The following is a 69727-nucleotide window of genomic DNA, read 5'->3' as shown; positions in this document are numbered from 1 at the left end:
AGATCTCGGGGCCCAGGAAGCGTTCGTAGCCCACGTCCACCACGAACTGCTTCTGGTTGATGGCGTTGATGCCCGTGTACTGCTTGATCCACCGCCGGGGGTCCACGTCGTACTTGGCGAACTCCTTGACGATGTCGGGGCAGATGTAACAGTACTTCTCCTGCGTGCGCACACACACAGACGCCGCCGGGCATGAGCGGCCGACCCAGGGCCGCCGCCGACAGAGGCCCGGGACCCCGAGCCTTCAACACCCGCGCCTGGAGACTGCCCAGCCCCCCAACTCCGGCGTGGACACGCCCTCGGGCCGCGATGGTGGGTTGCCGCGATGGTGGGGCTCCTGGCACCCCGTCCCGCACGGCGGCCGGAGTCGGAAACCACAGGCGGGCTCTGTAGGGCGGTCCTGGGCGCTGGACCACGCACTGTCCTGCGTGGCGGGTCTCGGGGAGCAGCCCCACAGGCGGGACCAGGAAGGAGTGCAGCACGGCCACGCCCAGGGCTCCCAGCGCCGTGGCCGCCAGCCGCCAGCCTCCAGCTCCTGTTCCAGAAACAGGCCTCGGGTGCAGGGGGGTGTGGAAGGCAGTTCTGCCGACCCGAGGTTCTGTGTAAGGCGGCCCGACCCCTGGGGCTGCACACGCAGCCGGGGCTCCTCAGTTCCCAGCCACCACGGCGCCCACCGAGCGCTGGGTCCTCGCCCCCTCACCGAATGCACAGGGAGAAGGTGGGAGACCCACACTCGCGGGGAGGGGGGGGGGGCAGCGGCCGACACCCACTCCCTCTCACCCCCGAGGAGGCAGCCGTCTCCCGCCCGTTCTTACCTTGATGGCTTTGGCGGTCTCCAGGGACTGCTCGGGAGGGATCCCCACCTCCCTCTCCCTGAGCAGCTGCTGGATGAAGTAGGTGATGTCCCTGCCGGCCACGGGGATGTGTTTGATGCAGCTCCCGATGACGTAGCCTTCTGCCTGGGGGCAGAGGGCGCCGTGCGAGCCGCCCGCCGTGCCCAGCCCCGGCCGCTCCGCGGCGCTGACACGCACTTACTGGTGCCCCGCGGCACCTCGGCCGCACACGCACTCTGGAGTGACAGGGTCCCCGCCCCGCCCCCAACGGGACCTGACCCCTCCGCGGGCCACGGCAGCGGCGCCTCCATCAGGAAGGTGCCGAGAAAAACCACCACAAGGGCCGGCTCCTCCCCCGAGAGTGAGGCTGGTGCCGGAGGCGGGAACCCATCCCTTCTCATTCCTCAGCCACGGAAAGGGTTTTGTCTACAAACCGCTGGCCCACTATGAACCTACTTGTACTTAAAAATCGGCCATTTGGTTAGGTCTGCAACCCTTCGATTCCCGCGACCTGGATGCAAGCTCCAGCCGCACCCGTGTCGTCAGCCAAGTGGCCAGGACGAGTCCGTGACACACATCACTCGGCCCAGTGCCCGTGCCCACGACACAGAGCGAGCGACAGCCCGGCGGGGGGTGGCCGTGCGGAGCAACGGGCCACAGCAGGGCCAGCGCCCATCAGGAGCGAGTCCGGCCAGCTCGCTGACCACCGCGCTGGGACCAGCGCTGGTCACACGTCGGGCCCTCTCCCTGGGCACCTCCCTGAACCGGGAGGCTGGCCTGCCAGCGGCAGGATCGGGGTGCAGCCCAGCACCCACGGGAGGGCAGGGCCAAGGGCCCACATGCCCCAGCTCGGCCCGAGGCCCCTCGCCAACCTCCCCGAGGGCACCACTGGCCGGGGAGCTGCAGGCCTGGGCACACGTCCAGCTCGCTCCCCCGGGCACCGGCGGCCGGAGGGGACACTCCCACCAGCGTCAGCAGACAGGGGAGTCACGCCCCCCGGTTCCACGGAAGGGCCCCGGCCTCGGTGGCCCGTGCCCAGGTGCGGCAGGCAGCATGCCCAAGAGACAGCCCCCGGCCCTGCCGCCAGCCCCGGGCTGTGGTTCTCTGGGTGAGCCAGTGGGCCACCTTATTTTCTCCTTCGAGTTTCTCTGTTTTATCCACATTTTGGGCAACAAATGTACTTTTTTTTTCCGGAAAAAAACGAACTACAACTTTCCCTGCGGGCCTGTCACACAGGGAACACCTGTGTTCTGTGCTTCTCCCCAGTCGGGGGCACGTGAGGGGGCAGCGGGGTCCACGGTGCAGGGGCAGGGGGGCACTGCTCTGGGCTGAGAGGAGCGCCTCAGGGAGAGGCGGGGCCGGCACCTCCAGTGGGTGTCACCAGCCCAGTGCGGTGGCACCAACCCCTCAGTGACACGTGGCAGGAGCGAGGGTCTGGGACGGGCCTGAAGGAGCCCCAAGCACAGGGGACGCCGCGAGGGCATCTGGAGTCCCGCCGGCCCCTCCCGACCCCCGGGAAGTGCAGCCCAGGGCGGTCTGCCGTCTGCTGGAAGACCCGACTCTTCCCGCTGACCTCCCCCTCCGGGAGCTCTGGCCTTTAAGGAGGTGACGCATCGGCAGTGCACTGTTCCTCCGAGTCCTGACAAGGGATGGTGACGGTTTCTCCAACGAAAGCACACGGACCGTTCAGGGAAGAGCGCCTGCCGGCCTGCCTCGGTAGGCGGCGTTCTCCACGCCCCGCCCCCGCAGGGGCAGCGCACTGACCCTGAGTGGGGTGGGTGGCCCCCACCCTCCACCCCATCCCCCTCCCCATCCCCTGCCTTCCAACTGTATCGATTTATTTTCACAAAACCAACATTCAACAATCCACTTCAATAGCTTATTGGGCAAAGAAAAAGAAAAAGAAAGCCCCAGTTAGGGGTCGCTTCTCTGATATTCTGGAAAGTAAACCTGCAGTGCAACCACGCGGAGCACCTGCGAGCCTGGGCGCACGCTCCACCTTCCTCGGCCCCCAAACCAGTTCCCAGACGGCGGCAGCCGCTTCTCTGGAGCGGGAGGTGGCGAGGCCACCGCGTCTCATCCCAGAGGAGAGGTGCCCCTGCCAGTGCTCACACACGCACCGACCAATGGGATTCCCCGGGGGGCAGGCCCATCCCCAGGGGCAGGACCACAAGCAGGAGAGCCCTCCCTCCCGGCGGCTGCGACCTTGGGACAAGGCAGAGCTGGAGACCCCAAGTGCCAGCGACGGCCCCACAGCAGGACCGCGCCTGCGGATTCAGAAGGGCCACGCCACGCAGGTGCAGGCATCCTCATCCTCCTCGTGACGCACCTGGTTCAAAAGCTCCCATGTCCTCCCTGCTGAGTGCAGCTGCGCCTTTTCAGGTGGCAGCTCAATCACAGGAGAGGTTTTCGCCTTGAACGCGCTCCCTTACCTCCCCCCAGGGGAGGAGTCCGGCGGAGAGGGAGCCACTTACCACTGGGATGGCGTGGGTGACGCCGTCCCCGCTGTCGATGATGATCCCGGTGAGCGTGCGCTCGCCCACCTGCCGCGACGTCCAGGAGGCCGCCAGGGCCAGCACCGCCTGCTCCGGTCCAGAGAGGGGCCGTCAGCACGCGGCCTGTTCCCGGGGCGTCTGCTCCCGGGCTCAGGCAGGGAGGCCCGTCTTGCCAAACACGTCTGAACGATTCTTTCCCTCCTCCCAAAATTCAAACCCCAAACTGGACCAGGAGCATGCACATTCTGCACCCTTAAACCGGAGGGCTCATTTTTAGTGAACTCAATCAACTTTTCACAAAGAACAGCCAGGGAGACAGGGTTTTGGTATGGAGCCGGGAGAGGGCACATCTAACCCCCGGCCCCCGGGGGGGCCCACGGGCAGGCTGCAGGGAGGACACACGTGGGGTCTGTGAGAGCCAGTTCCTGGCCTCACCCCGGAAAGTCCACGCTGGTGGGGCTCGGACACCAGTTCTCAACCAGGGCCACAGTGCCCCCCAGGGGACACCGGGAAACACCCGGTGCCATGTTCTGTCACACTCCAGGGAGGGGCGGCTGGTGGCACCGCCTCCCCTTGTGAGACAAGGCCCGAGTCGCTGCTCACCCCCTGCCACACCCAGGAGGCCCCGCCTCCGAGACTGGCCGGCCCACAGCGCTGCGGTCAGAGAACCTCAGTCTGAGGTGACAGGGAGGGGTGTGTGAGTGTGCATGTGTGTGCGCGTGTGACTTTACATGAAAGTGCACATGGGTGCATGTGTGTGCATGCATGTGTGAGACAGACTTGTGAGTGTGTGAACGTGTGTGTGTGTGTTGCACGAGTGGAAGAGGGAGGAACTCACAGCAGCGCTGTGCACCACAGCACCCCCGGACTCAGCGCTGGGCCCGCTGCCGGCCAGCGACGACCCAGTGGGAATGAGAAAAGCCCCCGGGCTTTTACCTGCACCGCGATGTAGAGTCCCGGCACGTTGAAAGATTCGAACATAATCTCTGCGAGATACTCTCGGTTTTCTGGAGTATTCAGCGGAGGCTCCGTCTGTAAGAAAGCAGTCGCTGTGTTTAGAGGTCACCCGGACCTCCTGTGGTCACGTCCGAGCCACAGCGCCGACCCAGAAGCAGGTTAACGAGGGCGCCGTGCAGGGCGCAGGCCGCAGCGGCTCATCCCAGAAACCCGGCCGTGCGGGCCGGCGGACGGCGGGGTGAGGGCCTCTCCGGGCGCCGCTGCCCCCGGGGGCCGCCCCACACCAAGGATGGGTTTCGGGAGAGAAGACTCTGGCTTCGGCAGCTAAGGGCCTGAGCACCCTGGGACAGGACAGACCGGCAGCACGTTGCCAAGGGCCACGGAAACTCCACCGAGACAAGGGAGGGCACCGGGAGACCCCCGGTGGCTTCGGACCGCAGAAGCACGAGAGCGCTCCCCAGAGAGCAGAGGCAGAGGCGGCCCCCGCCCGGAGCGAGAGGGGCAGCGTGGGCAGACCAGCCGCAGCGCGCAGGAGCGAGGCCGGACGGACGGACGGATGGTCGCCTCCGCCGTGGGCTGCGGGGCAGCAGAGTCCCCGGCGGAAGCAGCTGCCCCCAGACTGTGCCCGCCCCGCCCCCGCCAAGGCCACACACACACAGGCAGTCCCGGAAGGACGCCCCTCACTCAAAGATGAGGCGAGAACACACAGAAAGTAGCCAAAGGCCACAGAGAAAGCTAAAGAAAAGGAGAGGGAGGGAGGAAAGTCGCAGGAAAACAAATGGCAGATGGAAGACCCACGCCCAGAAAAGTGTAAAGATACAGCGGATAAAAGTCACAGCCCAAGACGCTTCAGAGACTTCGACCGTCTATGTTAAAACCAGAGCCATCACCAAACGGGAGGAAGCGCGGGGTCAAGGGAGATAAAAAGAACAACTGACCCTGCTCTCTGTCACGCAGCGGCGCGCTGTGAGCTTCCCGTGTCAGTGAGTGTGGACACGCGCCACGCACTTAAAGCCGCAAAAGAGAAGAGAAAGAGCGAGTAAGAACGCCGAGGGCCTTTGGGGGGGGAAAGCCCGCATCGCCCTTTGCTGGGGACTGAACCACACCCCCGAACTCCTGTCGGACCCCAAGCCCGAGCGCGGCTGTGTCTGGAGACAACCACCAGGACCGATGCCTTTATTAGGAAGAGACGCCAGGGCTCTCGTCCTCCCGCGAGCGGAGGAAAGGCCACGCGAGGACGTGAGCCAGGAAGACGGGCCTCCCCAGACACCAGCCCTCACCGCCCCCACGCGGAGAACCTCAGGCCTGGAGCGCAGCAAGGAGACACGCGTCTGCTGCCGGGGCGCCCCCGCTGGCGGCACTCTGCCACTGCAGCGCGAGCCGACTGAGACGCCCTTACAGCAAGGGGGAAAGGTGCGGCCAGACTCACCGGCAGCGCACCTGCGCACCTCCGTTTACACCGGCACGCAGGGCGGACTTACAGCCTTCACAGCTGGGAGGCGGGGCCGCACTCCCCGTCTGACCGCGCCGTCCACCCGGCACCGTGCAAAACCGAGCGTCTTTCAGCACGGGGAACCGAGCCCCGCACGACTTCACCGTTGGAAGGTAAATGCCAGTCAAACAAGAAGGCGGAAGGAACAGCCGAAGACGCGCATTGAGCTGCAGATGCGGGACGAAAGGTTCTTCCTTCCTGGGGATCACGGTTACGGAACGGCATGTAAAGGTCCGATTAAAACTGCGGAGGAGTTACCAAGTGAGAGAGGGAGGCAGAGAGGGGAGGACGTAAAGACACCGAGACCCTCTCTCGGGGGCATCAAAAGATGCTGCTTCAAACTGTAAGCGTCAGAGGCATTCATGCACAGAAAGGCAGGTGTCAGAGCAAGTTCAGTGACCAAGTCCACCACGAGCGGGAGGCAGAGGCCGGGAAGACGGGGGATGAACATGTGGGCGTGGGCCGGCCTGGCCACGCGCCACGGCAGGGAGGAATCGCCCCAAACACACACAGGGGACAGTATCCCACGCACTAAGCAAATGCAGGGAGAAACCGTTAGAGAGAACACACACCCAGCACAAAGCAGGGAGAAAACCGAGCCCGGGTGTAAAGAAGTGCCGCGTAAATGAAAACGCACGGAAGACAGGGAGCCTCTCGGATTAAGGCGGCTGACCTCGGACCGACCAGACCCGGCGGTCCCCGCGGCCCGCCGGACCCGCAGGGCTGAGTTCTGGAATCAAGCAGCCGGGCCAAGCCCGGCCCTCGGTCTCCCTCAGTGTGGGAGGTGACCCCCGCACCCCTACAGTCGCCGTGAGCACCTGCCTCGCAGAGCCGGGGAGACAGAAGGAGTCCAAGTGCTTCTAGCTGCACCAGGCGCAAGCAGGGAGCTCAGGGGAAGGGTTTGTTAGTACGAAAAGCATCAGCAAATCCAAGGGAGGAACTCACCGATGACACCCACAGGCGAGAGACCCACCTAAGACCCTAAGACCAGGCGCCCCAGGGAGGCTACATCGGCGTTCGGGGAAGGGCGACAGCACCGGGTCAGGAGTGACCTGAGAGCCCATCATCGAGGAACTGGTTAAATTACGCCACTCCCATAAAGTATAACATTTGGTGTTGCTTAAAAAGGGTGAGCTCCAGCCCTGGCGGGGTGGCTCAGTGGACTGAGCGCCAGACTAGGAAGCAAAGGTTCGCTGGTTCAACTCCATCAGGACAAGGTCCCCAGGAGGGGGCGTGAGGCAACCACTCACTGATCTTTCTCTTCCTCTTTCTCCCTCCCTTCCCCTCTCTAAAAATAAAAATAAAATAAAATAAAATAAAAAGGGTGAGCTCCATATATGCTAATATGAAAAAGTCTCTATGATAGACTGTTAAATAAGAGAAAGGTGTCTCCATACTGCAAACATTCTTAAATATTTTGTACTGACAATTTTTAATAATAAAACCTTTCCTTTAAGTACAAGGTGTGGGGGAGAGGTGTGGGGGTTTTTCAGGAAGGAAGAGCTCCAGGCACCTGTTACACGGCCATGCAGTTAAATACAGTTAGCGTCACTGAGCCTGAAAGTGTCTAGAAGGCAAATCTCATACCATGCTTCTATCATGATTTCTAATCATTTAAAATAAAAAGCCAAGGTGTTCGACAGCGCATATACTTTGCCACCGTTTGTGCAAAGCAAAACCACATCCGTAACCCACGTGCCGCACACAGTTCGCTCCGCAGAGACAAGGCCCGGACTGGCGCAGCGCTGGGACCGGGGCGGGCGGGAAGGAAGCACCGTGCCCCGGGGACCTGGCCCCACCTCTGGACCCCGTGCTGTGCGGGTGTCGCCGTGTCCAACAAGCAGACCTGCCTGCCCACCAGCACAACAGTCAGTATGTCCCCTGGACGGGCGAGAGAAAGCAGTCTTAGAGCATGGGGTGGGGGAGCTGACGAAGCCACACACAAAAGCAGGTATAAATAAGGGACCTCAAAGTCACCCGACAACACACGGCTCACTTTAACGTGCCTCCTCGGGGGTTCAGATTAACACCTGCAATGCACCTGCAGTACCCAGCACCCAGTTCTCACTGGCGCTGTCTGACATTATCATTTCAGATTTCTCTCATCTCAAGCACGGAAGTTAACAGCTGTGGATTCTACCAGTACGGGTCCCGGTTTGTCTCCTGAGGTCCCTCCCCTGAATCTGACAAACAGGACCAACAAGCACCCACGCAGGGGTGCCGTGGGATGGGACGAGTGAGTGGACACACGTAAACCCCGGGGGGGGGGGGGCAGGCACACAGCAAACGCACAGTGACTGTCGGCTGCAATCATCTGCAACGGATCGCACACGGGAAGAAACCACCTAGGTTACAGCAACGGGAAGAGCGGTAAGGCGACGGTATGGACAAGACGTGAACAGGCAATTCGCAGAGGGAAGTTCAACTGACGAGCAGCTGAACCAACCCTGAAGGTCAGAGTCATGAAAGTGCAAATGAAACATGGACCAGCGCCGCCCAGAGCACAGATGCGGCGGGCCTCCGGCGGGGCCCGGACCCGTTCACGCTGCCGGCTGCCTCGCCAGACACCGGCGGTCCCTGTTACACAGACGTAGAAAAAATACAATTAAAAGAGAAAAAAAAAAAAGAATAAAGCGAGGATCAGAAAAAATCTGTGGTACAGTATTTTCTTATCTTTGACGAACTCGACTATTTTTGAACGTTCACAGCGGGTCTTCATTTTCGGCCAATGGACGTGAGCTTTCCCACACTCACCCCAGACGCCCCCCACCCCTTCCCGGCTCCTGCTCTGGCCTCACTGGCCCACACATGCCGGCTCGATCCGAGCAGAGCCCGGGGGGGCCTCTCCCGTGGGCTGCGTCCTGGCGGTGCGCGTGGGCTCCACGGGCCTAGGACTCGAGGCCCCTAGGAGAGGAGGGGCACGGCACGCCGGCTTCAGCATGGTCAGCTCCCGGCACGGTGAGCCGAGCAGAGGGCAGGGCCAGCTGGGCACGGTGCCGGCTCGTGACCCTCCGCACCAGGCGGGCAGTTCTGGGACGGGCTGGGCAAGGGAAGTGCCCAGCGTCCCAGCGTTCACAACACGGTGGGCAGCCGTGATGTGTTCCGGCCACAAAGACTGGGCCGCTCGGGCACACCGGCAGCGTCCTGGCCCCGATCACTGTGGGTAAACCACTGGGGGGGCGGCAGGGGACATGGCGCCCTGCAGACACCGCGCACGTCTGCCGACTCCCGGCTGTGACGACACACCGGGAGGGAAGACCAGAGCCCCGCTGGGGCCCGCTGTAACGGACACGTGGCAGACAGATCCCACTGTCACACAGCCTGGTGGGCGGCACACATCAAGCCAGAGGACCCCGAGGAGCACCCCACACCGAACGTCGGGCAGAGCCACACAACGGCCCCCCAGGCCCGCTCCCAGCGCCCCACACGGAAAAGCCCAAAGCCGCAGCGGGGCGGTCTCAGCCGGCAGCCGGCGTCGCCTGCAGTTGCTCCCCATACAGCGTGCATCTCACACACAGTGTGACCACGAGGGAATTCCTCTCATTTGGCTGCAGGGCTGTGTTCTGTTGGAACAGGTCTGAGTGGCGTGATCCGGGCCCTGACCCTGCCTGACCTCACGTTACAGTGAAATTTAGGCCCCGAGCCTCGGCGTCCTCTGCCCCAAGAAGCAGAAACGCCGCCATCCGGCCCCTCCCCCCCATCGAAGTGCCGGCTGTCTCCCACCCCACTGCCCCCCTCCACCTCCCCAGCTGATGAAGCCTGTCGAGGCACCTATGTCCCTGCCAGGTGATGGGCAGGGCTCCCCCAGCCCAGGGAGAGGACCTGGGCGCCTCTGACCCCGTCAGGGTGATTCCCCGCCCCTGCTGGTGACCAGGTGAGGCACGGGTGGGTGACGGCCCACCTGCTGGGAAGGTCCCTGGGAGTCCCACAAGGGCACCTGGCTCTGAAAGCTTGTGCACCACGAGGTGGCACAGAGACACAGGCCAGAGGGGGACCAACCCAGGGGGCCGAGCCAGCACGGGGGGCGGCCCTCGCCTCTGTCACTAAGACCACCCGCGAGGGGGCTACCCGGCTCCGGGCTCCTGGCTTAGGGAGACAATGAGCCCTTTTCGATTCTCCCAGATCCACAGTTTCCTTGTGGAACCTTCTGTTACTTGTCCAAAAAAGCACCCAGACACATTCACACACATCGTTTGAGCTGCGAGGGAGACCCCGCACAGACGAGTGTCTGGGGTTACAGCCCCCCGCACCCCGGAGCCCGGGGAGACAGCCCCGCCCGCCGCCCCACCCACCGCGGCGGCTCACCATCAGGAAGCAGTGGTCCTCGGGCTCGGCTCGCAGGTACTTAAAAATCACCTGCTCCATGAACCGCTCCATTAGGTCCCAGTCCTCCACCATCCCGTGTCGTATGGGCCACTGGGTGAGAGAAAGCAGGCGCGTCAGGCTTCGGCTCCTGCCAGCGGGCGCGGCCCGAGACGGTTCAGGGCGCGGGAGACCGAGCCGTGACGGGGTCCCGGCCTCCCCGCGTGAGGCGAGCGGCATTCTCGAGCAGAACCGAGGGGCCCTTGAACAGAGAACGTTTACACTCCAACACCGTGGTCCCCGGCCTCGGGGCTGTGGAACGGGGCAGGTCGGACACTGGCCCACGAGGGAAGCCCGGGCATGGAAGACCGGCCCCTGGAGCCGGAAAGGCGGGGCCGCTGCCCTCACGCTGCCCACAGTGCACGTCCTGACGGTGGTGACACAGGTGCCACGGGCAGCCGCTCCACCACGCCATCGGCCGGGAGTTTCTTCTCCTTTTTAGAACAAACGTCTCCGAGAACGATCTTAGTGCTCCCCTCCCGTGCACCAATGTGCATCAATCTGAAGCGCTCTGCACCTCAAGGGTCAGTCAGTCACCCTGTGCCTTGTCCTGGCGGCAGGGCCTGCCTGCCCTGGGGCCCCAGCGCCCCGCAGCCCAGGCTGCGCCCTGGGGGCTCAAGAACCCACTCGACTCCCCAGTCAAAACAGCAACAACGAAACCTCCCTTCAAACGTGTGGATAAAAGCACCTGCAGCACACAGCACGATTTCTAAATAACCTACATTCCACATGGCTCGCTCAGCCGAGCCCTGCCTGGCTCCTCGCCAGAGCGGCACGGCTGGGGCTCACCTTGGTGGCGTAGGTGGGCTTGTCTATCGCCTCGTCCCCGATGAAGAAGTCCAGATCGTCCACACCCCTCAGCACCTTCCTCTGCGCCTGGTCCACCACCTTCGCCGACTCTCTGATGGCAATGCCTTAGAAAAAAAAAAGCAAAGAGTTCCATCACGATCCACATTTATTTCAATGAGTAGGAAAGGATGACATCGTCCCGATGTGCGTGCAAGTGGATTTTCAACGCTGGGGGTTTACAGGGGCCGAGGGGTCACAGGAAGGACACGGGTGCGTAGGACCCAGAGACCAGGTATCGCGCTCCGGCATTGTTTGCTGCGGGCGCGGGCGCCTGGCTGCTCTGCTCTCAGTGCTCGCGGACGCTGCTTCACCAAACTCCTCAGTTTCTCCCGGAAAAAAAAAGTTCCTCACGGGAGTGCAGTGTTCCTGAAGCATCGACCGACAGGTCCCAAATTTTAAAGTACGATGCAGAAGGAGACAAACTGAAGGTACAACACAGAAGAGGAGGAACAACGGAAAAACAGGGCCTCTGTGCTCTCACGTCCTTTTCACAAAACCCTGCACCAGACACGTGTAAAGGACACCGGGGTTTGCTACAAAAGGAAAAGAACTGACTTCCCATTAAACGAGAAGACGAGAAGGTTGCTGGCTAGTACCTAACACAAAAAGGGGGGCTGCCCACCCCCCTTCCTCCACCTGTCGGAAAAGGGGACACAAAGCCGGACGGGACTCGGGCGGGGCTGACGCGGCAGGCCTGGTGGGCACGGGCGGGACTGAGCCTGGCCGAGGCCCCGCCGGAAGCGGTGCACCGCTGCCCGGGGCCACAGGCAGGGAAGGGAAGGTGGGCCCACCTCACGGAGGCGACCTGCAGAAAGAAACACAACCCACCCCGGAGGGCTGAAGGCTCCACACGGGATCGTCAGGGGCACGGGGCGGGTGCGTGACAGGGCCAGGGCCTGGGCAGGGCGGCCAGCCTAGACCCCGGGGATCCTCACCCGGCAGCCCACACTCGTGACCAATCCCATGCTCTGCACGAGGTCAGACTCGATGATGCACGCGTCTGGGGTTAAACTGCCAAGTCGGGATAAAAGGCTGTGCAGAGACACAGGCAGGGTGATTCTGCAGCTCATGAGGGCACTCAGGAAGGACCACTGCCTTAAAGGGAAAGGCTGCACCTAGTGAGGATGAAACCACCACGCTCAAAAACTTAAGTGACGAAAAGTACATCTGATCCCCCCTGAAAAGGCAGATCGAAGTCCCGTGGCCCCAGCCACAGCAGACCTGTGGGCCTTAGAACTAGCCACAGGGGGAAATGGGGACAACTGTAACCGAACAACAATTAAAATAATTTTTTAAAGAAAATAATAACAAATATAAAATACACTTCTTTTAACTATGATACAGGAAGCAAGTGAACCCCCGAAAAACAGTAAGAATAAAGGTACGCAGACCTTGTAGTCAAATCTTTCGTTTACCCTCATGAAAAGCTGGATGTGGTCCAGACAGCCTTGGGGAAGTGCGGGAGAATCGCGTCTGAGAGGGCAGCGCGCGCGGGAGCCATGGAGAGGGCTCTCCGTGGAGGAGAGGCCCTTGCCGCCCCGGCGGCGGTCTTCAGCACACCGCGGCAGGCCGGCGAGAAGACGCGGAACATACGAGATGGAAGGACAGCAAACACAACCACCGTGGAGCCGACACGGACCGTCCCCGGGCGCACGCACGCGGCCTCCCCGTGCGGTGAGCGGCAGGATCGTGAACCCGAGTGAGGCCGCTCTGCGCGCAGTAACCCGGGGGCCGCTCAGCTGCAGGCGGCGGGGAAGGCCCGGGGCACCGCGCACGCGCCGCTGCGCCGGACCCGGCGGAAACTCGCGGCTGTGCGCACGTGCTGTCCGTGCAGCGCGTGGCCCAGGACGGGCCCGTGGGACCCCGATGCCACAGCTGCCACCTCAGGGGGAACCACTCTGGCAGTTTCTTAAAACCCTAAACACACACCTGTCACAGGAGCGCGCGACGGCACTCCGCAGCGTCTACCCAGAAACCGAAAACGCACGCCCGCACAAAAGCCCGTGCACAGGAGTTCCCAGGGACTGCGTGACTGCGTTCGTGGGGGCTGAGAGTCGGAAACGACCACGGAGTCCTCCGCCGATGGCCGTCCAGACACACTGCGGCACGTCCGCAGACTGGGGTACGGCTCGGGGACAGGGGGGAACACCGGGCAGGGCCAGGCGCTGGGGCGGACCCACGGGCGTGGTGCCCAGTGAAGGGCCCGCGGGAAAGGCCGCCCACTGGGTGAAGGAGCGGCTCCCACACCGTCACAGCAACAAGCTTGCGGAGACGGACAACCGGACGAACGGCGGCCAGCGGTGGGGAGCGGTGGGACGGGCGGGGTGTCGCTGCGCAGGCGCACACGGAGCCCACCTGGGGGGAGCGGCACCCCTGCACCTCCCGGTCCCCTAGTTCTGATGTCACTGCACTAAATGAACGGCTGTGTGAGACCGGACAGCCTCCTGGGAGTCTACAGTCATTCCCAAGTACAACACTGCGAAGGCAAAGAAAATACAGTGTGCAAATGACTTAAACAAATCCAAAATAAAACGCCTCAGCTAGCTGTAACCCTGCATGGGCACTGACTGGCGGTCGGGGCAGGGAACGGCGTGAGGTGAGCAGACTGCTCTCACGGAGTCCGGCGCGTACCTCCCCGTGAGCCCCGCCCACCTGTGCACGTCCCACACCGGTGGGGAGGGCCTGCGGCCACCTGTCCCTGGCCCCTGAACAGCGTCCACCTTCTACACCGTAACTCACTGCGCCAGAGCTGCGCTCAGGAGGCGGAGTTTCATGTCACTCGTGACCGACGCGCCCTCCTCTTTGGAGAACTGTCCCCAAACACTAGCGCAGAACCCAGAACCGAGACGGTTTCAGAGGAGAGTCCCGCCCGCCCGGCACCCGGCGCCCCGGAGCACGGCGTGGGGGGAGCTGCCTGCGGGAGGACCGCCTCTCAGCTCACCGCTCTCCCCCGACTGAAGCGTGAGCAGCAGCACGACGCTCCTGGACCCGGGACCACAGCACCAGGCCTCTCGTGTGAAAACAAATGAAGTCTTTCATGAGAGCGAGTCGTACACTCCATGGACACTCAGTCCACGAAGCTGCTACTTAATGAAGCTGCGCTGACGTACACATCACCGATCAACCTCCCAGAGACACGTGCGCTTCGACACAACGCAGACACTTGTGGCAGAACGCAAGGCCCCCGCCGGCCACCCTGGCTGACGGGCCAACGCCCGTGACCAAGGGCTGCCAGGAAGTGTGTGTGTGTGGGCTGGGGGGACAGGGGGTCCCAGCTGCAACAGTCACAATATTCAGGAACTAGGCATCGACATAAATAACCCGCCCCAGGAACCGGAGCAACCTTATCCAGGAAGATGGCAGGTAAATTAACAAGCCTCGGAAACACAACCGGGGCGCCTCCCCCACCTGCCCCCCCCCACCCCCCAGGGCGAGGGCTACTCACATGAAGGGATGATGAACTGGGGCTCGGTGTTGCCCGCGTAGCCCAGCTTGGTGTACCTGGAAGCACAAAGCCACGGACAGGTGTTCAGGCAGTGACACTCCCCCGCAGCCCGCTCGCACCTTCCGGCACACGCCCTCTGCGCCCGAACACATCCAGCCGCGGAAGGCTCCCTGGAAATTTTTTTTTTTGTTTTTAAAGCAGTAGTGACAGCTGGGACCCAAACGCTGATTCCGGGTAGGCAAGCAGTTCCAAACACGGGGGCACAGCGCTTGCTTCCACTGGAAACGTTCTGGCGCACACACACACACACACACACGGGCCCGTAGGTTACCCCTGTGGACCCCCAGGAGCTTTGGAAGCGCTTTCACGCTCTCTTTGGACCTTCCCCAAAACCCGGGGGCAAAGTGAACGGCGTCACCGCTCTGCAAATGAGGACAGCAAGGGGCCGAGACAGGAAGCCGGCCGCTGCCCAGGGCCGGACGGCCAGTGAGCAGAGACGGGGCCCAGGTTTCGGGGTGCAGCCTCCACCCGCAGGGCTGCTCTCAAAGTCTGCAAACCTGTGGACTGGGGCGGGGGGCAGGGGGGTAGAAAGCGTTACATCATTTTGTTCAAATGCCATGGCTCCTGGCAGCCACGGCTCCCGCCCCCACCCCACCCCACCCCACCCACCGGGCGAGTAGCTGACAGAAGCACCTCTTTCCGCCCCATTTCCGAACGAGCCCATTTTCTGTCAAGATGCAACGTGTGACAGATGCCAAAAGCCTTAGCTAAAATGAATGCCAGAATGCTACTATCTGTTCGGAAAGCATTTGCTAATCTCCTACATTAAAAACAAAAAAGCGGGGGTGGGGAAGCACCACCCAGAACCATCCGCTGGAAACTCGAGTCAGGTTCTGCTGCCGTGTTGAACAGTGGTGGCTGGACAGCGGGCCCTGGCTGGACACTGAGCCCCAGCTGGACAGCAACCCCCAGCTGGACAGCGTCCCCCACTGGACACTGAGCTCCAACAGCAACGATGTTGGAGGTGACGCTTGCCAGCAGTGCTAAAAATGACTTTATTGATTCATTCCAGTTTACAAATGTCTTTCAAGATCTTCATGCTAATTTTTTGCTGTGGTAACACATTCCAAATTCTAATAAATTAATTTTAATGATTTTTAAATGTATTCTACCCTGTGCTAATTTTACTATTTTTAACACAGAGTGAGTGAACAGCGTCTGAGGAGAAAAACAGAAAAGCAAGTCAGCCCCACGTAAACCCCATCCCTCTGCCAGGCTCCCAGGGCTGGAGGCCTCGGTGCCCCGGAGCTCGGGCCGGGCCCAGCCCTGCAGCCCACGTGCGGGCCCTCCCCAGTCCCACAGACGCCCTGCCACACGTGCACCCACCAGCCTCCCGCCCCAGGGCTCCCCAGACCCACGGGGTGGGTCCAAACCCAGCCCAGAGCCAGGGAGCTTTCCAGAAGAGTCAACATTTACTGGACTTAAGAAAGTCCGACCACCCCCGATTCAGCCGTCTTCCTGGGGCCGACACACGCAGACACACCGAGTCTCTGACCCGAGGCGGACGAAGCGGCGGGGTCTAACGTGGGTCGTCCCTCGTCAGTCCACGGCTTGGACAGGCCACACCGCCCACCCCAAAAACTGCCTCGCCCCTCGGGTTTAATGGACCCGCATTCCCACGCAGTCAGGCTCTGACGTCCTTGACGACCAAAGCGGGGTGCCCTGTCCTGACCGTGCCCCGCCCGGGCAGCGCCTGGCCCGCGGCAGACACTCGGGCAGTACCTGCTGAGCGAGCTCTCGCCAGGCAGGACAAGCGGCTGTCCCCCACCAGACTGGGGGGGGAAAGGGCCGGGGTTCGGAAGGGGAAACCATTTTGGGGGGTCCGGCAGAGACCACAGACGCCGTCCAACACAAGCTCTCGCCCAGGGGAGAGCACTCGCTGTGCAATGCGGTTATTTAAAAAACAAAAACTGAAATATAGTAAAATGGTAACATTTATTAGTGGTGTGGCTGAGACGCCTCCTGCAACCCTGTGTCTAGAGCGGGAGGTGACCAGCTTGAGCTCAACCAACTGACGCTTGAAAGGGGAGCGGTGCCCCCTGAGAACTGTGTCCTCCAAGCCGTGCTTCTGCCGGGAGCCCCTTTCGAACAAGACCCGTGTGATGCCCAGTCTCAAACCCCAACGCCACCCAGACAGCACTCCTCCTAAGATTCTCAGTGTAAACAAAAAAGTGTGACTACGCTGCCTGAGAATATGGGTCTAATAAAGCTAAAATCGCTCCCAAGCCCTAAGGACGTATTTCTGGACCGTACACACTCCCCACCGTGCACGCTGTCACGGAACACGGACCCGCTTCTGTGAATGCTCCTCGGGACGCCGAACAGAGGGGGGCGGCCTGTGTCACAGGACAGAGTCGGATGGGCGCGTCCACATGTATTATTTTATCTGGGTCTGATATCCTTTTTTGGGCCACCTGCTCTGTACATTTTACATTATTTAACACACAGGGTCCGGCAGAAGTAACACCTGCCTGAGTGTGGTTAGCAGGGGAATAAGACGGGTTTAATCATGCAGTTTTAATGTGAGCATTTCACCCAAAGTGTCGGGGCGGGGGGGGGCTGCAGTGCGATCGTGTCATGTTGCAGAATTGCATGCTTATGGGGTTTTTTTTTTAAGATTTTATTTATTTATTTTTAGAGAGGGAAGGGAGGGAGAAAGAGAGAGAGAGAGAAACATCAATGTGCGGTTGCTGGGAGCCGTGGCCTGCAACCCAGGCATGTGCCCTGACTGGGAATCAAACCTGCAACACATTTGGTTCGCAGCCTGCGCTCAATCCACTGAGCTATGCCAGCCAAGGCCCCTGGTTTTGTAATAACGGGTTTTGTCATAAGAAGGGGTGTTCTGTGTGCCGGCGCCTGTGCTCGGCCATTTCTCCCACAGGCGGCGTTTCCTGCTCTGCGCCCGTGAACACAAGCTCAGGGGGCGCGTGGGGCCTCTCTCTGGAGGTGGAGCCCCAGCGAGTGAGTTCCGACTCCCGGCGAGAAGTGGTCCACTAAACGCCTAACTTCACTCTGTCCCAAAGACCCACTAACGCCAAAGCAAAATGACTTTTTTAAGACATACGGAGGGAAAAAGAGGAAGCAGTAGTACAGCCCCGGACCTGGGGAGCAGAGGTCAGTGCCGACTGGCTTTGGAGACACAAGGAGCCCCAGAGAAGCACGGCGGAGAGCCGGCCCCCCACGCCCAGGTTCTGAAAGGCTCTGGAGGCGGTCGCCGCACCGGACCTCGGGAACTGGGGCTTGAGGACCCGAAACCCAGGGCCTGGAGACTTCCACCCCGTCCCACACCGCTGGGCCACTGCTCCCCGGCCCCAGCACCCTCTGAAACCTGAAGCCCCGGATGCACCGGGAGAGGCCCCAGCAAACCACCTGCCTCTCTCGCCCCTGGTGAAGCTCAGACTTAGCGAAGCAAACCCACGCACGCCGAGGCCCCTGCAGCTGTTGAGGTTCCACTGTTCACCGTGAGCGGGCAGCCAGGAACCACCAGCATCTGAGAGGGACCTTCGCTACGAAACAGAGACAACAACTGGGAGGACACCGAAACCACAGGGGGAGCCCCAGTAACACCAAAACTAAATAAACAAATAAACACGCCCACCATCGCCGATTTCCTGAGAAGACATTATATCCAAGAGACAAGAACAAGGTGCTACTTTTGTATTTATTGTTAAGTATATTTTCTTGATCGTGTTATTGCAGTTGTCCCGATTTTTTTCCTCCTTGCCCCCCCACCCAGTATCCCCTTTCCTCCAGCAATCCCCCCTCAGTTCACGTCCCTGGGTCATGAATGTAAGTTCTTTGGCTTCTCCAGTTCCCATTCTATTCTTAACAACCGCTGTCTACTTTGTGCCTGCCAATCATGCTTTTTAATCCCTGTACCTCCTCCCCCACCCTCCCCCTGCCCGCTGACAACCCTCCCGACGCTCCCCGTATCTGCGATGCTGCTCCTGTTCTGGTTGTGTGCGTATTTCATTTTGTTTTGCCTCAGAGTCAGTCGATAGCTGTGAATTTGTTGTCTTTTTAATGTTCAGTTTTGATCTTCTTTTCCTTAGATAAGTCCCTTTACCATTCCGTATGATGAGGGCTTGGTGCTGACGAACTCCTTTAGCTGCACCCTGTCTGGGGGCACTTTATCTGCCCTTCCGTTCTGAATGACAGCTTTGCTGGACAGAGTCATCTAAGTTATAGACAGGGCGCTATTTTTTAAAAGAATATGTAGAAAACACAAAGAGCTCATGGAAATTAGAGCAAACATGAAAAAAGAGATGCTAAATCTCTTTTAGAATATCTTTATTTCTGGAATATCCTAGAAATAAAGAAAAAAGGCAGGATAATGAAAAACAAAGAGAAAAGATGAGAAACAGCCCCAAAATTCAACAGGAACAACAGGAGTTGCAGAAGGAATGGACATGTGCACACAGTTCCATTGATGCAAAGATCTAAATAAAATATTGATCAGAATCCACCTACACATCAAAAAACAGGGCCTCACACCCTGGCCGGGTGGCTCATCAGTTGGAGCACCATCCCACACGCCAAGGCTGTGGGCGCACGTATGGATGAGCGGAGGAAAAAACAACAGGCCGATGTCTGTCTGTTTCTCTCTCTCTAAAATCAATAAATAAAAAAGTTAAACACACACACACATACACACATCTGGGCACGGGGGAAAACTTCCTTAACTACGACTCAAAATCCAGAAACAGTAGGAAAGAAAGAAATAGATCTGATCACCAAGAAAACAGCCAAGGAACTGTCCAGGTAAGCGGGACTGAAAGGACAAATGACAACCAGCAGCACGTGCGGTGCCAGAGGGCAGGGGGACAGACCGCACGAGGCCTACACGGGCCGTGCACGGGGCCAGGCCGCCTGTAACACCATCGCATAAAGCTGACTGCTCCGGTTCTGATGGTTAGTCTGTGCTAACACAAGCTCCTCGTCCTCAGACGGTACATGCTGAATTCGGCACAGTTCAGAAAAACGATACTATGGATGGACACACAGAGAACGACAGAGCAAATGTTAACAGCTGGTGAAGCTGGATGAAGAACATGTAGTGTTTTTGGTGCACTTCTTGCAGCTTTTCAGAAGATGAAAAGGTTTTCAAAACAGGTTTAAAAAATACAGAATCCTCCTTTGAAAAAAGTGTGGCTGTGAGAAGTGAGACCAGTGTCTGTGGATGTTCTCTGAAAACTACAAACCCCAGCAATTCCTTTAAACAAACGGAGCTCTGTCTTTGGATCGGGCGGACCCCACGGCCCGTAGCATCCTGGCCCCCGGCATCCTGGCCCCCCGCAGAGCTGCTCGGACTGCCAGTCTCGGGGTTACCAGAGGTGCTAGGCCACCAGGATGAATGTATCTGCTGTGAAAACTACTACCTAGTACACTGTTTACTAAATCGTTGGTGTCCATCGTGTCTAGTTAAACATGAATTTTCCTTTTTTAAAATCTTTATTGTTGACACTGTTCCAGGTGTCCCCCATTTCCCCTACCCTTGCCCCCCTCCTACAACCCCCTCTTCCCCACCCCACCCCCTTCACACTGCTGCCTGTGCCCACGGGCTAGGCATACACGCGTGGAGGGACCTGGAGAACATTACGTGAAGGGAAATAAGGCAGCCAGAGAAAGGCAAACACCACGTTTTTTCACGCAAGTGTGGAATCTACACGTGGGAAATAAACCGATGGACAAGATGAAACCAGAGGCAAGGAGCCACGGAGCTCACGGACAGAGCTCAGAGGGCCGGGGCGCAGGGAGGGGCTGGAAGACCAGCCAACGTGCAGTTTCCTTTTAAAATGTGGCACTAGAGCAAGCTCTCTCACCTGAGAACCAGGTGTTCCTCTTGCTTCCTGGTGACAGGAATCACACAGCAAAGGTGACTCTCACATTTGTCAGACGGGCAGACTGAGGCCAAATGTGAGGCCGGATGACCACAGCCCCAGCCTGCACCCCCAGGTGACCCCCTGGCCCATGCTTCCCCTCGGTCCCGGTTACTTCTACTCTGCCTTCACCCCTTTTTGAGGTAAAAGTCCATCCAAAAACCCACGTAAACTCTCTGGGAAATATAAGAACTACTACCACACCTTAAGTAAACGTGGGCTCTTCTGGGCAGCTCCTGCTGGCCATCCACTGGACCCTGGGCATCTGTGACAGACCACGGTCCTTCCCATCACAGAACGTGCCCACGTGACATCTCCTGCCACTGTTTCTGAGTCTCGACGCCAAAGCCTATGGCAGCCTGAAGACGGCGTGACTTGGAGCCACCAAACGATGACATCCTGTAGTTCTACCTCCAGAAGAGCCCAGTTCCATTGACCACTGACCGAAGAAGGTCCAAACCTCTGAGGTCATTTTAGATATTTATAGCAGGGATGACGAGTAGAGTCCCCGGCTTCGGAATATTAAAAGTGACGACCCCTGTGGGCATTATTGTATTGTTGCTACCAAGTAATGCTTTTGGATTTCAACAGTCTGACAAGGCCGAAAATACAAAAGCAAAAATTGCACATGCAACTGTGGGGGGAAAAAAATACTCTCCCCAGATTTGGTGGGTGAGGGGTGCACACTCTCGAGTGGGAGGAGCCCGCATGTGGAGCATGTGGAGCAGGGAAGTGTTAATAGCAATCCTGACTTCGGCTTGGTTTGGGCAGCAAAATGACCTCCAAAATCGAGAGTCATCATACTTCTGGCACAAAGTGTGTTTCAAAAAGAAGAATTGCTCTAAGCAAAAAGGCAGGCGTTCTTCTCCAGCAGCCTGTAACCACGAACGGTGGCTTCAGCAGCAAAAGGGAAACAAGCTCAGGAGGAGATGAACGGCAGCAAATTAAAGAAGACACCCCCACAAGGTTGTCAAGGAAACCAAACCAAGTGCGTTTATGCACAAAAAGAATCAAGGCTACTGTGAACATGCATGGACTATTTCATGACAAAAAAAACAAAAGGATTAAAATCCTGCCTGGAAAAATCTTTTGAGAGGCTACATTTCCTTCCAGGTTGTTTCATTACGTACCTCATCTATAAAGCAAGCAGGCAACCTTGAATTTCTGCACTACCAGCTGGCCGGATTCAGTAACACCTTCCAAAAAGCAGCTAAGCTTGGGCCAAGAGAGTACAGGAAATTTCCGAAGGCCTCCTTTGCCTTTCTTGAGAACACCAAAAGAAGCAATCACACCCAAAAAGTAAAGGAGGGAGGGAAAAAATCCTATACCACGAACAGGCTTTCCCAAATTTAGCCTGCCTGTTTTTCAAAATGGAGCCTTTTTTTTTTTTTTTTTTAAGAGAAAGGGCAAGTGTACGCAAACTACAGCCCGGGCTCAGCCCCAGCGAGCCCCCGACGCTGGCAGACAGCAGAGCGCGCTGCAAAGCAAGGTGTCAGTTGGTAGACGGCTGTAACAGCCTCCGCGAGGTAAGCGGCTACGAGTCACCAGCCAGGAGCAACGGCATGCACCCGGGGACCAGGAGAGGGCCAGTGTTAAGGCCGTTAGGAGGGGAGGACAGCGTTGGGCGGGATGGAGACAGGGAACGCCGGAGGGTCTGCATGCATCTGCCCGAAGCTGGCATTCCGGGGAGGCTGGCAGGTTAGAGGACGCCGCCGGGGAGGAGACGGGGCGGCGAGGCGAGCTGGACCGGCTTCTGCCCCGACTCCCTCCGGGTCAAGGTGAGCGGCCTTGGGGGAGCGGGGCAGGTCGCCTCCACCTGCACGGGGGGTCGCCAGGACCCCGGCGCAGGCGAAGGGGGGCGGGCCGCGGGGCAGGTGTTCGGCGCCGCGGCTCTTACCCGGTGCCGCAGTCCACCACGCAGGGAGGCAGGGAGCCCGCCATCCTCCGCACGCGCGCCGCTCGGCCCACGCGGGCGGCCCCGGAGGCCCCGCCGCCGTCCGCTCGCCGCGCTCGCCCCGCGCCGCCGGCTCCCGGGAGCCTCCGCAGCGCGGCCCCCTGAGCCCGGATGCTCGGCGGCCGCCCACGTGACGCAGCTCCTGCCGGCCAATCAGAGCGTGGGCACGCCCCCACCGCCCGCCATCTTCAGTGCTGGCGGCAAGGCTTCGGTACCCACACCGCCCGCCTTCCGGCTCTAGAGATTGGGGGCTATTTTTAACTGACTTACAGTGAACGTGACCCGGTTTCCGTGGCCTGGCTGCTTCTCATCCTTTAAGTCTCGGCTCCAATGTCACCTTCTCAATGAAATTGTCTCCTCCCCACACCTTACTGTCTATCGCAGCAATCTATTGCTTTCATTCATGGCACTTGAAGCAAATTTTTAAATGTAATTATATGTATCCTGTCGTTCCTCCCCCTGCCCAGCCCCCGCTCCACTCCATTAGGGCTGGTGCTTGTTTCACCGATGGTGATCCATATTGCAAGCGCGTGCAGAGTATTTGTTGCATCCATGGGAAGCACCCAGATCTCTGGTGAATGAATGAATAGCCTTTGCCATTAAGAATATGTATGTGGCCCTGGCTGGCGTGGCTCAGTGGATTGAGTGCGGGTTGCGAGCCAGGCATCGCAGGTTCGATTCCCAGTCAGGGCGCATGCCTGGGTTGCAGGCCATGGCCCCCAGCAACCGCACATTGATGTTTCTCTCTCTCCCTTCCCTCTCTAAAAATAAATAAATAAAATCTTTAAAAAAAAAAAAAGAATATGTATGTGTATACATATATATGAGAGTATATGTTGTTAGTCTTACGTTACTTAGCAGAACACTGCATAATTTATTTCCTACAGGAAAAATATGCAAAAAAAAAAAGTGTGGGCAGCATTAAGGAATGAGTGATCTTAGATTGAGTTAACACCACACCCACATCATTACAGGAAAAGGTTTTCAAGTATCAAAGATGGAATCGTCCAAAAGTTCTCACCGAAACCGGGGATCGCAGCAGCCAAGCACCTACCACATTGTAAAGGTACTATCAATGCAGCCCAACACAAAATTGTAAATTTACTTAAAACATTATGAGATTTTCTTTGCGATTACATGTCACAATGTATTGAATGTGTGGCCCAAGACAAGTCTTCTCCTTCCAGTGTGGCCCAGAGACGCCAAAAGGTTGGACACTCCTGGGAGGATGACCCCTTGGGCTGGAGAGGGGGACTCGTGTCCTCTGAAACAGACAGCTACCAGTACTTGACTGAAACTGGGCTTGATCAGCAAGAAGGAAATGACAAGAAATAGTTTCCCGCCCTGGCTGGTGTGGCTCAGTGGATTGAGCGCAGGCTGCAAACCAAAGAGTCGCTGATTCAATTCCCAGTCGGGGCACAGGCCTGGGTTTTGGGCCACATCCCCAGTGGGGGCCACGTGAGAGGCAACCACACACTGATGTTTCTCTTCCTCTCTTTCTCCCTCCCTCCCCCTCTCTCTAAAAATAAATAAATAAAATCTTTAAAAAAAGAGTTTCTGCCTCACTCATTGTTTTCCTAATTCATCCATTTTTGCTCACTCATTCTACGCCCTTTCATGCCTCTGTTTGAAATCATCATTTAAACGAATCATCCTGTTGACCCAGCTGGAGCTTCAACAGCTCTGTGATGCCTTTCTGTCAACTTCACAAAAGACTCTCCCTGTCCTCTGTGCTCCCAGAGGGCCACCTGTGTCCCTCCACCTGTGCACATATGTGGTGGCACGGTCATGGTCACCCCTCCATAACCCAGGGCCCTGGGGGCGCCCTGTGTCCTCGGGTCATTGGAAACTGCCTGGTGTCTTGTAAGGACTCAAGAAATGCTCACTCAGTCGGGGATAGTCATCAGCAGGCTTGCAACCTCTCAGTTACACATAATATTCGCTTTTGTTAGCTTTTTATTATCGTGAGCAAATAAAAGTGAGTATTATGTATCGTTTCTGGTTTTACTTGATTTTTTTTCTGTGCAGGGTGGGGCAAAAGTAGGTTTACAGTTGTTTCTGGGGAAAATGATACAATAATTATAATAATGCGAGAACAAATGGTTCCACGGGCTCACAACTGTAGACCTACTTCTGCCGCACCCTGTACATCAGGGCCTGCGCTCCCTGTTACTCGTCTCAGACCTGAAACTCCTGCAGACCGGAGGCTGATGGCACCACTTTCCACAGCGTCTAGAGCAGAACCCCGGTGGGGAGGTAAAGCTCATCCTGCGAGAAGCACTTCACCTGCAGTCCGTTAGGGCTACTGCTAAGGAGGCTTGCTCCTGCCAATAGACTCGGCAACATTCTCTCTACTGGCAATGGGAGGAAACTTTTCGCTGGCTTTCTCTAGCAAAGAGGCATCCTTATATGTGCTTCTGCCCAACAAGGGCCCCCTCCTCTACCCCCGCCCCACCCCCATCCACCCCCAATAGGCAGAGACATGGAGACCGGAAGGCGTCCTGGGTAGCCGTCGGCATCTCCTCGGTGGTGGACCACGAGACTCCTCCCTGACTGTAATCCTGAGTGCCGCACACCCAGCGCCAGCCTCGGACGAACTTTCCGTAAACCCCTGTGCATGCATTTTTATGCCTGTGGAGCCCCCTTTAAAAAACAACCAGGGCTCGGAGGCTGGCCAGTGGGACTTCGTCAGTGGGCCCTGGGACAATGTGATCTTAATTTCCTGCATTTAGCCGGTCGCGCTGGGCCAAGGAGGAGAAAGAACACAAACACTGAAGGCCGTCTTCCAAGACGGCCCACCCGGCGGCTCTGGGAACCTTCCATGGCCGCGCTGCGGGCAGGAGCCGCCTGGGTGTTCCCCGTTGCCATGAGGACGCAAATGGAGGACGGAGCACCCAGAAATCGGGGCCCCGCTCCTTTGAAGCCGCTGGCAGTCTCCTGCAAGAGGAAGGGCCCGTCGCTGCGCGGCGCGGGCCTCCGGAGGTCCTGGCAGTCGTGGAGGGAAACGGTCCAGGCGGGAGCTGATTGGCCAGAGGGTGGCGGCGGGAGCTGATTGGCCAGAGGGTGGCGGCGGGGCCAGAGACGGTACCGCCCCTGAAAGCGTAATATTTCTAAGGACTGAGCGTGTTCTCTCCAGCGCTGCTGTGTTGTTCTCCTTCCCCTCCGTGCACGAGGACTGGTCCTGGGCTCCCCCTGCCCACCTCCTCCCCTCCGGTACCACTCAGCTGCTGCGTCCTGTTGGTTCGGCCCCACCGAACGCTCGCTTCCCGTGCCTCTCCCGCCCTGCTTCGAGGGACGAGTGCCCCATCACTCGTCCTCAGCTGCTCAATAGCTTCCCTGTAGCCACGCGGTCTCCACGCTTCAGCCCGTCCAAGACGTCTCTCCGGCGAGCAATACTGCTCTGGGGCGTCCTGCCAAAATGCAGGACGTCGGTACATCTTGTCAGCTCCTGTCCCCCAAACCGTCGGCGGCTCACTATTACTATGGAATGTGATCCAAACCCTCTACAATACCAAGGTTCTCTATGATCCACTCCCACATTACCTTTTTTTAAAATATTTTTTATTTTTTAAAGATTTTATTTATTTATTTTTAGAGAGGGAAGGGAGGGAGAAAGAGAGAGAGGAACATCAATGTGTGGTTGCTGGGGGCCTTGGCCTGCAAGCCAGGCATGTGCCCTGACTGGGAATCGAACCTGCGATGCTTTGGTTCACAGCCCACACTCAATCCACTGAGCCACACCAGCCAGGGCTATTTTGTTTATTTTAGGGAGAGAGGAAGGGAAGGAGAAAGAGAAGCAGAGAAACATCAATGTGCGGTTGCCTCTTGCAAGCCCCCTACTGGGGACCTGGCCCACAACCCAGGCACGTGCCCTGACTGGGGATCCAACCAGCAACCCTTTGGCTCCCAGTCCAGTGCTCAGTCCACTGAGCCACACCAGCCACGGCCCCGAGTTACCTTTCAAATCTATCTCACGCTATGCACCTTGACATGCTTGCATACAGAGGCCCCACGCCCAACCCCCTGTGTCGTCAGGTTCTTCCCGCAGGCCCTCAGCCTGGAACACGCTTCTTCGCCGGCCCCACCCTCTTCCTCCCGCAAGCCTCCTTTCAAAGTTCTCTCATCCTTCCGATTTCAGTTCAGACCCACTTTATTTATTTACTTATTTATTTTCAACGGAACAGGGTGAGGACTCCTTTACGCCCCCACGCAGAGCCACTCACTGACTCTCTGTCCAGGAGTCCGAATCCAGAGGCGGAACCTGGGCACACACACCGTGATCCGGTCCTCTGTCCCGCCGGACAGAGGTGCGGGTCCCTGTGGAGCTATTCCCCACCCAGTTACCTTGGAGAAGTGAGTTACAGTCATAGCTTAGCTGGCAAAGCATTTCAGTCTGTCATCGCATGCAATCTTCATGACGACCCCGTAGGCAGATGTTATAAATGCCTCTCTTTATCCAGAAACCTGAGGCTCAGGCCCGGGCTGGGTGGTTCAGTTGGTCAGAGCACCATCCCAATACGCCACGTTTGTGGGTTTGATCCCTAGTCGGGGCACATACAGGAATCAACAAGTGAAGGTGTGAATAAGTGGAACAACAAATCAATGTCTCTCTCTCTCCTTTCTCTTTACAAATCAATAAATAGAATTTAAAAAGGAAAGAAAACTGGGGCTTCTACTTTTAAAATTAGGATACATTAAGAATTTAGTTTTAGTGTCATAGGTTCGATTCCCAGCCAGGGTACATGCCTGGGCTGCAGGCCATAACCCCCAGCAACCGCACATTGATGTTTCTCTCTCTCTCTCTTTCTCCCTCCCTTCCCTCTCTAAAAATAAATAAATAAAAATCTTAAAAAAAAAAAAAAGAATTTAGTTTTGTTCTGGGCACCTCTGGCAGGACCTACGGAGAACACAGGAAATGCTAACATGTTGCAAACGCAGCATCTGCTGAGGGTCACCTGAAGGTGCGTCGGAGCCGAAGGGGTCCCCGCAATCCGTCGTCCTTCAGACTCACCCGACCCTCCAACAGTTTCAGATACACTTGGAAACTGCAAGCCCTTGCCCCTGAGTAGTTTCCGTTTCCAGTAACCAGTGCCCACGAATTCCCATTAGGCAGTCACTGTGTGTTCTGGAGACTGAATAGGAGCCAGTAAAAATCTCATTCTTGTGCCAATGGGCACGAAACTGCTGAGCCGTCGAGTTGGGCTCGCGGCAACCCGGACAGAGCACCATTCTTGCCGCTGTGAGATTCACAAGCAGCAACAGGGTTTGGAGGAGCCAGCTTCCCCGGGGGAGGGGGGGAGTCTGGGGGGTGCCTCTCCCTTCCTTAGAGATGTTCATTCTACAACATTATTCAGAATTGCATGGCAGGAAGTCTTATGCAATTAGAATAGAGTGGATGAATCCAGACCCTGCCATTTCAAACAGTCTGCCCAGATAATGACCTGGTCTTTTTGGATGTGAGAAGGTGGGCCGGGAAACCCAAGTAGGTCAGAGTGAGCAGTGGGGGGGAGGGGCAAGGAGGGAGTAGGGAGTGGAGCCAGGCCTGCTCCGGATGAAACTCTGGTTGCAACAATGTGCATCTGAACACTGGCCCCAGAGTCACGTTTCCAGGTCTTATCCCACCATTGCCTGCGCTGCTTGCTCATCTAAGCATCATATTATAAATGCCTCTCTTTATCAAGAAACCTGAGGCTCAGGTTTCTGGTACCTCATCTAGGTACCAGGTGACCCTGAGCAGGAGCGGTCTGCAGAAAAACCGGGAGTCGCTCTGTCCCTGATCATCATAAGCAAATAGCTGTCCGTGAACGTAAAAAGTTGTCCTGCCTCCTCCTCAATCCAGGTACTTTTAACTGTGTTGGTTTTACCGATAAATACATGTATCAAATTCGTCTTACCTGTTGACTAGAGTATGGAATGAGCCCAAATTTTTCTGCCTTTCGGCACTGTGTCCAAACCCCACCTCAGAAACGTGAAAGTGTTCGTGAGCGGGTCATTGAGTATCTCTGGGCCTGGGTTTCCTTCCGTGGGAGGAAGGGGTTTCCCAGGCTACAAGGTGAGTGGAGGGACATGCCAGACCCTGTGGCGTAGAAGGCGCTCGGTGTCACTGTCACCCTGATTCTCAGCAGCTGCTGATCACACCCTCTGAACCTTAGATCCGCGTGGACGCAGCCACACGGCTCCACCCTGGCTACTGGGATTCTAACCAAGGGAGTTAGGAAAGGGTTGAAACAAACCTGTTGAAGCAGGGTACTCAGAAGCCGGGAATTTCCCTGTGCAGGTGGCACAGGCACACTGAGACGGACGGCCGAACCAACCGGCCGAGCCATCTGCAGGCGGAGACAGAAGGCCACCTCCCTGGAGATAACGTCTGGCCCCAGCGGTGCGTCAGCTCCGGGCCCAGAAAAACAGCAAAGCCAGGCGGGCGACACCAGAGCCAATGGCAGTGACCGAAGACCCCATGCCGGGCACTGACCGGTCAGTGGGCACCACGACCCTGAAAGAATGATGGCCATTCTGCTGAACCCCCCCTGAGACCTGCCCTAAGGTCCCTCCTGAGAGAGAGAGAGAGAGAAACTGAAAGGACCCCGGGCACGCGCTCCCTCTGGGAAGCTGCCCCAGCCATTTCCTCCCCCCTCCCCTCCCCCCACAAGCCTGCGTCTCCTAAACTCTAAGGGACCCACGAGACTTGCCACCAGCGGGGCAGGGGAGCAGCTGGTCCTGGGCTGTCCCCTGCACCTGTCCCCAGCGCCCCCTTTCCTCTGACGTCCCCGTGGGCTAAGGCAGCCCCACGGGGGGACAGGCTCTCCTGTCGCTGCTTCCGTGCTGGGCCCGTCCCGGTCTCACTGCCCGGCTGTAGCAAACCTGCTCTCACAGCCGCTGGGCTCTTGCCGTGACATCTCTCCTGCACGAAGGCAGGAGCCTGCACCCTGCCGGCCAGCCCTGGGCAGCCCCGCTCTGGGCCCAGCCTCTGTCCGGGTATCACTGTTCTCACTGGTGCTTAAGAGCTGAGACGGGTTTCCGTGAGTGGAGGTGAACTACGGGTAATCATTTGTGCCCTCTCGCCAGCTTTCCGTTATGACCAAGGACACTTCATTGTCACGTCTGCATTTGCGGTTCAGAGCTCAAGAGTCCATCCTGGTACACAGCACGGACTGCCACACCAACCTGCCCGGGTATGGGTCTGAGCTCCGAGTTTAAGCCTTCGTTCTTAAGAACCCTTCAGGGGCTGGTGGCCGGCCAGGTGAACGGGGCCTCAGGAGGAACACCTGCGAGGGTGTGGGGAGAAGGAAGGAGGTTCAAGTGAGCAAGAGAACACGGTTAATTCTGGTCAGGAGGACGGGCACAGGCTCCACCCACAGAGGGAGAAACGTTCTTAAAAGAAATAACACAGAGCGGGAAAAGAAGAGGCTTATCTGGGTGGGGGGGGGGCCAGGGGTCCAAGGTGACGCATCAGTGAAGTTAGAAGGGTTTGAAGTCCAGCTGGAAAACCCTTCCGTGCTGTCCTATGACATTTGTATTTTTTTAAATGTATGTTTTATGTATTTTTTAAAAGATTTTATTTATTTATTTTTAGAGAGGGAAGAGAGGGCGAGAGAGAGAGAGAGAGAGAGAGAGAGAAACATCAATGTGCTGTTGCTGGGGGTCATGGCCTGCAACCCAGGCATGTGCCCTGACTGGGAATCGAACCTGTGATACTTTGGTTTGCAGCCCAAGCTCAATCCACTGAGCTACACCAGCCAGGGGACATTTGTATTTTATCTAACCAATAAATATCCGAATACTTTTCAGGAGGGGTGTGTGTGTGTGAAGCAGGTAAGACGGTAAGACTAGACACAAGGAAAGTCACTGGGGGACCCCTGAGGCAGCTCACACGGAGGGTCACGATGACAACAGCAGCAGAAGAGGCAGGGCAGACCCTGGCCGGGCGGCTCAGGTGGCAGAGCATTGTCCCCACACGTCAAGGTTGCAGGTTTGATCGCTGGACGGGGCACATACAAGGAACAACCAATGAATGCTTCAGTAAGTGGAACAATAATCGATGTCTCTCTCTCTCTCTCTCTCTCTCTCTCTCTCTCTCTCTGGGTCCCCCTCCCCTGCCCCGGCCTCTCCCTAAAATCAGTTTTTACAAAGTGCCCCTCTACCGGGAGTATTGCCCACACACGGCAACCTTGCAGCTAGCTCACTTTCCAACATCGCCTCGGAGTGGGGAGGAACAGGCATGTGACCACTCGGCGCACACACACACACACACACACACACACGTTCTCAGAAACACTCAAAAGCCGCACGATGACCGAGGTGAATTTTCAGCGACTGTCACTGTCTTTTCCCCAGCTCTCCTGCAAGTGAAAGGAAGTCCTAATGATGCTCAACTCTCGCCCCGCTGGCTCTCGGGAGGGCAAGAAATGAGAAGCCCGGATCAGCCCAAAATCAGGACGCGTAACTACCGAGGGACAAGTTCTGGTGCCGTGACACCCAGAACAAAGACGTGGACCCAGAGGCGGTTAATCTCTTTTGATAATCTACTGCTGACTGCGTGACTCAAAATATGAAATTTCAGTGCCCCATGAAAATAAAAATATCACCTGTCTTTCATTCCCCTGTTTCTAGCCATCAAAGCGCTCACCTCGCTGGAGAGGAAAATTAGGAAGGACTGACAGCCTTGTTCCCGGAACCAAGTCTGATGGCTGATTGATGGCCGGTTGATGGCTGGTTGACGGGGCGCTGTCAGCCACCAGGGCCCGCCAGCGCCTCACACGCGTAAATGGCAAATGAGGGGATTTGAGTAGTTAATAGGAATACTTACGAGAATGTGAGTAAAAGTCAACTGAAATGGCACAATATTTCCTTAACCACAAGGAGCACCATCAATGTATAACAGCTTTTTTGAGAGAAAAAAAACACTGCTTTAAGTGAAGGGTTTAGAAAAAAACGTCACGAGTGGAGAAACACCACCTCGTCATTGAAGAGACACTGAGGTGCAGGTGACACAGAGCGCCGGCGGTCCTCGCAGCGCCTCCTGCTCGAGGGTGACCAACGTGAAGAGACAGCGCACCGTCTTCCGGACGTGCTGCGGCTGGGCTGCACCCCTGGGTGGCTCTGGAAGGACGTGCCTCGCACCTTTGGAGCCTAGCTCCCAGTTTTGGGTAAATTTTTAAAGAGCCTCCCCTTTCTGAACACACGTAGCATCTAAAGATTATTTCTGATGACAAGCAAAGGCCGGTCTGATGGTTACAGAGTTGCAACAAGGGTGTTATCTTAATTTGTCAAGTGCAACTCTCGAAATATCTTTGGACTGAAAGTAATTATTCTGCTGCTTAATTGGACTTAAAAATGACTTGGAGGACTTTCCCTCTTTGCTACATTAGCCTCACTCCCTAAGCTCTTTCCTATCCCCATTAAGGAGTTCAGTACATACTTGCTTCTGCATGTCCCAAGGGCACCTCAAGTTCAAGTGCATAAAGACATAAATTACTATCTTTGCCAACAAACTACATCTTCTCTCTGCGGGAAGTCTCATTCCTAGCATTGTCATGCATGCAAGCTACTAAAGTATAATTTTGAAAGTGATGAAATCACGATTCTTGTGTAAATACAAGATGAACACTTGTCCAGTATTTTATTCAGCGTAATAATGTGGGAAACAATGAGATGTTAAGACTGGTTTGAAGGCCAAAAAGATGAGCTGGGTACTTAGTAGCAAGTTGATGAAGAACTATTAGGATAAGATTGGTGGTTTGCTTTAAAAACTGGCTAATAAGGCCCTGGCTGGCATAGCTCAGTGGATTGAGCACAGGCTGTGAACCAAAGTGTCGCAGGTTCGATTCCCAGTCAGGGCACATGCCTGGGTTGCAGGCCATGACCCCCAGCAACCGCACATTGATGTTTCTCTCTCTCTCTTTCTCCCTCCTGTCCCTCTCTAAAAATAAATAAATAAAATCTTTAAAAAACTGGCTAATATCCTAGAGGACAATAGGGCATGACCTTGGGGCTATCCCCTCCTGGCCCCCACACCCCCGCCCCCGAAGAGCAATTACCTGCATCTCTACCAGACAAACACCTACAGGTTAGCGTGCAAGTTCTCTAAGCCGGGAACTTCAGTCCTTGGAAAGCAGAGAGTTGAGCTGAGTGTATCACCTCGATAATCCTCGGGTGGGAGCTTGCCCTTGTACTAAGTCATTGAAGAACTAGCTGCGCGCCAACCTTTGTACCTTGTTTCAAGTTTGGGATAATTTCCGTCAACCTCGCCTCGCCTCCCCAGCCACCACGTGCAACTCCTGCTGGGTGTCCCTCCCTGGCAGTCCTTCTGTCCCTCCCTCTGCCCACGGTGCTGCGCCCTTACTGCACACCCCCACTCCCTCAACTCGGCTCTCGTAATCTTCCTAAATAACCTCCCCAGTTCCTTGTGGTTTCCGGGGAAGCTCCAATCTGATCGTGTACATCACATGCTCGTCACTTCGGGGGCTCCCAGTTACCCATGTGACGACTGAATGCTAAGCTCTCCCTGACCCGCCAGCCTCTCGGGCCTCAGCTCTTCACAAGCCGAGAGCCCCCTCCCCATCCTCACCACTTTATTTCCCATCCCTGCTCACCCATCTTAGACTCCTCTCCCTGCCCACATCACCCCTGCCTGTGGCCCACCCCACAGTCCCCCCCTAATCCAAAACACACCCACGGATCTGCCTACTGATTTCAAAGCTCAGCTGACGGTCCTGGACAAGTAGCTCGGAGGGTTGGAGCGTCGTCCCAATACACCAAGGTTGAGGGTTTGATCCCCAGTTGGGGCACGTACGAGAGTCAACCAATGAATGCATGAATAAGTGGAACAACAAATTGATGTTTCTCTCTCTTTCTCTCTCTCTCTCTAATCAACTTCATTTAAAAAGCCCTGGCTGCAAATCCTGGCTGATGAGGCTCGGTGGGTTGAGTGCCAGCCTGTGAACTGAAAGGTCACCAGTTCGATGACCAGTCAGGGCACGGGCCTGGGTTGAGGGCCAGATCCCCAGCTGGGGGCGTGTGAGAGGCAACTGATCCATGTGTCTCTCGCACACTGATGTTTCTCTCCCTCTCTCCCTTCCTTCCCCTCTCTCTAAAAGTCAAAAACTGAGATCCGTCATAGAACAAAACTTTTTAAAAACTCAGCTCACGGATCATGTCCCACCTCTCACCCCTGCCCCAGGTGGGTAGAATGGGCCACACTCCCCTTTGTGCCCCTCCCTGCATCTGTGTGCATGTATTGCACCCGCTGCACCCCATTTTGCCCTTGTCTGTTAAGCTTTCTGTCTCAGTTTGGGGTCCCCAGATGCATGCCCACAAACAAGGCCCCGGAGGCCGGCAGTCTAGTTCGGAAGCGCGGGAAACACCCGGAGGGGGTGCAAAGCAGAACAGCAGAGGGAAAGCTGTCACTAGCAGGTGCCCCTCCGGGCCGGCCACCTCTAGGTGCAGTCGGGCTTCCTCTCCTCTCGTGGGGAAGTTCAAGTTGTTGCGCTGGAGGGCCAGGAGAGCTGGGGTGTGACAGCACTAATCTCACCCACCTGTGTAAAAGAAGGACGTGTGTCTATCATTTTACCTTTTATCCAACCTCCGAGGTTTCCCGCTTTGCTTTCTCCTGCCTCCCCCCCCCGCCCCCCGCCCCCGAATCTGTCACCAGGGGACTTCATGGAACCCATCAGGGCTCCTCCTCTGATTCTAATGGATGAAAGAAGGTGCTAAACCGCCCCTCTCTGGGGCATTTCTCAGTCCATTGAGATACGGCTTCAGTTCGGCTCAAATAAACTCACCGGAAATTCCCTACAGCTGCGAACGCTTCTCACGTGGACAGGTCAGAGGGCTGTCCCTCCACCTGGCACCTTCTTGGGTTTTGGCAAAGGGATCTGAGTCAGCCTGGAGAGGCAGGCCCCCGGTGGCCAGAGATGGGACGATTTGAGTTTCAATAAAATAAGAATTACAAAGAGTTAAAACCCACCAAGCATGCTCAAATGCATGAGTTAATAATAATATTTAAACAACACATTAATTACCTTCTGAAGATGACAGGAAACCGTTATTTAAAAATTTTGTAAATAAAAGGAAATAATCAGGCACTTACCCGACTTTCCTCTGTGAGATTTACAGAATCATCACGTAATAGTTGGTGCGGGAGGAGCTGTTCTCATCAAATTATTTCAGCTTACGGATTAAAATGATATAATTAGAATATCACCACTTTGTAACCGCTAATGAGTTCATGAATCCAGGCGTCCCGTATCCATGGCTGTTTCAGGGGAAAAAAGGGTGCAAACCAGATATGACGGACGTCCGGATGCATGAACGCACGTCACCTCCGGCCTGGCCGAAGTGGGGGTCCCTCCGCAGTCAGATCAGGCGTCCGGGTCCAGTGGGACTGATTACAGTGCAGCCTGTGTCTCCCCGCTGGTGCAAGGGCTCCGCCCCCAAGTGCACACCCCAGATGGGTGATGCACACGCCCTCCCGAAGACACCCACGCAAGGGCCTGTGGCGGCTTCGTTACAGTAACCGTGACTTCTCTGTTCCCTGTGCCCCCGAAAGGGTGACCGCAGGGTCGAATGAGACAACAAATGTGGAAGTGCTTCGAGGAAGAGGAGGAGGGCGACAGGTGTCAGGTGGCGTCAGGAATAATAACTCAGGAGCTGAAGCACTGACGAATATTCTCCAGTGTCAACTGGTTCTCGAACCCAGATTTTCTGAGTTCTCTTAAGTTTTACTAGAAGGTGACGACAAAAAGCTGAACGTGAGCCCTGGCTGGTGTGGCTCAGTGGATTGAGTGCCAGTTTGTAGACCAAAGGGTCGCCAGTTCAATTCCCAGTCGGGGCACATGCCTGGGTTGCAGGCCAAGTCCCCAGTAGGGGGCGCACGAGAGGCAACCACACATTGTTGTTTCCCTGTCTTTCTCACTCCTTTCCCCTCTGTCTAAAAACAATAATAAAAAATAATAATAAAGTATTTGAATGAATAAATAAATAAATAAAAGCTGAACATGAAGAGGGGCTCATTCTCAACACGTTGTCTGCGTGCGAGATGCTGAAAACCGAAGAAGACGAGACATGGAGGAGGCGGTGTGCTGCAGGCTACCACTCACTGTGCAGCATTCCCAAGGGAAAAGGAAAGGCTTTTGTGACTCCGAGGGCGGGCGCTTTGGGGAAGGTGCGAACGAACACGAGGGGAGTCCCTGAGCAGGACCGGATGATGAGATCAGCCGGGTCCTGCGAGGGGGTGCAACCAGCATGAGGTCATTTTAAGCTCATCAAACAGGTGGCTGGAGAAAGGTGCCACTCAGTATTTACTACCTCAGCGAGCGACAAAGGGCCGGATTGAGTGCACGAAAACCCAGGGCTTAATGAATCCGGCTAACTGGGAGGGCGCTCGTAATTGTGTTGTTAACGCGGCCGGCCGGGCGGGAGTCCGCCCTCCGCTCCCGTGGGCCCCACGGCAGCTTTTCCAGAGGTGATGCCACGGTCATTGAAAAGGCTTTCTGCTTCCCACGATCGAGCTTTTCTTGTTGCCGTCGCCGAAGGGTGTTTTCTGGGTTCCTGGGAGTTTGTTCTGGGTCACTGGGAGGGTTCATTATCGGGCTGCAAGAATGTGGGTGATGCCTGTCAACCCGTCTTCCAGCGGCAGAGGGCTAATCAGCCCCTTGGTGTGACCACGTATAGGAGAACTAAAGCTGATGTTATTATTGAATGGCTCCTGGAGACCAGTCTCGTTTTCCTCCCGCCCCGGCCCCTCGGACAAGCACGCAAATCGCTGCAATTCAAGGGAGGCGCCATAAGAGAAGCAGAGAGGGCTATGGGGGCAGGGAGGACCGAAAGATGGATGCTTTTCCTCTGTGACCCGTGGGCTCGGGGGCTGCCCTTCAGGGAGGTGGCTCTACAGCCGTTGGTAAGGTGGACCCATAGAGACAGGAAGGAGAAGGCTAGAAGTAGTGAGAATCTGAGTCAATGAAATAAATAACTAGTGTTAGGGCTGGAAGATTAGGGATGAACTAAAGAGATTTTTAATTAAAAGAAAATTACTGACTTTGGAGAGAGAGGTCAGGGGACGGGGAGAGAGAGAGAGATCAATTTGTTTTTCCGCTCGCTTATGCTCTCATTGGTTGATCCTTGCAAGTGCCCGGACTGGGGATCAAACCCGCAACCTGGGTGAACTGGGACGACCCTCTAACCCACTGAGCTACCCGGCCAGGCTGCAAAAGGTTTTTAGAGGTCCGGCATCCCCCAAATAAGCCTCTCTGGGATTTTGACTATTTGAGCCTGGCTAATGTGAAGAATCTGCAGGCCTGAGGGGAAGCTAGAAGTCACCCTTTATGAGAGTCATTTACATTTGTGAGGGAAGCCTCCCCTGGGAGGGTGTGCCCCTCACTGGACAAAGGGGTCTTAAATCTCCATGACAGTCCTCCCCTCCCTGTCACCTCTCCTGATGCTCCACACCCAGCGTTGACTTTGATCCCCAGCCCAAGGCAGAACTTAAGGTGGTGGCGGCCACCATTTTGGTGAATTACCCAGTGTTCCTGGTTCTCCCCGCCCCCCACCCCATTTAGGAGGTGTGCATGTTATTAAAGTTTGAGCTGGTTTTCTCCTGCTAATCTGCGTTGTGTTCACTTAATTGTCAGCCCAGCCCAAAGGACTTCAAGGGTGCAGGATAAGTTTTCCTCCCCGACAATGTGTGGCACATCCAGTGTGGGACTCCACAGGTCTGCAGGGAGGAAGAAGAGCAGGTGGCAGACAGGTAGCCAGCTAGGTAGCTAGGCAGCGTGGATGGTAGGTGAGGAGACTGCAGAGAAGAGCAGAAACCTGCCAGGTGCAGGAAGGGTAAGGAGATAGGAGGGGCACAAACAAATCTGTGGTCAGATGTCTCAGGATAATTCCCCAAGCGAAACAGCTGGCAGCTCCTGGTGCCTTTGTCCTTGACACCTGGGGTCACCAACAGGGGTCCCTGTCTGTTTAAGGAGACCCCCAGGAGAACAAGCATAAACACGGTAGCTGCACAGGATCCAGTGAGAGGTGCCAAAACGAACCACGAGGCTGCCCGGGCCTCACGGTGCGGGTTGTGGGATGACCACGGCTGGTGCTGTTCAGAGAGACACATTCAGCCCTAGTCTCAGATGCTGGGGTTGGGAGGGCCAGCTGGGGCCACACTACCGGGGCCACACTACCTCGGCCACAACCGTCCTTTTCTGAGCAAGCTGCCGGGCACAGGATGGCACCAAGAACGTGGAGTGCACACAGAAAAGGGCCAGCAATGTCATTTCCAGGTCCCAGAGCAAAATGAAAATGTGGGGCCCACCCGTTCAAAGGGGATGAAGAATTTCAAGATCCTGTCAGTGGTGCTGGACCACCTATGAGGCCATCGGCACTGGGGGCACTGTTTGGGCAGGTCCCGCCCCCGTGAAGCTGGCTACCAGACCCCAGGGTCGCCCACGGCTCGGCGGTGGTCCCCACGCACGGGGGAGAACAAGCAGCCGGGACCTGTAAGCTATGGGGCACGGGTCACTAGCTCCAGCGGCCTCCTAGGGCGAAAAAGGAACCCCGAGAGAAAGAAAGTCTCTGTTCTCCCATTTAGAACCCTTTCGATGCAGAGGGGTGGCTTACAGCCAGATGTGGCCCCCAAAAGTGTTTTTGGGTCCTGTGACATTTAGAAATTGGGGAACGCGGTGCCCGGGTAAGGGGCGTGGCTTTGCCACAGCTGCTGTGCTCTCCACCGGCCTGCGGGACCCAAGAAGGCGGGAGTTTTCATAGACTCCGAGTCATGGTTTTGCAAAGCTCACGCTTCCTTGTTTGGGACTGTTTTGTGATTAAGCTTTTACATCCCGGAACACGTGTGCTGGCCGGTAAACGCACACTCACGCCTGCTCCGGAACCCCTCTGCAACCCACTCAGCTTCAAGTCCGTGCGCCTGAGGCAGTGCCTGCGTTAGACACAAGGGGGCAGTGTTGTCTGATTGTAAGGCTGCACTGCAAGGAACCTTTTTTTTTTTTTCCTGCCTCAGCTCGGCTTGTTAAAGGACTTGGAACCCCTAATGTAAAGAGGCGAAGAAACACTCTTAATTGTATACTTCACAGCAATTTAAATATATCAGCTTTATGAGGGTTACTGCAAAAGAAAAATGCAAAGGCAGCTTTGATTGCACGTGCCATTATTAACTGCACTTCATTATCCATTCCACCTAAAACCACAGGGTCAATTCTGGTTTCCAGGCGGCCTGGAGGAAATTCCAAGAAGCGAGGAGCATTAGGATTCTTTTTTTTTTTTTTTTTCCGGGTAAACTTGCAGGGCAGTGGGCCCAAGGCTTTGACCAGAGGGAGGTTTCTACTGGATTCATAGGCCCGGGGCTTAAGAGTTTTCCTTTGTTGGCAAAACAAAGCAGCAGTGACGCAGAAGAACCCAGGAACTCATAGTCGGACCTTCAAGGCCATTAAGGGGCGGGGCCCAAACCCACCTCCCACTTCTGGAAAAAGCCGGCCCTAGGAACAGCTGTACTTTGCTTTCTACCTTGTCACAGCGTATCAAAGGGCAAAATTCGTGCACACAAGTAACTATACGGACGGTGTATTCCAGGAAACAACGTGGATGAGGCAGTCCGTGCCCCAGGGTCTTTCCAGGTGAGGGAGGGAGCCATCCCCACAGACGGTACAAACCTGGCCCCACGGAGGATGGTACCCGAGACAGGCCCTCCCTCAGAGGACAGGGACAGAAGTAGAAAGAGCACAGCTCAGTCGAGGCGGGGGGCGGGGGGGGGAATCTCTGAGACGCGTCTAGGAAGATGAATTGGAGCCGAGAGTGGCAGGACTGGTGGGCGGGGTGCAGAAATGTGGGGTTTCAGGTGGGCAAACCAAGAACTAGTCAGATTTTTGCCCAAAATTTTGAGAGGAAAATAAGGATGCGCATTGTACGTGGGTAGTACTAATTCTGTATCGATATGTTTTCATTTTTTATGTATGTGTATGTATTAAAAGTGTAACTCTAGAAAGCAATGGTGATATCCGTATGCAAAACACTACCCTGGAATATGATCACCGGTTTTGTTTCTAAGTAGAAATAAATAAATAAATAATCAAATTAAAAATGAAAGGTTTTTTTTTTCCTGAAAGTTTGGGCCAAAAATGTGGGCGCACAGGACACACAGGGGTGTATCAGACATGGGAAAATATGGCATCTGAGGGCTGACTGGCAGGAAGGCCTGGAGAACAGAAGGAAGGAAATACAAGGAAGCGCTTTAAAGAAATAACACCCCCCCCCAAGTTCAGCTGCGTGGGGGAGACTTTGCAGGCGGGTCCCAAGGCCCCCGCTTGGGGCCGTGAGACCTTGGGCAGGCTCAGCGGCCCCTCTGAGCCCGCCGCTCACCTGTGACGCAGGGTTAACCAGAGCATGCCCATCAGGGTTGATGGGTGGGTTGACCAGATCTCCGTGTAAGGCACTCGTGAAGGAAATGGCCACTAAAGACCACTTATTGATGATGATGATGATGATGATGACAATGATGATGATGGCCTCTGAGGAACCCGCTGCTCAGACAGACCGACACCTAATAAGAGGCAGATCCAGGGCACACACCAGAGTCTTCTGGCTCAGATTCGGTGGTTTTCGTTTTTGCATGTACATTTTAAAAATCTGGAGAAGTCTTCCCATCCTAAAATATCTCCTGCAAGCTTGTGTTTTGATCTTTGTCGGAGTGCAAATTCCTTCATAAATTTAGATCCTGTAGTAGTTTCATTTTCATAACTCTGAGGAAGGAAGCCTAATTAATCATATTGTTAACTGATTTCCAGTTAATAGAGATTTTACACAGCTGGGTATTTTAACTGCCTTTCACTTTAATCCACTGATTTTTCATTTCAATAAGTAAATTTGATTGCATCTGTAAACATGTTACACAATTAAAATGTACTGAAACATTTTTTCCACGTTAGGAGACACTGTCTACAATTTTTAATTTTTATTTTTAAAATTCCTTTTATTTTATTTCATTGATTTCAGAGGGAGAGGAAGGGGAAGGAGAGGAAGGAACATCAGTTTGTAGTTCCACCTATTTATCTGCGCCTTCATCGGTTGACGCCTCTGTGTGCCCTGACCGGATCAAACCGGCAAGCCTATCAGGATGACGCTCCAACCCACTGAGCTACCCAGCCAGGGCCTCCTCTACAACTTTTTTAAACAGTTATGTTGATTTTTAAAATTTAGATTTCTAACTGCAAAAAAAAAAAAATCACCTGAGTACCTGATTTTCTAATTTATTCAACTGAAATTCAGATAACTGAGCTATCTAGTCTCCAGAAGCTAGCACCCTATAATGCAACGCTGTGACAGCATAATAAATGCCTTATCATGGCACAATAAATGCCTTATCACGGCACAATAAATGCCTTATCACGGCATAATACGGCTCTAATAGCAAGAGCCACCAAGCACACCTTTCACCAAAGCCATTAACTTGTTTCATTTAACTCAGAGCAAGCTTATTATTTTGAAAGGTTTGTTTGTTTGTTGGGCAAGAAATGGGTATAATTATTTTAATTCCACAATGCCACAGGAGGAATACAGGAGCTCAAAACGTTTAGCTGCCAGAATGAACCGTGTGGTGAAGGAGGGGGTGACGGGGAAGGCAGAGGCCGGAAGACAGGTTAGAGACCGCCGCTGTGAAGTTCTCGCAGAACCATCACCGCATGGAAGAGTCCGACCCATTCCGTGACCATTCCAGAAGCTCAGAGGAGGACTGACCTACTGGAAATCCACAAAAATGCCAGTCCAGTGTTAGGTACTATGGTCTGTGACATGGAGTGCTGGAAAATGGAATTTAACATAGAATTCTGTGGTCATTTGCACTGTGTTTTTAAAAAGCTCCGTCTGGCGCCGGGTGGAGGAAGACTGCTACATACGTGTGGATGCGTGTACAGGAGCCTCTTGAAACCACCGCAGAAGCTGGACCACGGCTGCCAGGAGAGGGCGGGGACGGGATGGGGAATCACCCTGCTCAGTAGATGCTCTTGTTCTGCCTGTCTTTAATAAACTATAAAATGAAAGGAACGCCCAGCAATCTTTCTGACATTGATGGTGCTTAAGTAGAATATCTTGTCGGCCAGTTGAAAAGAATGCTTTAATATAAAATTTATTTATTTACTTATTTATTTAAGATTTTATGTATTTATTTTTAGAAACATCAGTGAATGACTGTCTCTCACATACCCCACTAGGGACCCGGCCCCCAACCCAGACACGGGCCCCAACTTGGAATCGAACGGGTGACCCCTGGTTCGCAGGCCAGCACTCAACCCACTGAGCCACACCAGCCAGGGCGCTTTAATATAAAATTTTTAAAAATAAATTAAGCTTAAAAGGAGTTCCTGCTTTGGGGAAGGACCTGACCATGACATTATCACTAAGCACCCTCTCCCAGCCCTTTTATAACTTATTTACTTTACATCCTCACCCAAGGACACGCTCGGAGAGGGAGAGAAAACTCGATGGGTTGCCTCCTGTACACGCCCCAACCAGGATGGAAACCACAACCCAGACATGTGCCCTGACCAGGAATCGAACCCACAGCCTTTCGATCTAGGAGCCACAGTCCAACTGAGCCACACCAACCAACCAAGCCACATCAGCCAGGGCTAAGCTCTCTTTTCACTTAGAGATTCTATGAATCCGAACCGTCAGGGGAAGGCAGGTGAGACAGGAGAGCCAGGGGGCGTGGCGGGAGGGGGAGCAGGTCTTCGTGCACCCGATGTCCCCCCAGGGGGTATGGGAGAGAAGGGGCCTCGGCCTCTCAGGCGCAGGAGGCCGAGCCAGCCGTGGCCATCAGAGGCGGAGAGCGACCTGCAGCGCTGCCTTGGGATCTTCCCCTTAGGCTTTTCTGCGTGTCAGCTTCACTCCTGCTACGTTCAGAGCAGCGCCGGGGCGGACGCCCTCCACACCGTCATCCCTGGGCCGGGGTGGCCGGCACCCTGGGGAGATGCCGCCTGGGCTTTGTTTCTGGAGGCCGTGGTTGCCCCCGTCAGGAGAGGTATGACCTTCCACTTCCCTTTCGGTCCGTAGACGCCAGTGGGACACTGTTTCCCAGCATGCCTCGGGGGAGGCCCCATTCAGAACCAGGCTTGGTCTGGACAAGAGGGAAAGTCAAGCAGAATGTCCCGGTTACATTGTCCCCCTGGGTCCTCCCAGGGACCGCTGCCCTGTCCGAGTCAGCCGCCCTGGCCCTGGACGCCGTGGCTGGCTGACTGTCACTGCCACCTCGCTTCCTTGGCTTGTGCCCACTTGGCCTTGACTCTGGCCCAGGCCGTGACTCACGTATTCAGCGCTGATCCCTGACTCGGTGACCATCTTTTTCACGAATGGGGTCACCTGCCTTGCTTGCACCTTCCACCTGGTGCTGCCTATGTCCCCGGCAGACGTGCGGTTATGTTCAAGCCCAGGTCACCGAGGAAGGAAAAACCAAAATTCTGTCCTGCTTGATGAACTACCTGAGTACCTGATGCTTGGCATAAAGAAACATTTGCTTCAGAAAACAAATTACAAATGCCTTTTAAAAAGGACAATATCCACTCAACCTCATTTGAGAATTTTTTTTCTTTTAACCTCCATTGTTCAGGTTAATGCAGTTTGTGAATTAACCAGATCTTTTCCTTTCTCATTTTCACCATCTGCTTTGCTTCTCAGTTATTTAGAAAGGGCTTTAATAGCCTTTTCACCAGTGAGCAAAGAAGCAAAAAACCTGACATTTAAAAATAAAATGTTTCTTGTCTTTTTTTGTGTGTGTTAGCTTATCTGGTCAAGGTACAATTTTAATCAGGACTGAAGGGGGTAGGCTCTAAAAACGGCGGACTAGAGGATGGGGAAGGGCTCTCACGGAGAACACTCAGAGAAGCCGCACAACAGACGGGACTGGTCTGTGTGAAGGCTTGCGGCGGGGGGGTGCCCACACAGCACAGAATCCATTGAACCCGAGGAGGCGCATCCAGCGTTGGGTCTCCTGTCCTCCCGTGGTGTCTGCCAGCCACTGGAAAAGCACCTGAAGGACGGAGAAGCTGAGCAGGTACTGAGACGACCTTGTGAGGGGGAACCCACAACGAAGGGGAGCTCTGGGGGGAAAAAACCCACACACTCTGGGACCGAAGTTCAAGGGCTCCACCCTGGGGGTAAGAATGAGCCGAAGCACAGCTTCCGGTCACCTCAAGGCCTGTGTTAGAGTCACCTTACCTGGAATTGCCAGGGTCCCTGAGCACCTGCCAAAAGCAACTGGAAATAAGTCTTCTCTAGCAAAATACAGCATGAATATATTCAAATGACTTCTGCAGTAACTAACAGACAATGTCTTGCACACAATAAAGAATAAGCTTATGAGAGGCCAAGTCAGCTGAAACCCAGGGAAACAAGACAATAGAAACAGACCCATAAGGGATCAAAATAATGGGTTAAAAATATATATATTATTTTCTAATTCTGGTTTCACAAAACTTTTTTTTTTAAGATTTTATTTATTTTATTTTTAGAGAGGGGGGAAGGGAAGAGAGAAACATCACTGTGTGGTTGCCTCTCACACGCCCCCTACTGGGGACCTGGCTGACCCAGGCATGTGCCCTGACTGGGAATCAAACCAGCGACCCTTTGGTTCACAAGCTGGTGCTCAATCCACTGAGCTACACCAGTCAGGGCAAAATAACAAGAGTTCTTACTCAAAAGTGTAAAAATAACTGTGCTGAATGTTTCTAGAGATCAAAGACTCTAGAACTCAGCAAAGAATTGGAAACTATAACAAAAGTAACTTCAAATAATAGGATTAAAAATAACCAAAATTAAGAGTACACTATGAGTTTACTCTCATATTAGACTTCTGGAGAATTAATAAATCACAAGATAGGCTAGAAAAAAATATCTAGCATGAAGCAGAGAGACAAAAGGATGGACACCATGGAGGAGAAACGAACAGGTGTAGGGGGACTAACTTTTATCTAAGTGAAACTCTAAAGGAGAGGGAACAGAGAATGGAGATGAAGCAGTATTTGGAGAGATAATGGTTGAGAACTTTCCAAAGCTGATGAAAGACATCAACTGCAGACACAAGCAGATTTATGAGCACCACGCAAGAAAACTACAAAGAAAAATCCTTAGATATATATCACAGTAGAACTTATAAAAACCAAAGACAAAGAGAAAAATACTAAGTTCAGCCAGAGGAGAAAGACTTTCCAAACAGCAACTGTCAGATGAACAGCGGAGTTCTCAATGGAAACAGAGGAATCCAGAAATATCTTGAAATGGTCAGAACAGTGAGCTAGAAACTACATGATAAAGTACCTTTACTAATTCGCTCCACCAGGTACTGTGCACCCACTGTGTGCCAGGCACCCTGTTAGGACAAAGGGCAAAGGGCAAGGAGAAGCCACCTGTACTTGACTCAAGCAGCTCCATAATGGTACTCCACTTTTTACCCAACAGCCTTACTACTCCGGAGTTACATACTCTTACCCAGTGGTCTCCTTAGGGTGCTCCTTGAAGGAGATGGGAGCAGGGGGCACACACCAGAATGCGAAGGCGTCTGTAGTTTCAAGTCCCCCAAATGATATGATCCTCTCTCCTCACCCTGCTGCAGGGCTGAAGAATTACCGGTTTATTGAGAAAATGCACACATTTGTACTATAATGTAGGAAAGCCATAAGCAATTAATTCAATCCTTCATCTAATATTGCATTGTGATTATTAATAAATAAATCCTGGTCCCTAACCACAAAATCCTTATGGCCACTAGGAGAGACAGCCTGAGAATAGTATTCAGCCTTTAGGAAAAGGGAATTTTGAATACTGCCCAAGTTTACTTATGTGAAGCATCTAAGTCAAGCTTTACAGCCAGGTAGCTTGCTTGGTTAGAGCACCGTCCTGATGCACTGGGCTTGTGGGTTCCACCCATGGTCAGAGTGCCTGTGGGAATCAGCCAGTGAGTGCATGGATGGGTGGAGCAACAATTCAATGTTTCTCTCTCACCCCGCGTCTCTAAAATCAATCAAAATAAAATTCAGCCTGGTTGGTGTAGCTCAGTGGATTTAGCGTGGGCTGTAAACCAAAGGGTCACGGGTTTGATTCCCAGTCTAGGACACATGCTTGGGTTGTGGGCCAGGTCCCCAGTGGGGTCCACATGAGGCAACCACACATTGATGTTTCTTTCCTTTTCTCCCTCTCTTCACCTAAAACCTTTTTTAAAAAATTTTAAGGTACCTAAAATAGTCAAACTCATAAAATGGAAAAGTAGAATGGTAGTGGACAGAGGCTGTGGGGTCAGAGAAATGGGCAGTTTTTAATCAACAGGCATAATGTGTCCATCACGCAGGATGAGCCGACTCCAGAGCTCTGTTCGACATTGTCCCTGCAGTTGTTCACGCTGTCTTGCACTTCATAAAACACCCAGCAAGCGGTTTAACCGGCAGTGGCACTGACAACACCCTCTTGCTGCGTTTCTTGACTCTCAATTCTAATCCATGCCGCCTCTCTTCCCAATGCCAACCGACAGCTTTTCGGTGTACACTTTGGGTGGGTGCCTAAGGACATTTGGCAACAGCTTAGTGCTGAGCATAAGCTATTCGGCTATTCCCAGAATTCTGTGCTCTTCAATTATTTATCCCTCACAAATGCTAAGATCAAAAGTGAGGGTATTTCAGATTGACAAGGTTTGTGGAGATAAGCAGGAATGAACTTCCTAATTTTGTGCATTATTTAAACAAGGCAAAGAACAATCCTTTGCCCCTAGTAGTTAAAAATAAATTTATAAGCTATGATGAACTTACAATGTATATGAAATATTTTGTTCTTTTAACATGAGAGTTATTGAGATTTCTAAAACAAAACTAGTGTGGCCCAGGGGACTGAGCGCCGGACTGCAAACCCAAGGGCCGCCGTTTCCACCCCCAGTCAGGGCAGATGCACAGGCTGCGGCCGGGTCCCCAGCTGGCATGTGAGAGGCAACCACATGCTGGTGTTTCTTTCCTTCTTTAAAAATAAAAAAATAAAATCTTATTAAAAAGTAAAACAAAGCTAGTAAAGATACTGTGGTATCTGCCACACTTTACCCCCCATTTTAGTTTCAATATAAAAGGTGATAAAGCACACTAACTTACCATTTTAAACAGCCCATTTTTATCCATGAACCTCTCATCTTTGCACACACATATTTTTTAATAAGCTTTATTTTTTAAAATAATTTTACATTACAGAAAAATTGGTAAGATTCCCATGTATCTGGAACCAGCTTCACCAAGTAGGAACATCTTACATTGGTATGGTGTACTTGCTACATTTAATAAACCAGTATTAATACGTTAACTAAAATCTATATTAAAATTTCAATTGCAATTACATAAACATTCAAAACGAAACTACTCATCTGGCAAGAAACCTACGAATACACGTGGAACGCTGTCTCCGCACAACTGTGAGACGGGGTAAGAAACGTGACCGGAAGGGGATAAACAAGCGGAACCAGCTCTGCAGGGCGGAGAGCTGGCCGCACGCGGGCGGTGCCGGTGGGTGACCGACCCTGGGGCACACAGACAAAGGAAGGGGCTGGAGTGAGAGTGGCTGCAGGGGAGGGGACTGTCATACTCGCGTAGCTGGTAAGTCCCACAGGAAAAGGGCATGAAACGCAGGTTCTGCATCATCAACGTCTCCGCGAACACGTCAGTCCGCCCACCACCTTCTTCTCACGCTGGGTCACCTTAACTGCACAGAGGCTCTTCCGGCCCGGCCGCCCGGGCTCACTTCACCCACTGTTTGGCCGCCAGCCTCTTGTCTCTCTCTTCGGCGATGGTGAGGCGGATGCCCTTCCCGCGGGGCAGGGAGATCCACGGCTTGTTGCCCTTGCCGATGACGAAGATGTTGGAGAGCCGGGTGGCGAAGCTGTTGCCGTTGGCGTCCTTCACGTGGACCACGTCGAAAGAACCGGGGTGCTTCTCTCTGTTGGTGATCACGCCGATCCTCCCCAGGTTGGCGCCGCCGGTCACCATGCACAGGTTACCAGTGTCAAACTTGATGAAATCAGTGATTTTGCCCGTCTCCAAATTAATCTGAATGGTGTCGTTGACCTTGATGAGGGGGTCAGGGTAGCGGATGGTGCGAGCGTCGTGGGTCACCAGGTGGGGGATTCCTTTCGTGCCCACGAAGATCTTCCTCACCTTGCACAGCTTGTACTTGGCCTCCTCCGGCGTGATACGGTGAACGGCGAAGCGGCCCTTGGTGTCGTAGACCAGGCGGAAATTCTCCCCCGTCTTGTCGATGCTGATGACATCCATGAAGCCCGCGGGGTAGGTGATGTCGGTCCGGACCTTGCCGTCGATCTTGATGAGCCGCTGCATGCAGATCTTCTTCACCTCGTCCCCCGTGAGCGCGTACTTCAGTCTGTTCCGCAGGAAGATGATGAGAGGGAGGCACTCCCTCAGCTTGTGCGGGCCGGTGGACGGCCGGGGCGCAAACACGCCTGTCAGTTTGTCCAGCATCCAGTGCTTTGGGGCTGCCACGCGCTTCAGGTGCTTCTTGGGACCACGAGCCATGGCTGCGCTGGGCGCGGAAAGAGGACCCTCTTCTTGCTTAAAGGGGAAAAAAAATCACAAACAGGTCAGATATATGGTGATGGAAGGGGGCCTGACTCTGGGGGATGAGCGCACAGTAGAATGCAGAGATGATGCATCACAAAACTGTACACCTAAAATACGTGCTATTACCCACGTTACCTCGCCCTCAGGTAGCCCTGGGTTCTCATCAGCTGCAGGACCCTACGGTCGCTGAACCTCTCTGGGCCTCAGGCCCCCACCTGTGAGATGGGGTGGGGCGGGGGGAGTGTCAACAGCCTGCAGGGAAGGGCTGGAAGTCACGCCGCACACGGAACGAGCAGCACAGTGTCCGGAACGGAGCTACCATCTACTCCAGGGGCCTCACTTCAGAGGGGAAGCGATGGAGGCTGCCGTCGCATGGAAGTCAGAGACAGAGCCAGCACAGAGGCAGAGCAGAGCAGACAATGGTCTTTAAATCTCCGTGTTTAAAACCCATGTCAGTGGATTTAAGGGCATAAGCCTAGGGGTGGAACTGGAGGTGTGACTTGAGGACAAATTCCTAGTCAAACAGTTAAATGTCTAGTTCTGTTAGAGACTGCCGCGTTCCCCTCCAGAGTGACGGAACGTGCCTGCATTTCCACCAGCAACTCACGCCAGTGCTGCGCGCATTCTCCAAGACCAGTGCTGTCTCCGGAGCGCTGACAGCGGTGACTGCAAGGCCCTGTGGTGCAAGACGGCCCACCCATACGGGTGCTTGCCTAACGGACTAGACCAGTTCCACCCGCAGGTGGGGACCAAAGAACTCATCTAGCACAGAGCAACTATTCAACTGTAAAGCCTTCTTTCTAAAATACTGATTTCTTTGTGAGGAAAGACTTACTCTGTACAGAAGTGTGTATACAGGGTGACCCAGAAATGTGGCTCTGTACCGAAGTGTCCTCACTGGGGAGGCCTAACGAGGTAGAGGTTGACCCCGCAGCATCCACCCCACTTCCCCTGACTACTCTCCTTCTGTTGTGGTCCTTTACTGCTATCTGCCCCTTTCCACAGAGCCTATAACCCCTGAAAGAACACACCTCTACCCCGGGGCCTAAGGGCTGGGCATGTGGCTCAGGCCTCGGCTAACCGACCCAGTCTCATTGCCTGATTGTTCCAAGTTTCAGATAAGGACACACAGATAGAGCGTAAGAAGCTGACCAGAGAAAAAAGGAATTAGGTACTACGTACCTGAGCCTCTCAACTAACCTAGCCCTGAAGTCTGTCTTACTTCTGGACGTGCAGCTGTGTGATCCAGTAAGCTCCATTTATTATTTACATCAGTAAAAGCTGTGTTCTGTGACTTGTAGCCAAAAATATTCTAATCGACACAATGAGAAACATTAGTATTACCTGCAAGACACATTTCGTAAGCCCATACAATTCCCTAGGCTTTTTAAAGAATAAATGGGTGAAAACTTTTTCATTCCAGAAAACTGCTCTGATATTAATGGTCAATGCGACCAGTTTAAATTCTTACCATTTAGAATGGGCATTATTATTACCAGGTCTAAACTTCTAGTTCCTCACATCATAGAAGTTAGACCCAAGCCTTTATTAAGAGAGCCTAACTAGGGGGGAAATGCAGACAACTGTAATTCAACAACAATGAAATAATTTTTAAAAAGCAAGCAAGCAAGCAAGCTTAACTAGGCATAAAAAGTTTTCAGTTCAGAATGAAAAGCACATTCACCTATTTTGGCTGCACCCGGGCACCATCCCGAATCACGGTCTTCCTGCCTGTCTCAATTACAGTCCCGTTCGTGCTTCTCTGAGCGTCTGCCCCGTTCACTCAGAAGTTTAATCTACCCTGGTACAGACTGTCGTGGGCGGGTTACCAAGAACTGCAGGGGGTCCGTGAGCTGGCACGCTGGCCTTGCTCAGGGCAACAGCAGCACCCAGAACACCAGCCTCTCCTTGCAGTGGTTACAGGTGCCACTTGAACCTGGAGTGGGCTGCATTACCAAAGGGGAGACTTCAGTTAGGGAACCCACATCTTTTTTAATAGGCAGGAGGCATGATTTTGCTTTGTTCACTAAACAACTCCGACACCTTGTAGAATTAAGGAGAAAAGAGAGAGAGAGACTTAGGACAGGAAATCCGAGACCCCAGTTCAAAGAGGACTTGAGCTCAAGCCATCACTACCAACACCATGGGAGCTGGACTGACATTCGTGGACTTGGTCGGCCGAGCAAGCACCGTACTCTGGCACACTTTCCATGTTTTTCTTTGCAGACTCAGAATTCTGCTTGTGTGTGGGAGGAGGTAGGAGAAGGCAGAGTGCTGGCGGTGGGGGTGTGCCAGCTGGCTCCCCTCGCTTCCCATCACAGTCCTCTGCCCTGCACGTGGTGACCCTAACCCTCCCCTGCTGTTCCTCTCACCCTCTTTCCGAGTGCCTTTCCCTCCACCACACGCAGTACTCTCCTCGAAAGGGGTTGCAATAAACATGCTTCTCCATCTCCCATTCTTGTATCTTAATACATGGAGAAATTCCACCCCCTTTATGGTTAGTCCTCCTGGGCAATGACAAGACAGGCTCATCTCTTAATGGGGCCCTGATCACTGCCATCATGGGGAACAGCAGACAGATATTAAGTATTTACTGTCTCTCCAGCAATATGCTAAGTGCTGCCCTAAGAAACACAGGCAGGAAGGTAGGAATCCATAGGTAGGACATTACTTCACTTTGTCATTACAGCACTTTGTCAACAAAGGTCCAGGGTGGTAAATAACATGCACCACGCTAATAAGTGACAGCATCAGGATGAAAATTCCAGCAGTTTCTGACCTCAATATCCACAGTGAACTCAGAAAATTCACCTTGGAATTCAGGAGGATGGCAACTCACGAGGGAAAACTCCTTATGATGAAAACACGGTACTGACACGTGCAGCGTATTAAATGTGACTGCAGACAAGGCGCGCTGCAGGAACCCCTCCCCACCCCCCCCACCCCCCATTTAAAACAGCGGCTGCCATCCTCTGCAGCAGCACAGTACTTTGGTTTCAGGAACCCCACTGCTGCAGAGTGGACCAAAACTCATCCCTAAGGAGGTCCTCGGCAGAGCCCACAGGCGTTAACACTCGTGTAGGTCTCCTTCCACAAGAGGACTCCGACGCTTGGGTTTCCACTACCTTGCCTTCTCCTTCCGCGGAAAAGCAGATGCCCTCGGCCTAGAACCCCTCGCTTTTGTGGGCTCCCTGTCCCGAACTCACGACGCCCTGTCTCTGCTCGGAGTGGACGAGAGGACAAAGCTGCCTCTTAGAACTCCCCACTCCCCGCCTTCCTCCTCTGGCTGCGACTCCCTCCAGCAGCCGTGAGTCACGGTAGCCTCCGGGCTCTTCCCATCCGCACTCAAACAGGCCCCAGGCTTCTTCGCCTTCTTAAGGGACCCGTAGTTCTACTACACATTTTTCTAGCTCCTACGTTACCTCGTTCCTTCAGAGCCAACTGTGGGTGTGTGTGTGTTTTTAAGGAACTATGTATTCGTCGTCTTTGCTTTCTCCTTTCCATTACGGTGTTGATCCGCTACAATCCGGTCCACATGGTCACGTGAGCCAAACCGGTGGCTCCATTTCCTCCGCCCTAAAACGTGGATCGTAGCCGTGCCCGCCCCTCAGGCCCGCGGGGATTCAATGGGTTATTTATATTACAAAACTTGTTATTTATATTACAAATAAACCCCCAGGGCCCTGCCTGGCAGACACTCAGCACCGTAGGTGTTGGCCGCCATTGCTGTTATTATAGTCGTTATTTCTTTATTTAATCCCAGGCAAGTGTAAGGATAAGACGACACACGCAGCCGTTGAAAAGCGCGTTTTTTTTACAAAAAAACACGTCCCAGGAAATCACTCAGCTCCATTCAGGCACATCCCTTACCCGCGGTCGTACTCCCAGACCTGGGCGCAAGGCCTGGCCTATGGGGGCTCGACATCCGTCCAGCTCCACCTATTCACGTGTCTATTTAACACCTACCTTAACGAGGGGACGCTTGATAACCGACAGTAATAGAATTCCTCCACGTCCCCCCCAAAAACTAGGTAACTACGCGGGCTCCGTGTATTTTAAAAGTTCTTTTAAGTGTAGGGTCGTTTTTCTCAGCCTTCACCACGAGCCGCACACTCAGCCAGAGGCCTTACACCCAAGAACGGACCGGAAAAGGCCGCGTACTCACTAAAAGTTTTGCTAAGAGTAAAGAAATGAAAGCACATGCTGTAAGTTTTACCTAATAAACACGAGACGAAGTTTGTGAGCAGAGGATGATCTGGCGCCGCGTCTCGCCCCACGATGGCGTCCGGCGTCCTCGGACTCCACGCCCTGCTGCGCATGCCCGCCTCCTGCGCATGCCCAGTCCCGAGCAAACCCGCCTCCGCCACAGGCCCACTTCCTCCCCGGCTGGCGGGGGGCGGGCGCTGCGCCCACGTTCGCGTCCGGGTCAGCGGGTCGGCGCGCCTGAGTGGCTGGCTGGCTGGCGGAGCCGGCGTCGCCCGCGGTAAATGGCGCCGGTGGCGGGAAAGTTGAGTGCCAGGTTCGCCGAGCCTTCGGGGCGATGTGTAACGACTTCTATAGGGCGGAGTCCGGGACGGAGGTGAGAGGCGTCGGGGTGGGAGCGAGAGGAAAGGAGGACGGGGCGAGGGAAGCCGGAAGGTGGGGGAGGCTGGGAGCGCGGCCTCGGGCCGGGCACGCCCTGCGCCTAGAGTCCCGCCGCAGGTGCACCTCACTACCTGTGCACTCCCCACACCTGTGCACTCCTACCTGTGCACCCCACCTTTGCACGCTCTACTTGTGCGCCTCTCCCCACCCGTGCGCCCTATCCCCCCTGTGCACTCCCACCTGTTCATCCCTCCCTACCTGTGCACCCCCAGCCTATGCACCTGGAGCCGCCCGGTGACGCGGAGTCCTCCGAGACGGGTGGCCTACAAAGCGCATTCTCGGAGCAGAGACAGATGAATTCAGTCCCGTAGATGCACGACTTTCTGCGTGCACAGATGGAGATAAAATTCGGGCTCTCTACTCGCTAGGACTATAGCCCAAACCTGTCGCAATTTAACTACTGTCAGAGGCGGTCACTAGGTGAGAGGAGCCCGGAAAAGGGAGCAGTTGCCAGCGCTAGCATTTATGCTCGCTTTTCTTGAACGGGCGGTTACATTTCCTGCCTCAGTTTCTCCAGACCAGCACACACCATTTGATGTCCTGCAAGCATTTGTTCGGGAATCCAACCAACAGTTGCCAGGCGCTTGCTGTGTGTCACACACCGGTTAAGCCAGAAACAAAAGAAACACCTCGTGCCATGTAAAGAACCAGAAAGGGAGGTTGCACTACACATGTCGGGTTGTGTATGTCATGTGGTCCGTTAGAGGGGCGGGATCACGGGACACTAGCTGGAGGAGGCCCTGAGCTGCAGTGGGAAGGACCATCTGAAGTCAGTTTGGCACGGAAGGGGTGGCCTGCCGAGCGGAGAGCAGCAAGTGCGTGGCTGGTGGAAGGGGCCTGCCAGCCGTTGTGTGTAGGTGGAACAGAGCCAGTGGCTGGCTGGGGACGGTACTGGGAGGTGAGCTCTGGAGACAGGCCGAGTGGATGAGGAAGGGTCTTCTATGGAGGGGAGGAAGCATGACCGGACCGTGAACGCCAGGTTCTCCAGGCTCAGGACAGGACCGGGCAGGCTGAGTTGGTTGCAAAGAGCTTGTGTGCAAGGGATTTGTGTGGGTGGCCCCTAGGGGAGGGCCTTGGGCAGCTGTGTGGCTTGGGGACGAGGGTGAGGTCAGGTGTCCCCGGTGGTCCTCAGGTGGGAGTTGATCCCGGGGTGTTTTCCGTGGTCAGTGGACCCCACACAGGTCCTGTAAGTACTCTAGTTACCATTCCATACACAGAACGACCACGCTGCAGACCATGATGTTGGGGAGGGATGTTGGCGTCTATATTCTGCCCCGTAAGGATGTGGTCAGGTTGATTTCGACTGCGGAATGTGGCTGAAAGCCAAGAGCCACAGCCAGGCCTCTGGGGCGGAGGTGTCTCGGTCACAGTGGAGTCCAGGGCCGCCCCTGGACTGTCTCAGAAGCAGTGCTCCGAGACCGCTCAGCAAAGGATGCCATGTAGGCTTTGCCGCGGGCTCTGTCACGGCTTTTACTTCGGGTGTGGCCTGCCAGCCAGAGTCTGCCAGCTCCTCGAGCACGGAGCCGCCGCTTGGTAGAAGAACCACTGCAGTTACAACCTTATTTGTTTAAATGATCATTTGAAACCCAGGATAACCTGGGATGACTTTTGTAGTCCGCACAAGCCTAATGAACCCAGAAAACGGGAACCCAGCACCGTCAGATGATTAAACAAAGAATTGACCCTCGTACCCTGTGGCCGCCATGCCCGTCCAGAGGTCTGACGCCAGACTGACACGCTCCTGTCACCTCGGAGTGCAGTCGGTGGGGAGAGAGGAACGGGCAGCTGGATAACAGGTGCTCCTGTATTCTTTTTCCTTTCCGTTAACAAAACCAACCACGCCTCCTTTCCCTTGAGCGCTTAATCCATTCGGGTGGTGTTTTCCTTCTGTGCACATTAGCCTACTTTAGGGATTCTACTTGGAGCCGTGGGGCTGGGGGAGATAGCTGAAGGCAGAAACTCCCGGCGGAACGGAACTAAGCTGCTTCGCCGGTGTAATTCACTGGGATGACCACCTTGTGCGCCAGCGGGCCTCCCCAACATCCTGTGAGTGGTAGGGAAAGGACATTTCACTCCGGCTCTTCGCGGAAAGCAAAGTTGCTGAGAATACTGCCACAGATCCTAGGGATACGATGTGCGGTGGGCCAGAGAGAGAGTAGGAAACTTAAATAATGAGCCCTTGGTTTACAGAAAGCGAGCATTTGAATACAGTTTACCATAGAGGCATCCGTTCTTATCTTGCTTTTGCACCGAAGGGCCACCCACATGTCTGTAGTCACTAGTTCACTTCTCGCTTCAAAACACCTGACGTCAAGTCCAACCCCCTCCTGAGTGCCGGGCACACGTTCTGTTTTCTTCTCGACATTTCCGAGCGGGTGTCCGGTCGGCACCCAGACTTGGCCTGCTGCTCGTGACCGAAGCCAGGATCCAGGGGAAACGTACATACAGAGGGTGTGTTAAAGGAGGGAGCTGTACGTGTCAACGCCGACCCTGTCAGTGTGGTCGTTGCGATGCGCTCGTGTAGGAGGAGGGCCTTTTTCTCAGGAGATGCAGTGAGTCCGAGTATTCGAGGGGAGTGGTCCAGCAACAGAGAAAAGCGGAAGCAGATTGGGCAGATTGCTTATTCAGCAGTAAGTGAATCCAGGTGAAGGTGTGCAAGTGTTCACGGTACTATCGTAAAGTTTTTCTGAACGTTTGAAAGTTTTCAAAAGTTAAAGAAGTTGAAGACAACCGTGATATGCTCCAACTGAAGTTAGATTTACCACCCCGTCCCCTCCAGCCCAGCCTGCTGCCCCCGAGTGCCCCCTGCCCCGTGAGATGGTGGCCCCCGCTTCCTGGGGCGGGAGCCGGGAACCCAGGAACCCTGGAGTCGGTCTCGAATTCTCTTCCTCTCGTGCCCGGGTCAGCCCACGTTCAGTTCATCAGCTAATTCCGTCTGCTGCACGTTCGACACACGTCATGGGTTTGACCGCTTGTCGCTGCCCTGACGGCAGCTATTCCCGGTCACTGTCACCTGCGTCACCGCAGTCACCTCCTCATTGCCTCTGCGCCCACCGTTTCACATCCACTCCTGTGAGCAGGTTTTCCACGTAGGACCCGGGGTGGTCCATAATGAAGTTGTAAGTGTGCATTTAATGGAGTTACCAACTTGTGGAATGTCTAAGTTTAAAATTTAACCTTACAATTTCCACTAGACATTGATGCTGCTTATCAGGTATATGTAGTAACTTTTGCTTGACTTTTATATAATTATTTTCTTTTTCTTATGGGATGATTGCATCTATCTATCTATTTTAATCCTCACTCAAAGACATGCTCATTGATTTCAGAGAGGAGATGGGAGGAGGGGGAGAAACAGCAGTATGAGAGAGAAATTGGTCAGTTTCTTCTTGTACATGCCCCTGCGTGGGACTGAACCTGTACCTTAGGCACGCGCCCTGACCGGGAATCAAACCTGTGACCTTTGGGTTTTGGACGATGCTCCAACCAACTGAGCTACACTATCCAGGGCAGGGTGATTGCTTTTAAAAGTACTAATTACTAAAGCAGCAGCCCTTCAAGAATATGTTGTACTAAGAAACAATGGAATTTAACCACGCAGTGTATGAGTGACAGTTGTTTGTACATGCAATGTAGACAGACACCTGACGGAAGGGCCAGGCCTGGCACTGTGCCCTGGAAGACAATTCGCCAGAGGAGCCTGGTTCCTAGGGGGGAGGAACGGTCCTCTGATTCAAAGGGCTGCCGTGACGAGGGCCAGTGGCACCGGTCGCGCACATGGTAACAGGGCTGCCCTTCTCCTTCTGTCAATGCCGTGCAGCTGCTCTCCGAACTTCCCTGGGTTTGCTGCTGGATTGGACAGAGAGTCCACTTAGTTTTTTCCGTAAAGAAAAAGACACAGTTTTCATTTCCACCAGTAACCTTATTGATTTGGATATTTTGAGTATGTTGGCTGCCTCCCACTGTGGGCTGCTAGTGGGGAGAGGCCAGGGCTGCTGCTAAACACCTTCCAGTGCGTGAGACAGCCCACAGCAGAGGGTTGTTTGGCCAAAATGTCAGCAGCACCAAGAAGCTTTGCAAACCACCTTTGACACCCCGATCAGTCACAGCATCTTCTCCACACACCGCACAGATCTTTCTTTGCGTGTCAGTCGTGTTTTTACCTTCCTTGAAATAATAAAGTATAATATGCCTAAATGTTGTATATTTTCTTCCATCTTCAATATTAAAATGACTGCACAAAAATTCAGCAGTTTTGATGTTTTTAAAAATGCATGCTGATATGACAAGCTGACCTAATACAATCTAACGAAAGTGTTTCGAATGAAGTTTAAGGTGGCTAAGCTCTACCAGAGCCATCATGGTACAGAGAAAAACCCAGTGGACTTTTTGGCCAGCCCGATAGTTACACACTGCTGCCCGAAGTAGCGGGAGTGTTCAGAACTGTCTTCGGTCCGTGGGTGGGAACCCAGCCCTGTGTGGGGCAGCAGGCTGGCTTCTGCAGGTGGCCCTGGGTACGTGGACCTTGCTGCTGGTGGCCCTCTGCAAACAGAGGAGTCGCAAAAGGTCGGGGAAGTGAGCCTTCATCCAGATACGTCTTAGATACACAGTTGCCAAAGTGCCATTTATTTCTGGTTAACTTGCTCTTTAAGCTCTCCTCCCTGCCGGAGGGTAAGTTTTTCCAAAACAAAACATGTTTAAAAACACCTCTGTGTTAGGTGTTCCGCCTGCTAGGCACTGGGGGTGTATGGTTGCCTCTGGTGGCCCTTGTCTGAGTGTTAGAACTGCGAGGATGGCCGTAAGGATTCTCACAGGCTCTTTTTGTGCAGTGCAAGTTGGCACAGATTACCCAGGTGTGTGAAAGTCTGGGTAGCTTGAGGTTCCTCATGCTTCCCCACCTCTACCTGCCTGTGCCCTGTTTTCTGTCGGTTTACCGGGCAGCTACCCAGCTTCTGCCAAATGGAGAGCATTTTGGAGTTGGGGGCCAGCCAATTTCCTTTTAAGTGTTCACCACATCAGGACACAGGCTCTTAAGAACAGTAATAGCTTCATGGTAGGAGGGGCCTTGGAGAGTGTGGAATCTCTGCTCGTCCGTCCGTTGGTCTGGGCCTTGGGGGATGTAAATTGGGAACAGGGAAAGGGCGTTCCAGGAAGAGAGGACAGAGGCACTGTGCCATCAGTGCGCACCTGGGAGAGCTCGGTGCCAGCTCCGTCCTCCAGAGTTACACGTGCCCACCCCCCACCCCCAGGGGCAGGGCTGGCCACCCTTCTTCCTGCCTTCCCAGCACCCCCGGGAGCTTCTGTGGCCACGCCTGCCATGCTTGGTTGTACATTTTTAACCTTTCGATTGCCCCGTGATGGTCTTTGGGAACGGGAACCGGGTCTGCTTCATCGCTGTGTCCCCAGCCCCTCCCTCTCTGTCACTGGCACATGCGTGACGCCCCTGAAATGTGTGCCGGCGATGGTCCGTGTAGCCGAATCCTGTTGCTTTTGCGGACTGTGCCCTTGCTCCAGTGCTGCAGCTGTGGGGACCCTGGGCCTCCCGGCTGCGGCTGGAGGGAGGACTGGGGGCGGGGGGGTGGGCGGGCTGGCAGGCAGAGGGTGGCCTGGGCCTCGGACTGGCTCCCGCCTCAGTGAGGAGCCCCAGGGCTCTGTTCCGTCCCTGTCCTCGGGCTCAGACGCGGCGGTAGCGGGTTGGCTGCCAGGCTGTGCGGCGCAGTGGGACTCTGGGCTCCAGGGCCGAGAGCTCAGATCCCGGCTCTGGCGTCCACTGGAGATCTCATCTGAGAGACAGAGTAACAGACAGTGGGACCAGTGACGGGGAGAATGTAAGTCGGGTGCGGCCGATTGCACACTGAGCTCAAGTCGTGTCAGTCGTTAGGTGCTTGTGGTTCCGATGACAGACCTGGGGGCACCGGTCTACAAACTGGGTGCCAAACCTGTTACGTCGCCATATTTGTGAATCGCCAAGTAGACCAAGATGGTCGTGCCCACGGCCTCCGGGCCTCGGAGAGGCTGCTCGGGGACGCAAGAGAAGTCTGTCGTCATCGTGTTACCTGACGGCTGCACGAGGTGTCCCTCTTCCCTGAGAGCAGCACGGCCATGGAGGCGGCATGTACCTGGTCCCTTCCCCCCAGACGCCCAGCGGGCTCTTCTTTGTGCGCTTCCGGATCGTGGACTTCAGTTTCTGTCACAGTCGTCGGGTTTGCGCCAGAGTTTCCCATGTTTTCTGCTCGTATTTGGGGACTTCGGCAAGTGGCGTGTTTCGGGGACAGAAACGGGAAGCGTGGCCACTGGTCTTCCCGGCTGTGACACACTCCAGCTCGTGCTGTGCAGACGGCCTGTCCCCGCTGCTGACTCAGAAACCGGAGAGGCAGCTGTGGGTCCGTCCCTGCACTGACAGTCCTGTCGGTCCCCGAGTCCCGCTTGCTGTCACTGGCTTCGGCGGGGATGCAGGCTGTCCTCCCGCTCCCACGGCCGCCGCAGCCCGCTCTCCGGGCCTGGTGCACTCTCAGGTCCACGCCAGCTAGCCACCAAGATGAGGTTCAAAAGTTGGGTCATAAAGGCTCCTACTCACATAGTGCCAGGCAGGCTTTGTTTGTTTGTTTGTTTGTTTGTTTGTTTTTGAGAGGCTGTTTTATACTAAGTCTGGGGACGGTGAAACAGGGCAGGGCCTAGGACAGAAGCAGCGACAGGAGAGACCCTAGGCGGGAGGCCCTGGCTCACTGGACAGGCGAGGAAAGGGGCCTTGGAGACAGGGTGGGGGTGAGACCCAGACGAGCTGCTGCTGCCCATCGCTCCCCTGGTTGCAAGTCTCACGGGACCCTCAGGGTTTAGGAGCTGGGCCTGTGAGGGAGGAAGGCAGGGCCGCGCTCCGGGAGGGCAGCGCCAGAGTGGCACCCAGTGAGGGTGATACCGACGAGAAGCCCCAGTCCAGGAAGTGACCCCGAGGGGCTGCTGCTGGCCAACCTCTGCTCTGAACTCAGAGACGGCTTCTCGCCGTGGAGCTTACCGCCCTTGCCCTGTGTACAGCCTCTGGGCAGGCTCCGGAACTCGGCAGCCGAGGCCGGCTGCGGTCCGACTCCTGCTCCCGAGGGCTCAGGGCCTCCTGCTGGTGCGTGCTGCGAGCTCCAGCCGCTGCAGTCTGCATGTGGCTGGCCCCACGCTGCGCCACCCGTAGCCTCTGCACCCGCCGCCTCTGCTCCACCCACCCGCGTCAGGGAGGCGCCCCTCCCCCGTGCCCTCCACTAGGATGAGGAGCCAGCGGTGTGATGGGCAGGTGAAGTGAAGGCTGGGGCCTGCGAACCGACCACAGGCAGCGTGGCAGTGTGGTGGGAAAGACAGCCGTCGGGCTGGAGGCGGCGGACACGTCGCACGCACGGTGAGCGGCTTGCTCCTCCGCCCACACTGCCCTCTGCGCCCCCCCCCCCCCCCCCCCGGGCAGGGACGCGTGCCGTGGGCATTCGGTGTGCTAACGGAAAATGAACTCTTTTCTGGATAAATGAGCACAACTTTTCTCCTCAGTCCCATTTCCTACTTCATGGTTCCCTCCAAGTCCTCAAAATTATACAACGCCTTCTTTATAGACTTCTGGAAAAATTATATCGATGTGGATTTTGGGGGGACTTTATATTTTTAAGTAATGACTTTTCCTTTTCTCCTTTTTTCCTTTTGAAGCTCCTTGCCCGGCTCGAAGGCAGAAGGTCCCTGAAAGAGATGGAGCCGTGCCTGTTTGCGGACGAAGACTCGCCCGTGCACGGTAAAATCGGCCCCAGAGTACCGGGCCTTACCTTAGGTCCTGCGCCACGCGTGGTTCCGCCCGTGCTCACGTCCGCCCAGCGGGAGGCGCTGCGGGCGGCTGCAGACGCTCGGCCACGGGTCACGACAGCGCCCGCCCTGTCCACGGCCGGTGACGGGAGCTTGGCTCGCTTGTGGCGCATCTTCAGAACAGGCGGGCTCCTTCGACCCCAACGCGCCGTGTTTGTGGGGATTCCGTTAGCGTTTTTTACCCCCGAGAACTGGGAGAATCGCAGGACAGACTGCGGGGCCCCGGGTCCCGGTCGTGTTTCTGCAGTGGGGAGAGCTCTGCGCACCTGCTCGCCCGTGGGTGTCGCGTCCCCGGGGACTGAGAGAGCAGGGAGTGTGTTGGGCCGGCTTCTTAAATGCAGCGGCTTTATAGCGAGGCAGCCCGCCCACTCAAGGGCGCAGCCCGGTGATTGTTAGCGCTCCCACAGCAAAGCAGTCGCCGCGGTGATCTTAGACCGTTCGCGTCAGCCCGGAGGAATCGCGTGCCTGTCAGCAGTTGCCCCCACTTCTCCCCACACCCCTCACCCCAGGCGACGGCTAACCCGCTTTCCGACCCTTAACCGGTGCTCCTCCCGGGACCCTTCGGATCGCTGGAACCGCACAGAGCGGGTCTGTCTTCTGGGCCCGGTTCGGTGCACTTCGCGCAGGCCCTTCAAGGCGCACCAGCCGCTCGCCCCCGTCTGCCGTAGGAGAGCGCGCTCCCGCGTGCGCGCAGCCCGTCTGGCTACCGCTCGTCGGTGGTGGCGTTGGGGTTGCTTCTGCTTTTTGGCTCTTACGAATAATGCTGTAGTAATTATTATTTTTTTATATTTTACTTATTTATTTTTAATTTTTAAAAGATTTTGTTTACTTTAGAGAGAGGGAAAGGGAGGGAGAGAAACATTGATGTGTAAGAGATACATAGTCGGGGCCTCTTGCACGCCCCCCTACTGGGGACCTGGCCCGCAACCCAGGCACATGCCCTGACCGGGAATCGAACCGGCAACCTTTCAGTTCGCAGGCCGGCGCTCAGTCCACTGAGCCCACCAGCCGGGCTGTAATTGCTTCTGTACAGGTTTCTGGATGGACGTGTTTTAAGCTCTCCAGGGTACTGCCTACGAGAGGGCCTGACTGCTAGGTTGGTTGTACAGCGACTCCGTGTTCAACTTGGTGGAACTGCCCCATGACGCAACAATTCTGTTTCCGGGGACTTATCCAAAGAATTTAAAGCAGGGCATTGGAGACATATTTTCATGCCCACGTTCACCGCAGCACTATTCACAGGAGCTAAGATGTTGCAGCAACCCAAATGTTGGACGAACGAATGAATAAATGAAATGCGGTGCGTGCGTGGAAGGGAAAATAATTCAGCCTTGCAAAGGACGGAAAGTCTGTCTCACGGCGCAGCGTGGGTGAGCCTGATGAACCTTAAGGACGTGCTCAGTGAGGTGCGCCGGTCGCCGAAGGACAAGTCCGTCCGAGGTCCGGCTCACAGGAGGGTCTGCGATGGCCGGGGGTGCGGAGACGGGAAGCAGGGCGCTGGTTGCCGAGGGCTGGGCCGGAGCAGGGGCGGGGCTGGCCGACGGGCACACGGGTCCAGTTAGCGACACGACAGGGCTCCGGAGGCCGGTTCACAGAGACGTGGGCACTCAGCACTGTGGCTGGCAGCAGGAACGGCTCACGGTCTCCTCCCACAGCACAAAGCCACGTCCGTCCCGGTCTCTACCCGCAGGTTTTGTCCATTAGTAGAATAGCCCCTGGGCTTTCCTTTGGCGGTGCGCACAGAATGTCTTTTTCCGTGCTTTTACTGTCGACGTGCTTGCAGCGGGGAATGTGAGGCGTGCCCGCCATGGACGGCCTGCCCCCCACTTCGCACTCCATCCATTCTGCGCGTCTCTGCCCTTGGTCCCGCCGTGCGGACCGTTTATAGTCGGCGGGTTTACCGGTTGGGTGGGGCCTGCGACTCCCGTTCTGCTGTGCTCTTCTGTCTTCTGTGTTCTCGTTTCCCTAGTCCTCCTCCACGGTCTTTGGTGTTTGGTGGGTGTTTCCCAGCGTGCCGTCATAGGTCCTTAACATTATTGTTACATTTTTTAAAAAACTGGCCAGTGTGGCTCAGTGGCTGGGTGTCATGCGGCAAAGCCAAAGGTTGCCAGTTCGGTTCCTGGTCAGGGCACAGGCCTGGGGTGCAGGTCCCGTCCCTGACCGGGGCGTGTGCAGGAGGCAGCCCGTCAGCGTTTCTCTCCCTCTCCCTTGCTCTCCCTGCCCCTCCCTCAAAAATAAATAAGTAAAGTCTTCTAAAAATTAAAAATATTATTTTACCATTAGTTTTCGTGATGATTACCATTAACATCTTAATGTACAGCAATTTAATTTGTATTAAAACCATCTTGATTTCAGTATCGTATAAAATCTGCCCTGCTGCACCTCCATCCCTCTGTGCTGTTACAGATTATACATTTCTGTGTTGCGTGCCCATGAGCATTTAAAAGTATTAACATAATTGGAGTTGTTTCTCAAATCAGATAGATGAAAAAAGTTACAAATGTAAACCACATTTACGCTGTTTTTCCTATTTGCTTACGTGGTTATTGCATTTACTGTGCTCCTCCTTAGCTAAGTTGGATCAAGTTACTGTGTACTGTCCTTTCCTTTGGTCCAAAGGGTTCCCTTTAAGATTTCTTGTAGAGCAGATCTGCGAGCAAATAAAATTCTAAACTGTCAACAACAAAAGACAGATTTTGATCAAACCTACTAGACAAAAGGAAAGGGTAAATTTAACCTTATGAAATTGGCATTGAAACATGGATTTGCAGCTCAGTTTATACATTCAAATATTACATTTGTAGGAGCTTTTATTTTTATCTTAATTTTTTAATCCCCATCCGAGGATATGTTCATTGATTTTTAGAGAGAGAGGAAGGGGCGGGGGAGAGAGAAACATCCATCGGTTGCCTCCTGTACACACCCTAGCCAGGGATCGAACCCACAACCTTCTGGTATGCAGGAGGATGCTCCAACCCGCCGAGCCGCCCGGCCAGGGCTGTAGAAACCTGGAAAACACCGTCTCGTTCAGGCGCTAACGAAGTTTACTCAAGACGGTCGCACATCTGCAGGCTGTTGGGCTGGTCCGGTGAGCACTGGTCGGAGCAGTAGCCGACAGAGGGGGTGATGGAGACTGCTTCGCAGCAGCAGCGCCGCGGCAGGAACTGTTGTTCCGGGGAAGCTGGGGTGCAGGCGATGAGGGGCGCAGGGTCCCGGGAGACGCGAAAGCTGCCGTGGGCGCGTTTTCAGCGCCGCCTTCGGAGAATGGTGACTTGGGGCCACGTTCCGATTTGTTGCCTCTTCGGTGCTGGACTGATCACAGTCTGCAAACCCAGCATGTTGTTATACTGTCAGTGGTTCGGCACCGCGATGATGTGTTTTTAGGCTGTTTTTTCCTTTTCCTTAGGACAGAAGCATCTTTAGATGCATCAGCTCACTCTGACAATCTGTCACCCAAACCCTCTCTCTCTACAGCATTCTGTCTGTGAGAGGAACAGTCGAGGCCAGCCCATCCAGATTTTCTGATTTCGTTTAATTTTCCAAGTGCCAAACGGCACAGGTTTTGTGTGTGTGTGTGGGGAGGGGTTGGGTCTTTGTTGTTGTTTGTTGTTTACTACAAACTGTCGGCCTCGGTGCTTGCACTGGACAAGGGTGCATTGTTTTGGTCTCGGCTCACACGTGAGCTGGCGACTCCACACACATTTGAAAGGCCTGTGTCCCCTCCGTAGAACACACTTTTGAAACGATTTTTGATCTTAGGGTTAGATAGTAAATGTTTATAAAAACAGTGAGACTGCAGCTCACCTAGTTCAGGGACATTAATGATAATACTCGTGTAATTTGCAAGTTTGCAGATTTTACTTCCCCAGTTTTTATAAATGACCTTTTTATCTGCTTTGCTGTTAATCTATAGAAGAAGAGTGTCTTTTTATATACCTAATAACCTCTTTTTAAAAAAGGTTTTACTTTTTTATTTACTAATGTTATTTACTCAGTTTTAGAGAGAGAGGAAGGGAGGGAGAAAGAGAGGTAGAGAAACGTATTATTGGTTGCCTCTTGCACACCCCCAGCCCGGCCCACAACCCAGGCCTGTGCCCTGGCTGGAATCGAACCAGCAGTTTTCTGCTTTGCAGGCTGCCCCTCAGTCCACTGAGCCACGCCAGCCAGGGCCCTAATAACCTCTTAACCAAGGACATAACCTTCAACTTTGCCTCAGTTTTACTTGTGCCAAACCACGGAGCTAAGGAAAGCATATACTACATCAGCTGTTTTTTGGTTGATGTGTGGATTTAGGAAGTCTTGTCAAGCCATGTAGGGAAGCTCTCTAAAAGACCTCTTAGTGTCTCAAGTTATGCCGAAAGGTGTTATGAAAACCGCCCCTGTCTTGCCCTAGCTGGTGTGGCTCAGGGGATTGAATGCCAGCCTGCAAACCACATGCCCGGGTTGCAGGCCAGGTCCCCAGTAGGGGGCGCTCAAAAGGCAACCACACATTGATGTTTTCTCCCTTTCTCCCTCCCTTCCCCTCTCTCTAAAAATAAATAAATAAAAGCTAAAAAAGAAAAAAGAAGAAGTTCTTAGAAAGTCACCTGATAAAAAAGAGACAGTGTTGTATGCTGGGGGTAGAATATTCAAGTCCCAATCTTATAAAGTAGCCAACCCCCCCAAACAGAATTTATTTATAAACAAATGTGTATTTATTCTTTCATGTTTAAACTCCAGCCACCTTCAAAGTACTCTCCATTTGATGCAATACACTTGTCGAAACTTTTTTTTTCTCTGCTGAGAAGTTTTTGCACTTGTCGATTTTGATGCTTTTTGGTGCTTCTGCTTTTTTGTTTCACTTCTTCCACAAAGGCAAAACGTTTCCTTTTGAGGGCTTTTTTCATCCAGGGAAACAGATCGCTCGGGGTGAGATCGGGTCAGTAAGGAGGGTGGGGCCTGGGGCCCTGCTGTTTCTGGTCTTAATCTGCTGAGCACTGGGTGCGGCGTGGACAGGTGCATTGGTAAGTCACCCGTCATGCAGTGGGCAACGCATCTGCAGTGGGCAGATGTGTTGAAAGAGCCTCCAAAAAAATTCACTGAAGCCGCACACAGCCTCTCACAACAACACCAGCCGGTTCACCGGCACAGATGGGTTCCTAGAACATCACCCAGCAGGGGAAGCCTGTCCTACCAGGGGCCCACCCCCCAGGAGCTAGTCCCTGTTTTGTGGGGGGGCCTCTCCTTGTATACAACACACTGAACACGATCTTGGGAGATGATGAGGTTCGCTCTTCCTGCCTTGATGGTGGTGTTGGAGCCCCGGCCACGTCATGAAGAGTGCGTGTCATTCGTGGAGCACTCTGGGAAGGCCCACTGCTGCTCGTCCGCGGCTGCCTTCCGCCCGGGGGCGGGGCCGGGCCGGGCTCTGGTGCAGGGCGCGCACTGCGCTCACCGTCTTTCTCACTGTCCGCTGTGTCCCGTGAGCCGCGGCTCCAGCGTGCCTGCGCTACCGCCGGTGCTGCTCCGCGGCAGCGTTTCTTCCTCCGGCGCGTGTCGCGCGCTCTCCTGTGCTGCACGGCGGTGGAGGGCTCTCAGGTGGGGCAGCGTCAGCCCCCAGGGCCGCGGTTGGAGAGTAAACCTGACATCGGGGCTGGATACAGGTTTAGTCACTCACCGTGATGACGTCTCATACGAGCATCCACGAGCAACTGTTGATGTGAAAATAGCTTCACTCCTTGAGGCTGGAATCTTTGGAGGGGGACCTTTGTAACGTAAATTTTGAATAGTAAACTATATTTAAGATTGTTGAAATTGGCTGACACTTTCTATTACTTTATATATAGTATGGTGGCAACTTGCTAAATTTCTTACACATCTTTTGTGACTGTTCCAACATGTAATGGTTTATTAGCCATAACAAGAAATAAAGTAACTGGATTCACAAAATACGTGTTTGAGGCCTAAGAATCTACATTTCAACGCAGTGTTTTCTGTTCTGCGCTTCAGCTGTAGATTAGATGACAGTACTTTTGTCTGGTTCTAGTCGTGGCAGGAATCGGAAGGCGCTGTTCCGAGTGGGTTCAGGAGCGCTCTGGAGGCGGGACAGCGCGCCCTGGTGTTTTACTTACTTCGTGCCGTCCCCGGTGACAGGGAGTTGCTGGGACTTGTGTGGAAAGACTCGGTCGGCTCTTCCACGCTCAGGGCAGCGACTGGGATTTACGACGGTGGGCGAGTCACTCACGGCGCAGACACAGACGCCGTTCTGAGTGGACACAGTTTCCTGAGAGTCAGCAGCGAGGAAGGCCCGCGGGCCGTGGGAGACGCGTCTTCAGTGGAGTGGAGGACGCGGCTGGCATTGAAGGCCTGAGAGCTGCGGGCCCTCGCCCGCCGGCCTGCAGGTGTGAAGGGCGCGGTCAAGGCTAGCTCCACCCACAGCCCGTAACATGGAGAACCCCAGGTAGGGCTGTTTCATCTGCATGTAACGGACGTTCGGCCTAGTGGCCCGCCAGACAAGGCCTGTTGTCCTCACATCAGGAGTGGGGGCAGGCCGGCTGTGGCCCCGGGCCTGGGTGCCTCTCGTCCTCCCGCCCCACGCTCCTCACCGCTCCCAGCGGCCTGCTTCCCTTCCCCCTCCGGGGGGCAGACAGGGCGCCTGCATCTGGAGGGCGGGGCTTGGGAGTCCAGGCAGGTGCCTCTGCATGCCTCGCTGGCTGCAGCCGAGGCACCCGGGACCCCCCCTGCAAGGGAGACGAAGAAACATAGTTTTTAAGTGGGCACGTGGCCTTCCCCAACTGGGGCTTTTGTATTTAAGGGAAGAGGAGAGAATGGACACTGGGTGACTCGTCACTAGAAATAGCGCGTCCGTCGTAAGCAGCAGCGTTTTGGGGAGGCCCCAGGTCTGGCGCTTTACTCTCTGCGCCACCAGTTCATGCACGTGCGCGCTTGTGTGTGTGTGCGTGCGTGCGTGTGTGCGTGCCAGCCAGCCACCTCCCCGGGAGAGTCCCGGAGCTGCGGTCCGCCTGTCGTTCTGGGTTCAGTGTCTGACCGACTTGCAGTTAGTTGTTCTCCCAGACCTATTTTGGCAGACGGTCTAGATTTTCTTCTACATTCCAGTGAATGCCTCTTGAAACATTTTTGCAGACTTTTCATTTACACCCTTACTGCGCTGCAGCATGTTGACCGGCGTTTTTAAATTTTACACAGGTGATATTCTTGAATTTCACGGTCCGGAAGGAACAGGAAAGACGGAGATGCTGTATCACGTGACAGCACGGTGCATACTCCCAAAAGCGGACGGCGGCCTGGAAACAGAGGTCGTGTTCATCGACACCGATTACCACTTCGATCTGCTCCGGCTCGTCACGATTCTGGAGCACAGGCTGGCGCGGAGTTCGGAGGAGACCGTCAAGCGCTGCCTCGCAAGGCTGTTCCTGGTGCACTGCGGCGGCAGCCCGCAGCTGCTGCTCACGCTCCACTCCCTGGAGACGCTGTTCTGTGGCCGTCCCGCCCTCTGCCTCCTGATTGTGGACAGCTTGTCGGCTTTCTACTGGGTGGACCGGGCCAACGGCGGGGACAGCGTGGGCCTGCAGGAGGCCCCCCTGAGGAGGTGTTCTCAGGTCCTGGAGAAGCTGGTCCAGGAGTACCGCCTGGTGCTCCTGGCCACCACACAGAGTTTGATGCAGAAAGCCTCGGACTCCGGCGAGGGCCCGTCCTCGGCCTCCCGCCCCCCGGGGGACGCGGACGCCGGCGTGGACTACAGGCTGTACCTCTGCAAGGCGTGGCGGCGGCTGGTGACGCGCAGGGTCTTCTTCTCCAAAGACGGGGCTAAAGCCACCAACCAGTTTTCTTTGGTTTCACGTCATTTAAAGAGTAACAGTGTGAAGAAGCACTTTTTTACTATCGGAGAAAGTGGGGTTGAGTTTTGCTGATATGGGTCGACATAGTCTTGTAGGACATTAGGCAAGTTTTAAAAAGTCGTTAACAGGCTACAGTGGCTCAGTTCTGAAGTTGTGCACTCCAAGGAATCACCAGTGTTTCCGCACGGAGTGGGCTTCTTACCCCAGCACGGCGACACCTTAGAGTACTCTGCTCCCGGGTTGCTGGAGATCCGTCACAGCGATACTGACCATTAAACCATATGTCAGGCTTGCTTTAAAACTAAATAAATCCTATACTCATTTTAGCCCAAATAAAATGGACTCTTTTTTTTAACTTGGTGTCACATTTCTGGAACTCAGTGATGTGTTCAGGGAAGGTTGCATTTCTGATTTCTGACATGTAGCTCCTTTCGGACACTGTGCCTTGGAAGATGCTTCTGCAGACCCGGCCTTCCTGGAAACGCGATGGAGACCAGCCGCCCACCTGCCTTTCCCGCCAGGAGCGATGGGAAGCTGGGGCCCTTTCACCCAGGCTCCTTACGCCGAATTCCGAGATGGTGTCGTATTGTGGCTGGGCTTCCGTGTCATTTCTTAAATACGGGACACAGGACACAAGGAATTCCATGAAGAGTGTTTTGCAGTTTTTACCTCGGCTCGTTAAGTGACAGGCGAGTGCTGGAACTGTACCAGGACCGAGCGGCGCTAGTGTTTGCGGACCCACCATACGCCCTGCAATGGCTCGGATCGTGCCCCCAGCCAGCCCGACGAGACTGCGTGCCCTGGCTCCAGGACGGCTGGACGGGGAGCTCACGCCTCAAGGGGCCCGGAAGGCGATGCGTTGGAGCAGGGCAGGGCGGTTTTCATGCAAGCAGAAATGAAATTGTATCAGTGTTTGATAGATGGGTCCTGGCACTCATGCAGTCTCTATGTGGTGGTCTTAAGTCACGTACACGTCTGAGGTGTCCTTGGGGAGGGGAGAAGGAAATGGCAGTGGTGTTCTCGTGGGGCGCTCACTGGTGTGGTCCCTGCTTAGTTAAAACTGTCAGCTCTGACTTCGCTCATCTCACAGAGACGTAAAAAGAACGCTGCAGAGAGGCCGGGCCTGAGGCTAACAGTTCTCCTAACGCAGGCCCAGCGAGGCTGCGTCTCTGCCTGTGCCTGCCGCCTGCCCTGCACCTCCTCCGGCTCACCTGCAGCTTGCAGAGCCCCGGGACGAGACTTCTCCTCCTTCCTCCTCCTCCTCCTCCCCCTCCTTCCTCCTCCCTCCACTTCCTCCTTCCTTCTCCTTCTTCCTCCCCCTCCCCCTCCTTCCTCCTTCTTGTTCCTCCTGCCTCCCACCTCCTCCTCCCTCCTCCTCCCTCCACTTCCTCCTTCCTTCTCCTTCTTCCTCCTGCCTCCCACCTCCTCCTTCTCCTTCCTCCTCCTCCCTCCTTCTCCTTGTTCCTCCTGCCTCCCACCTCCTTCTCCTTCCTCCTCCTCCCT

General features: G+C 54.8%; 3 protein-coding genes across 6 annotated transcripts in view; 1 reads left to right on the top strand and 2 right to left on the bottom strand.

Moving 5' to 3' along the window:
- ACTR3B (actin related protein 3B) overlaps positions 1–22414 on the bottom strand; it is a 28821-nt gene extending 6407 nt beyond the window's left edge. For 3 of the 4 annotated variants that reach the window (XM_028525773.2, XM_036011063.1, XM_036011064.1), the window contains exons 1-8: positions 22270–22414; positions 14434–14489; positions 10929–11053; positions 10083–10193; positions 4265–4360; positions 3308–3415; positions 816–959; positions 1–160 (exon numbers count right to left, since the gene is read on the bottom strand). The exon at positions 1–160 is cut by the window's left edge and continues 14 nt beyond it. In XM_028525773.2, coding sequence (XP_028381574.1) covers positions 1–160; positions 816–959; positions 3308–3415; positions 4265–4360; positions 10083–10193; positions 10929–11053; positions 14434–14489; positions 22270–22313 — 844 coding nt within the window. In that variant the 5' untranslated portion in view covers positions 22314–22414. The remainder of the gene's footprint in view (positions 161–815; positions 960–3307; positions 3416–4264; positions 4361–10082; positions 10194–10928; positions 11054–14433; positions 14490–22269) is intronic. The other variant, XM_036011065.1, reaches the window with a different exon arrangement.
- A 24079-nt stretch (positions 22415–46493) lies between these two features.
- Positions 46494–52248, bottom strand: LOC114507696 (40S ribosomal protein S4, X isoform-like). Its single transcript, XM_036011062.1, has 2 exons — positions 52132–52248; positions 46494–47907 (listed from the first exon to the last, which is right to left on the bottom strand). The coding sequence occupies exon 2, from the start codon at positions 47868–47870 to the stop codon at positions 47079–47081; it is 792 nt and encodes a 263-aa protein (XP_035866955.1). The 5' UTR covers positions 47871–47907; positions 52132–52248; the 3' UTR covers positions 46494–47078.
- Positions 52249–52340: 92 nt separating this feature from the next.
- On the top strand, positions 52341–68555 carry XRCC2 (X-ray repair cross complementing 2). Its single transcript, XM_028526228.2, has 3 exons — positions 52341–52494; positions 60237–60318; positions 67572–68555. The coding sequence occupies exons 1-3, from the start codon at positions 52456–52458 to the stop codon at positions 68294–68296; spliced, it is 846 nt and encodes a 281-aa protein (XP_028382029.1). The 5' UTR covers positions 52341–52455; the 3' UTR covers positions 68297–68555.
- Positions 68556–69727: the final 1172 nt, after the last annotated feature.

Source organism: Phyllostomus discolor, chromosome 10, assembly GCF_004126475.2.
Source record: "Phyllostomus discolor isolate MPI-MPIP mPhyDis1 chromosome 10, mPhyDis1.pri.v3, whole genome shotgun sequence".
In the NCBI taxonomy this organism is placed as follows: Eukaryota; Metazoa; Chordata; class Mammalia; order Chiroptera; family Phyllostomidae; genus Phyllostomus; species Phyllostomus discolor.
This window is presented reverse-complemented; position numbering and strand designations above follow the sequence as displayed.

Coding starts and splice junctions, on each gene's coding strand:
- XRCC2 (XM_028526228.2), top strand. CDS start 52,456: ATGTGTAACGACTTCTATAGGGCGGAGTCCGGGACGGAG. Junction 52,495..60,236: donor GGGCGGAGTCCGGGACGGAG/GTGAGAGGCGTC, acceptor TTCCTTTTGAAG/CTCCTTGCCCGGCTCGAAGG. Junction 60,319..67,571: donor CGAAGACTCGCCCGTGCACG/GTAAAATCGGCC, acceptor AATTTTACACAG/GTGATATTCTTGAATTTCAC.
- LOC114507696 (XM_036011062.1), bottom strand. CDS start 47,870: ATGGCTCGTGGTCCCAAGAAGCACCTGAAGCGCGTGGCAGCCCCAAAG.